A 58,611-nucleotide genomic window follows, 5' to 3' on the forward strand; every position below is an offset into this window, starting at 1 on the left:
GGATAAATGCTATAGGCAGGATTACAGTATAAAGCCGGATTGGGTCCTAAGGAGCGATGAGGAAATAAGTTTGTGTTTCTCAGCCAGTGAGGCATCCCCTCCTGAGGGGCTATGATGGGGGGGGGGGGTGAGTGTTTTCAAAAATATATATGCTACAATGTGAGTAAAAAACTAAAAGTTGTGAAATTTCAAATGAAAGAATTACAGGAGCCAGGTTTGAAGGGTTCTGTGGGGGTTTTATGTTAGCTGAAAGCGGGGGAAATGGGTTTAAAAGGGTTGAGAAATAAGGAGGAAACAGAGCAGTATCTGTGCATGATCTTCCTTGCTGCTAAGGCAAGGAGTGCAACCTTACACATAGAATCATATAATGGGGGATCACTGTAATGCTAAACAAAAAAAGTTTGCAGCTACCTCTTATAGGCTGTGATGTTGAACCCAGTTTTAGAGGCTTGGTTCCACTGAAATCAGCAGCCTGAAACTTGTATAACCAGACACAGGATTGTAGCAATCTTTTAAGTGCTGGATGCAGTTCAAGCTCAACTGGTTTGCTTCTGTTCACATGCATCGTTGGAAAAAGTGGAATGGGTCACTGGGTTGCTGTTGCCTCTGATGTGTTCTGGGGGATCCCCAGGACTCTTCAGCAATTTGTCTGGGGTTCCTGAGTGAGAAGGAAAATGGCAGATCAGTTCCCCTCAAAGACCGTTTGTCCACCATTACCAATGTTTGCCTGCTTGTACTGAAGCGCCATTTGTGTGCGTCCACTGCTTCAGACTTTTGGACTTTGCTTGAGGCAAACTTCTCTCAAAGGCTGACTTGTCGCTGGCCTAGTTCAGTGGTTCCTAATTAGCTAAATACTGTGGCCCGCCTGTTTTTCAAAAGCCAAGCCATGGACCCCCTGCTTTTGATCATTTTGATATCACTCTGGGACTTTTCCTTATGTGAATGGTGCCACAGATCCCACGGGTGGGACCCCTGGGGTCTGTAGTCCACCAATTGGGAACCACTGATTCAGTGAATTGAACAGAATAGAAGGCAAAGGGCCGAGGGAGCCAAATTTTGAGCCCGCCTAGGATACTGTTGAAATCTGAAAGATCAAAATCCACCCCTGAAGGAGCTCAAGGTGGTAAACATGGTTCTCCATCCATCCCCCATTAAATTTTCCAAAACAATCCTGCGGTGTAGGCTAGGCCGAGAGGCAGCAACTGGCCCAGGCACCTGGTGAACTTTGTGTCCGATTGGAGATTCGAGCCCTGATATCTGAAATGGCTACATCACTGGTGTACACCGTTGTCAAAGTCACATGGTGCAAGGTGGTTTTCGGGAGGGAGTCCTCAAATCATGACTTTCAGAAACCTGACCTAGAAGAGCCTTGTTTCTGGAACCCTGACTATAGAAGAGAGAAGCAGGAGACACTGTTGTGGACCTGGGATGTGAGACCTTGGTCTGGCCTTGGTCTTGGCTGTGGAGGAGAGTGTGCTCTAAAGGGTTGAGGCCTCTCAAAGCCAAATGCAGCTCATGGGTTGGTGGGAGTAGATGGGCCTCTTTTCTGCTGCTCATTTGGGACTGACAAATTCATCGTAGGTCATGGGTAGGGAATGTTCCTGGTCCAAGGGCCCCATTCCATCCTGAGGGTAAAATGCCAGTGGAGGGCAGGAGCCAGAGACAAAACTGGGTAGAGTAAGGGATGCAAGTAGGCTCATTAGTAATAATAATAAATGTTATTTATACCCCACCCTCCCCAGCCAAGACAAGGCTCAGGGCAGCTAACACCAGGTATAAAAACAATTGATTAAAATACAACTTAAAAACAAGATTAAAATACAATATTAAAATGCAGCCTCGTTTCAGTAGAAACTCAAATCAAAAACTTTTTGGGGATGAAAACGTCAAATCTTCACCAAGGCTAACTATCCAGACTGGTCCTACGTGGGCCAGAAAAAAGCCAGGGGAATCCCCAAGTAGGAGTTCCATCACAGAAGGAAAAAGGAAAGAGCGGGAGGGGATCAAGTTGATTCCAAGCCAAAGGCCAGGCAGAACAATTCTGTCTTACAGGCCCTGCGGAAAGAAATCAGATCCTGCAGGGCCCTGGTCTCATGAGACAGAGCGTTCCACCAGGCCGGAGCCAGTGTTGAGAAGGCCCTGACTCTGGTTGAGGCTAATCTGACTTCCTTAGGGCCCGGGACCTCTAGGGTGTTGCTATTTATGGACCTTAAGGTCCTCTGCAGGGCATACTGGAAGAGGCGGTCCTGTAGGTACGAGACACACAGACACACCTTTCTGTTCTCCATCCAGGCATCCTCAGAGTTCAAAATGTTACACCTGTGTTCAGTTGGCTGGACTAGGAGGGGTCTTGAGACCTGCCTTGTGGGTGTTACTGATTTTGGGTAGCATTAAGGACTGTCTTTTGCTGAGTTTGAGCCTTCAAGCGCAGCCAGCCTCAGAGGAGTAGCTGAAAGAAACTGTTAGGTGGGGATGAGTACAAGCTCAGAACCAAACAGAGAGCAGCCCGTATAGTTTAGTGGGGGAGAGGAGAGTGATATACAAAACTGCCATCATGGCAGGAGAGCTGGCTTTGAGACAGCAGCTTGCTCAGAGGCTTAGTAAAGCTGGCCGGTCTGAAAGAGCGACAGTGCCGTCATTTCTCAGCAGTCCTGTAAGGTAACCCTGACCATTAGGTCCAGTCATGACAGACTCTGGGGTTGCAGCGCTCATCTCGCTTTATTGGCTGAGGGAGCCGGCGTACAGCTTCCGGGTCATGTGGCCAGCATGACCAAGCCGCTTCTGGCAAACCAGAGCAGCACACGGAAACTCCGTTTACCTTCCCGCCGGAGCAGTCTCTATTTATCTACTTGCACTTTGATGTGCTTTCAAACAGCTAGGTTGGCAGGAGCAGGGACCGAACAACTAGAGCTCACCCCGTCGTGGGGATTCGAACCACTGACCTTCTGATTGGCAAGTCCTAGGCTCTGTAGTTTAACCCACAGCGCCACTTGTGTCCCCTACTGCAAAAAATGTTCAGCCCTAAAGGTGAGGTGGGAAATAAAAACCAGAGACACTGGACAACCGTAACTATCAGGATTGTTCCACAAACAGAGGGGAAATGAACTTGTTTTCTTTACCTTGGAGCAGGAGTACTCTGGCTCCATGTGACAAGAACCCAACTTTGGTATTCCTGCTGCTGAGCTTCACGTTCATTCTCGACTCATCCCTCATCCAAAAGGAGGAGGTGGGGAGGCTGTTTGTGAAGTATCATTCAGAGAGATGCCCTCTGCAATCTGAAGTGCTGCCACTCTGGAGCAGGTTTATCACCTAGCGAAGGGATGGGGAACCTTTGGCCCGCCATCCAAATGTTGCTGAACTACAACCTCCATCAGCCCCAGCATGTGTGGCCAATGGCCAGGGATTATGGCAGCTGTAGTTAAGCATCTGAACAGCCAAAACTGCCCCCCCCCCCGACTTAGCACACTTGGCCGTGAGGTCAGGCATTTTGCTAGCTACTTAAACATGTAAAGCGGCTGCGGTAAACAACTGTATATGCGTCCACCAGAAGGAAGGAGTGTGTGTTCTGGCCCTCTGCAACTTGGCTGTTTATTAGCAGGGGTTCTCCTCCCAGTGAGCTAGTGTGGTGTAGTGGTTCAGAGCGGTGGACTCGTAATCTGGTGAACTGGGTTCGATTCCCCGCTCCTCCAAATGCAGCTGCTGGGTGACCTTGGGCTAGTCACACTTCTCTGAAGTCTCTCAGCCCCACTCACCTCACAGAGGGTTTGTTGTGGGGGAGGAAGGGAAAGGAGATTGTTGGCCGCTTTGAGACTCCTTCGGGTAGTGATAAAGCGGGATATTAAATACAAACTCTTCTTCTTCTTCTTCTTCTCCCCCCTTCTGTACCTCAGGCACTTTCCTGGCCAGCTATGGCTCCAGATTGCCGGATCAGCGCACAGCAGCCCCAGAGGAGGCTGCATTTCCAAGCAAGGCACAGCCACCTGTGCTTTCATCAGGAGACAATCTGATATCAACTTTCAGCAACATGAGAGAGGTTTCCCAGCCCTCCTCTCCCACTCGATTGGCTGCACCATCCCCCAGCCTGTTCTTCATAACAGCCTCTCCCAGGAGAGCTGCTGAATCCATTCAAGGCCATTCTCAATGGCTCCTTTATGCAGTGTCCGGGGTGTGCTGGAGGCATGTGACTTCCAGGGCCAAGACTGGGGGTGGGAATAGTCCCAAGCTGGCACCACCGAGTCCTTCCTGGCATCCTGCACAGCCTCTGTTCGAGGCAGGGACAAACAACACTTAACATTTTCTTGCTGGTCATTTGCACAGGTCTCTTCATGTGCAACAGGGACACGGGTGGCGCTGTGGGTTAAACCACAGAGCCTAGGACTTGCTGATCAGAAGGTCAGCGGTTCGAATCCCCGTGGCGGGGTGAGCTCCCGTTGCTCGGTCCCTGCTCCTGCCAACCTAGCAGTTCAAAAGCACACCAAAAGTACAAGTAGATAAATAGGTACCGCTCCGGCAGGAAGGTAAACGGTGTTTCTGTGCGCTGCTCTGGTTCGCCAGAAGCAATTTAGTCATGCTGGCCACATGACCCAGAAGCTGTACGCTGGCTCCCTCGACCAATAAAGCAAGATGAGCACTGCAACCCCAGAGTCGGTCACGACTGGACCTAATGATCAGGGGTCCCTTTACCCTTTTACTTCATGTGTGAATTGCAAGGGGGGTGGCATGCTGAAGGGCAGCAGAATCTGGAGGCAGAGCTATGGAGGCTCTTTGAAAAGGGGCTTGCTGCTTGCAACGTGATGGCACGTCTCACTTTCACCTCTAGTCAACAGCTTCTGCAGGGTGGGGTTTTTGTATGGTTTCAGCAACCTGCAAAACTTGCTTGACCAGTGGCAGGCGGGGGGGGGGGGGAGAGAGACGTGTGTGCATCTATGTGCATAATATGGGGTGTAATGCTTATCTCAGACATTTTGAAACTCTGATTTAAATCAGTTGCCTTTCTTTAGCCAGAATAGGAAGCAGGCAACACCCAGTACTCCTGCACCAGCCCATCATCTTAAGGCGCAGGCCTCACCCCTTTTGATAAGGCTTGTGCCCTGTGTAAAAGGGGGGAGGGAATGGAATGTGGATTTTCCACCTCGGGCACCAAAATATCTTGGGTTGGCCTTGGCAATGTGACTTTTAATGGTTATCTGAGTCTCACAGCATTCCTGCCAGGTCAATGTAATTCCCTTTTTTACAGCGGGAGAATTGGAGCTGAAATAGACGCTACAGAGCTGGAGCTCTGGGAGGCTGTCCAGTGAAGTGGGTTGACGGTAAATTCTGGACACGCAGCAGGAAGTACACAATTGCGTAAAGGACTTAACGGCCCCAAAGCAAAGTCCAACACCCGCTCGCATAGTTGGCCAGTGTCCAGCAGCACACAGAGCAGAAGCAGCTTGCCAGGGGATTCTTCAAAGACACAAACAGGACTTGCGTATAGAATTACAAGTCTGGAATTCACCTGAAAATCCTGCAGTCCCTAAGACTCGCTGTCGTAAATCACTGGATCCCTCTCTCTGCTTAAATCAAAAGACATGCAACCCAGGTTAATGGTTTATTGGATCTTTACAGATAAATTGCAAACAGATGAAAAACATTGGTAGGATTATTGTAGTAACCTGCAGTTTAATAAGAGTTTATATTTAATGCAGATAATCACATGAGCAAATTAAATGAATTTGGATATGCAGAAGATGTTAAGAAATAAAGTTAAGGAACCACAGAAAGGGGGAAGGATGTCAAACTTTGAAATGTTAAAATGATTGTAAAATTAATGAAATGTATAAATTTGAAAAGTATAAATAAAAACTTTTTTTAAAAAATACATGCGACCCAGGCGTCCTGGCTGCAAGCTCCCCTTGAGGAACTTTCAGACAGGAGCTTATTGTGAGATTAGTGCTCCTTGTACATGCAATTTTTTTCACAGCATCTACACAACGTCATTGACATCAAAATGCCACTCCATATTCCCTTGCCTCATTTAATCCAGATTTAATCCCCTCTCTGGAGAAAATGCAATACAGTGGTACCTTGGTTGATATACGTCTTGGTTTGCATATGTTTTGGATTACAAACACATCAAACTCAGAAGTGCATCCTTTTTTTGGATTACAACCCTTTGGGGGGGGGGTTATGAACAAAAGGTTTTTGGAGGCTGTGATCATTAAAAAGACGCTGGTAGTGCTGTGGGTTAAACCACAGAGCCTAGGACTTGCCGATCAAAAGGTCGGTGGTTTGAATCCCCGCGATGGGGTGAGCTCCCGTTGCTCGGTCCCTGCTCCTGCCAACCTAGCAGTTCGAAAGCACATCAAAGTGCAAGTAGATAAATAGGTACCACTCCGGCGGGAAGGTAAACAGCGTTTCCATGCACTGCTCTGATTTGCCAGAAGCGGCTTAGTCATGCTGGCCACATGACCTAGAAGCGGTATGCCGGCTTCCTCGGCCAATAAAGCGAGATGAGCGCCGCAGCCCCAGAGTCGGCCACGACTGGACCTAACAGTCAGGGGTCTCTTTACCTTTACTTAGAAGCATATTTGGTCTAGCGCAGAGACTCCCTCAACACAAGTGGAAAAGAAATGTTTGCATGCTATTGCTGGGGAGGAGACACAACAGGAAGTACACAAGCATTCAATGCTCCCAAAGCAAACATGCAGATGCCTACAAATGTGGTGTGATGGAGAGGTGAACTAGCTTTTATTTCATTATTCAGTTAGTCTCTTTTCTCACATTATCGTAAAGCAGTGATTCCCAAACTATGTGCTATGAGAGTTGCTGAATATGCCATATTCAGAATATGGTCTCAAGTTACAGGGTTTGATTTCCTAAGAATCTCAGCTTCTCAAAGAAGCAAGGTTCAGAGCCTGATTGTGGTAAAGACATACTTCAAAGCATATGGGAGAAGCCTGTTGAAATCCCAGAAGCTGGAGCAGGTGCTGAATAAGATCTCCAGTGCCACTGGTTGGAAGCAGGGCTTCCGGGTACTGTATTTACCCATCCCCTTAACTGGCAGAAGCAGAAAACAGTACAGTGCACAAGCCGTAAAGCAGCACAAGGAATTATGCAAAATAAATCATGTAAATATGTTGAATTTGCATAAATTATACTGAATGCAGTATTTTATTCAGCTCTTTTTGTCACAGAATTTGGGTTACCTCGGTGCAGAATTTTAGGATTGCTTATTTGTTTTGAAAATGATTACAGACACCCCTCCGTGCTAAGTGCATTAAAGAGGTAAAAGGTAAAGGACCCTTGGACAGTTAAGTCCAGTCAAAGGCGACTAAGGGTTGTGGTGCTCATCTCGCTTTCAGGTTGAGGGAGCCGGCGTTTGTCCGCAGACAGCTTTCCAGGTTATGTGGCCAGCATGACTAAACCACTTCTGGCGCAACAGGACACCGTGACGGAAGCCAGAGCACACAGAAACGCCATTTACCTTCCCACTGCTGGGGTACCTATTTATCTACTTGCACTGCCATGCTTTTGAACTGCTAGGTTGGCAAGAGCTGGGACAGAGGAGCGGGAGCTCACCCTGTTGTGCGGATTCGAACCGCCAACCTCCTGATCGGCAAGCCCAAGAGGCTCAGTGCTTTAGACCACAGCGCCACGCGCATCCAATGCACTAGCACCAACTTTCATATGCTCTCTTTTTATCAGGGGTAAATGCACTTTCTTGACAAGACATGACATGAACAAGTAGGGTGCATGGGTTTACTTTAGTGGTATCCACCACTGAGGAATATTGTTGTAAACAAAATCTGCCCTTACTCCCCTATGGGGGATACAAGAGCCCTTATAGAGTCCTTTGTAGGCTCTCCATTGGTAGGAGAAAATAACAGAGGTCAACCAGAGAATATTGAGAAGCAAAGCAGCTAGTAAGCCTGATCTTTATTGAACTGTTGCAACAGGGTGCTCCCCTCACACGTAGGAGAAAGGAGGAGGACCCAGAACAAAGGTGTACCTGCCCTTATATAAAGGTAAAGGGACCATTGCCCACCCTGGAGTCCAAGACCACCCCCAGAAACCTCATACATACATCACAGAAGGGGTGTAGCCCAAGACCACCCCCCCCCCGGATACATCATACCTACATCACAGAAAAGGTGGTCTACAACAGAAATTTGAATGTTGTTGTTTTTCCTGTCTGCCAGGTTATCTGATAATGCCTTATCTGATTGCCTTTCCTGGTAGTCTGGCCATTCCTTTGAGATGGTAATCACTTAATTCCTGAGACAATAGGAAGGTTCCCCTACCCCCTCCCTTCTTGCAGAGAAACATTTGCTCAGTTTGGGGAGTCAAAATGGTTTCGGGACTGTCTTCCTGTGCTGCTCCAGACATGTGGTTTATATATTTATGTACGTGTTTGCTTGGTACATTTATGAACATTTATTATATATATGAGACCTTAAATTTTTTAATTACAAATATGAACTTAAAAGCTGGTGAAAATGTGTGGTTTCCTTTCACCTTGAAACAAGTCCATGCAACATCCAAGGCAACTTCTTTTCTGCATAAACACCCATCTTGACATTGCATTTGAACGCAACACTTCCAGGGAAAGCTATTGGTCAGATCCATTAGCGCCTGCCTTACAGAATTGTACTGTGGGAACATTACACACATATTCATATCTTAGCCCTACTCATCTAAGCTTTCAAGAGATGTCACCAGAGGGGTGGGTGGGATTTTGGCAGCCTGGTGCATTCCTCTTTTCCGCCTTGATTTGTGCTGAATCTCCCCACCACCTTCTCAGAATGGGTTTCAGGTGATACTGCAGGAACAATTGATCCTTTGAGTTCTTCCTGACACCACCCTCACATTTGCCTCCACCTCCAGGGGAGAGAGGGGAGCGTCTCCCCAGTCAGTCAGCAGAGCTTGGCTGAGGTTGCCAATGTATGAGGGAAAAGGATCTGGGGGAGAGGGGGTAGATCTTTCTAACTGGGCTTGGACAGAGTCTGCACCCCTTATTTCTGCTCGTTTCTTTTTCCACACAGGGCAAGCAAGTGGAACTCATGGCCAACAGATGTCGTGCGAGCGCCAACAGTCGCAGCAAGTTGGGGTGGGAGGGGTTTGACTAAACTGTGGCTCTCTGATGCCAAAATTCACAGGAAGTTCAAATATGAATCCCAGGTAACAACGTTCGGAGGCTGAAGTTGTTTAGAACCTCATCACAGAATTGTGAAACCACAAGAGGTAGAAAGTAGCTTAGTTTAGGTAAAGGGATCCCTGACCATTAGGTCCAGTCATGGCCGACTCTGGTGTTGTGGCGCTCATCTCGCTTTACTGGCCGAGGGAGCCGGTGTTTGCTTTGGGAGCATTGAATGCTTGTGTACTTCCTGTTGTGTCTCCTCCCCAGCAATAGAATGCAAACATTTCTTTTCCACTTGTGTTGAGGGAGTCTCTGCGCTAGACCAAATATGCTTCTAAGTAAAGGTAAAGAGACCCCTGACTGTTAGGTCCAGTCGTGGCCGACTCTGGGGCTGCGGCGCTCATCTCGCTTTATTGGCCAAGGGAGCCAGCGTACAGCTTCCAGGTCATGTGGCCAGCATGACTAAGCCGCTTCTGGCAAATCAGAGCAGTGCACGGAAATGCCGTTTACCTTCCCACCGGAGCGGTACCTATTTATCTACTTGCACTTTGACGTGCTTTTGAACTGCTAGGTTGGCAGGAGCAGGGACCGAGCAATGGGAGCTCACCCCGTCGCGGGGATTCGAACCGCCGACCTTGCGATCGGCAAGCCCTAGGCTCTGTGGTTAAACCCACAGTGCCATCTGCATCCCGTAGCTTAGATGAGTTTATAGTAAATGAAGCTTCCTTAAAGGTGAATTCTAACAAGACGAACATATTCTGAGGTTTTCCTGTGTTTTCCTCAATATCACACACCCCTGATAGTTAACAGTTTATATTCACCTGAATTATTCCAATAAAGAATGTGGAAATCTATATATATATATATAAATCCCAGGTGATTGAAGCAAGCTTTGAGGTACACACAGCTAGTACAGCTTTCATAGAGAGCTGGTGGTAATGCTTCAAAAACTTGCCATACTGTTTGGCCAGAGATGAGCAATGGGTTGAGGATACATGCTACAATGTGCATGGACTGTGTCAGATCATCTTCAATTTATTTTTTAAAAAACAAAGTGGGGGGGGGTGTATATCGGACCACCTGCATGCTCCGCTCACCAATTCCACCCCACCCCCGTATCGATCCCCTGCCACAGGTGTCAACTTCCTGGGGCCCTGGGTGCCTGAGCACCCACAAAATTCCCCATGAAGGGGCCGGTCAACCACAAATTTCAGTGCCAGGGCACCCACGACCCCTGACACCCACAGCCAAAGAGCCAAGCTGGAACTCCTGCCCCCTGCAGTTTCCCCTTCCCACCCCAGGCAACTGCTACTGCTCACTTCCTAACAATATTTTTGAAGCCACCTCTCTCTTTTATTATGCAGCCCTGTTTTGCACCTCACTTTAAAATGCCCTCCTGAGATTTACTTTTAAAGGTAAAGGTAAAGGGACCCCTGACCATTAGGTCCAGTCGTGACCGACTCTGGGGTTGCGGTGCTCATCTCGCTTTACTGGCTGAGGGAGCCGGCGTACAGCTTCCGGGTCATGTGGCCAGCATGACTAAGCCGCTTCTGGCGAACCAGAGCAGTGCAAGGAAATGCCGTTTACCTTCCCGCCGGAGCGGTACCTATTTATCTACTTGCACTTTGACGTGCTTTCGAACTGCTAGGTTGGCAGGAGCAGGGACAGAGCAACAGGAGCTCACCCCGTTGCGGGGATTCAAACTGCCGACCTTCTGATCGGCAAGTCCTAGGCCCTACTAGATTTACTTTTACTTTACACCCTATAGCAAGCTTCCTAAACTCAGCCCTCCAGATGTTTTTGGCCTACAACTCCCATGATCCCTAGCTAGCAGGACCAGTGGTCAGGGATGATGGGAATTGTAGTCTCAGAAACATCTGGAGGGCCATGTTTGAGGAAGCCTTCCCAATAGAACATAGCAGATTTAATTTCCACCAGTTGTGGGAGAGAGTTTCTGCTCTGGGAATGCCTATTGATTAGTAGAGATATGCTGCCCGGAGCAGTAAGCCATGCAGAGGCACAACATGTGACCACTGAGGGCAGGTGACCTTGGCACTTCTTGGCATTGAACATGTTTGGATCATCTAGTCACTTCCAATGTTCAAAATTATGTAGAAATTCAGTAGAATCATCTGCCCTTGGACACGGCTGTGTGGAAAGAGCCACACCAGAACTATGCAAAAGCTTTTGACTGTTTGATTGGTTTCTTGCAGCACATTAGTGGTGCCTTATGGGGGAATGTCTGGTATAAGTCTTTGGGCTCAGGCTGGCATTTGAGGCCTTGGGCACCATCTTCTGGTTATAATACACATTACATGTTCTCTCACTTTCCTTTTTTCCTAAAAGATAATAGGACTACCTAATCGGTATACAGTACTTCTTCTCCTCCTCCTCCTCCTCCTCCTCCTCCTCCTCCTCCTCCTCCTCCTCCTCCTCCTCCTTCTTCTTCTTCTTCTTCTTCTTCTTCTTCTTCTTCTTCTTCTGTCCTTAACAAGTAATTCAAACCACATAGTTCTCATCTCTCACCATTATTGCATACAATTATTTTTTAACAATTAGATTCTGGGGCTTAATTCAGATGCTATATGTTTTGTCCTAGAACGGGAGATTGGATTGTTCTCATCCTAAGTATATGAAGCAGTCTTCTCAAAGCTGGTGCTTTCCAGATGTTTTGGAATTGTTGTTGTTGTTTAATCGTTCAGTCATGTCCGACTCTTCGTGACCCCATGGACCAGAGCACGCCAGGCACTCCTGTCTTCCACTGCCTCCCGCAGTTTGGTCAAGCTCATGCTGGTAGCTTTGAGAACACTACAACACCCTACATGCTGATGACACAAAGCCCTACTTCTCCTTTACATCCACAGGTGTGGCAGTGGATGAGCTGGGCCATTGTCTTGGCTCAACAATGGACTGGATGAGAGCCAACAAACTGAAGCTCAATCCAGATAAGACCAAGGCACTGTTGATTGGTTGTTCCCTAGACCAGATGGCTGGGGAGTGGCCTGCTCTTGATGGGGTTACACTGCCTCTGAAGGAGCAGGTACACAATTTGTGGGTACTTCTCAATCCATTGCTGTGACTTGAGGCTCAGGTGGCCTCAGTGGCTCAGAGTGCCTTCCATCAGCTTTGGCTGGTGCCTCAGCTACGCCCCTGTTTAGACAGGGATAGCCGAACTTCTGTCATCTGTGCTCTGGTAACCTCTAGGTTAGATTACTGCAACATGTTATACATTGGACTGGTTCAGAAACTTCAGCTGGTGCAAACTTCAATGGCCATGTTGCTCACCGGGGCAAGACAGACTGAGAATATTACTCCGATCCTGGCCCAACTGCACTGGCTGCCCATTGGTTTTCAGGCCGAATCCAAAGTGCTGGTTTTGATCCATAAAACCTTAAATGCCTCAGGACCACAATACCTCCAGGACTGCCTCTTCCCATATAAATTGGCCCCGACTCTGTGTTCATCATCTGAGGCCCTTCTTCATGCCCAAGAGGTCTGGAGAGTGGTAACACAAGAGTGGGCCTTTTCTGCAGTGGCTCCTCATTTGTGGAATATTCTCCCTGGGGAGGTTCGGCTGGTGCATTCATTGTATACCTTTAGGCGCCAGGCGAAAATGTTCCTCTTCAACCTTTGGCTGATTGGCATCTGATGCCCTTTTAAATGTGTTGTTGAAGGGGTGGGGTTATTGGTTTGCTGCTGTTGTTATTTTTAGTATTTATCTTGTGGTTTTTATCTTGTGATTTTCTGTTGTGAACACCCTGAGATGGAGGGTGGTATACAGGGCTGAAGTAGCTTCGGGTTGAGCGTTTTCGGGTTGTGCTCCGTGGCGACCCGGAAGTAATGCAATGCGTTACTTCCGGGTTCCGCCGCTCGCGCATGTGCAGACGCTCAAAATGATGTCACGTGCATGCGCGAAAGACGTTGATATGGAACACAACCCTACAGAGCATTCCAAAGGCCTTGTTGGTGTTAGGATTCTTGCTCTGTGTTTGCAGTCATGGGATTGTTGTCTGTCACATGACGCTGTATGTTTACATTCCACAGTGTAAGAAGTGACGGAGACAGGATTTTTATGTTACAGTGTTCTGTGAAGTGGGACTATTGTCCTGTTAAAGGAGAAATCTGAGGGTTCCCTTGACAAAAAACAAGGACACCAGCCAGGAATACCAGAGCAAACCAGCAGCCAGTAGGCTTGGTCTTTATTGAAGACTGTCGCAACAGGACTCCCACCTGCCACAAGGTAGAACAAGATGGAAGCCCCAAACAAAAGAGCCCCCAAACTTTTATTAGCTGCTAATCCCCATGTTACACCCCACCCCCCGCCGCCGCAAACTACATCACGGTTACATCATGAAAGGGGAGGTCTGGTGGCAGTAATCTGATCATCCTGAACACTGCCCTCCACCAAAACACCCATCAAGTGTAACAAAAGAGATCTTTCTATTTCTCTGTTTCCCAGCCAAGTTAATCACACCCTTTTGTCTTCATCTGGGTTTCTTATTTCTGGAATGGCTACCTGCCTGGCACTCAGGTATCAGGATGCCAGGTATTATCACTCAGGCAGAGGGGCTGCTGAGTAGCTGAGCTCACATGTCTATATGAATTTCTGAAGTTATCCCTGTGAGCCAGTACATAGGAACATTTATCAGTGAATTCTTACATTTGGTATTGTGCAGCAGAGGCCCTTTGAATAGATAGGAAGAAACTGTGATGAAGTGTTTTGTGGGGACAAATCACAAAAGTCACAAAAGTGATTGTGCTGGTTTTGGTAGTGGGTTGCATGTGCATGATATCTGCTGGAGGGGCAACCCCCCCCCCCAACCTGTACAAAAATTCCTGCAACAGTCCTTTGTTCTTTTTCTTTGCTGTCTGATGAGAAAGGGGAAGGAGCTAAGTCAGAATACTCCGAGTGTATTATGTGTAAATGAAGTAGCTTAGTGCTTACAACCCCAGTCTAGCTCTGACTGCTGGCCCCGATCCCTGGACCCATAACCATGCTAGGATGGTCGCATGTAGGACCCTGGCAGAGACACATGCCCGACTGGCATGTTCTCTCCCTCCTGGTCGGTCGTTCGGGAGCTTCAAAAGCTTTCTCCAGCCCGAACATCACAGTGACTGATACCAAGAGGCACTTAGGATCCTGCAGAATATTTGCAGTTTGCATAACAGACTCAATCCTACACAATATCTGCACAGTGAGAGGAATAGAAACCCAACAGCTGGTGCCCACAAGAGTTAATCATGCTGCTTGGAGCCAGGGAAATGAGATACCCACATACTCTCTTTCTGACAGCAAGAGCCGTTCAACAGATTATCACAAGAGGTTGTGGACTCTCCCTCCTTGGAGGTTTTTGAGCAGAGGTTGGGTGGCCATCTGTCATGTATTATCTTGCTGAAATTCCTGCATTGCAGGGGGTTGAACGAGATGACTCTCCAAGTCCTGTCCAACTCTACTGTTCTCGGATTCTATTATCATGCCTGCAAGCAGAATATTGCTTCTCAAGGGCAATGGTTTCCTACCCTTGCTGCATATATTTCCCTACCAGAGGATAATGCATGCGTTTTGTGGAACCTCTTCATATTGCAGAAGACTGCGGAATTGGCTCTAGGGCATGGATAGGCAAACTAAGGCCTGGGGGCTGGATGCGGCCCAATCACCTTCTCAATCCGGCCCGCGGACGGTCCGGGAATCAGCGTGTTTTTACATGAGTAGAATGTGTGCTTTTATTTAAAATGCATCTCTGGGTCTACCAGTGATCTACCACAGATGTCCCGTGATCTACTGGTAGATCACGATCTACCTGTTGGATGTGCCTGATATATGCTAAAGAGACCACAGTCTTTTTTGACCTTCATTTTTAAAAAAACAACCCTCAAATTCTGGGTAAGCAATTGGAACCCCTGGAGTCTCAAAGATGAGGGTGTGTGCAGCTATAGAAAGACACTGCAAAGCAGAAACTTTCTGTATATCTAGAGAGATGGGGTGGAAACAACCATGATGGTGGTTAATACAAGCCAGATATATGTAAAGGTAAAGGTACCCCTGCCCGTACGGGCCAGTCTTGCCAGACTCTGGGGTTGTGCGCCCATCTCACTCAAGAGGCCAGGGGCCAGCGCTGTCCGGAGACACTTCCGGGTCACGTGGCCAGCGTGACATCGCTGCTCTGGCGAGCCAGAGCCGCACACGGAAACGCCGTTTACCTTCCCGCTAATAAGCGGTCCCTATTTCTCTACTTGCACCCGGACTGCTAGGTTGGCAGGCACTGGGACCGAACAACGGGAGCGCACCCCGCCGCGGGGATTCGAACCGCCGACCTTTCGATCGGCAAGCCCTAGGCGCTGAGGCTTTTACCCACAGCGCTACCCGCGACCCGCATATGTAAAGGGGTCTTTAAAAAATAAAAATAAAAATTGGATTTTCAGATTAAAATTTTACAGTCACATATGCAACAAACAACATAAACACAAGATTCCAAAGACTCTCCTGGACTTTCCTCCTCCCCTTTGTGGGTCCTATTAATCATTTCCTCCTGCATCTTTTATGATAATCCAGATCTTTTACCTCTCCATTATGTCCAAAATTCACCCTTAAACTACAAGTGTTATTCCAATCCTACTAACAATTTTAACTGTTTACAATGGTTTTAAGTTATAAATTTTCCCCATTCCTTATTAAAATTTTGGTCTTCCTGATTTCTGATTCTTCCAGTCATTTTTGCCATTTTGGCATAATCCATCAACTTGATATGCCATTCTTCTCCGGTAGGGACTTTATCTTCTTTCCATCTTGAGGCCAATAACATCTGCGCAGCCGTGGTCACATACATAAATAGTCTTTTCTGCTGCCTTGGGATTTTGGCACCTAGAATTCCTAAAAGGAAGGCTTCAGGTTTTTTAAGAAAATGCTATTTTAAACATTTTTTTCCCAACTCATTATACATCATTTCCCAAAATTCTTTTACTACCTTACATTTCCACCACATATGATAGATGGTGCCTTCTTTTTCTTTACATTTCCAACATACATTTGACCCTGTTTTACACATTTTTGCTAATTTGCTAGAAGTTAAATACTAACGGTACATCATTTTCATATAGTGTTTTTTTCAACATGTAAAATGCTGTGAATTTTAAATCCCAATTCCATAACTTCGCAGGGGGTCTTAGCAGAATCATTGTTAGGGTCTCATGTATGTCCAAAGAATATGTCAGCTGTAATCACAACAGGGCACCAGAAAAATCTGAATTGAATGTGTCAGTTCTCACAGCCAGCGTATCCTGGTGTATATATGAGAACTGACATGAGCCTAGGCTGAATTCATGTGACTGTGCCACCACAAACACAACTCATGTTTATCTGATTGTCACAAAGCTAACAGCAACCAACTGCCAGTAACTTTGGCTGCAATGTTTGTAAACGTTGGCCCTAATCTAGCTGTTTGCATGTCTCCCTGGTGAGATCATTAGTAATACCGTATTTTACCGCATAATAGTCACCACTGCATAACAGTCACACCCTGGGGCGGGGGCTAAAATCAGTCCCAAAGCATTCACCACATAATAGTCTCTGGGGGGTTCTCAATGGGCATTCTCAGTACCAGACGAAGGCGAGAGGGGAGCAGGTGGGTGGGCAAAACTGTCATGAGTGAGGCACAAGAAACTTGGATTGCACCAAAACAGTAACAAATAATAAGCATAAGTATGTTTGTTGGGGACGCGGGTGGCGCTGTGGGTAAAAGCCTCAGCGCCTATGGCTTGCCGATCGAAAGGTCGGCGGTTCGAATCCCTGCGGCGGGGTGCGCTCCCGTCATCCGGTCCCAGCACCTGCCAACCTAGCAGTTCGAAAGCACCCCCGGGTGCAAGTAGATAAATAGGGACCGCTTACTAGCGGGAAGGTAAACGGCGTTTCCGTGTGCTGCGCTGGCTCACCAGATGCAGCTTGTCACACTGGCCACGTGACCCGGAAGTGTCCTCGGACAGCACTGGCCCCCGGCCTCTTAAGTGAGATGGGCGCACAACCCCAGAGTCGGACACGACTGGCCCGTATGGGCAGGGGTACCTTTACCTTATGTTTGTTAATAAAAATTGTTTCCTCACATAACGGTCATCCCTTGGGCTTTTCACCACATAATAGTCGCACACACCCCTTTTTTTAAAAAAGAAAAAGAAAAATCAGGATTAAAAATGTGGTTATTCTGCAATGAAATGTGGTAATCAGTTCAGGGGTCGCATGGATTGTCAAGACTATCGCTGGCGATCTAACCAGAGCTATTGAATGGCCATAGGTCATAGACGCTCTCTTCCAACTCTACAGTTCTATGATTTTATTATTCTCTATATGCGCCACCTTCAATTCTAGATTGGATCTCTTGTCACACTCGGCCTGAAAGAGGCATACATATAAACATGCTTCCATCTGTGTGGAACAACATGAGTATTCATACTGGAGAAAGTTATACACATTAGTCACAATGTGTAATGTGAGGAGCGGCTCTTTGGTTGTCAAATTTTCTAGTTCTAGAGATCCATTTCCTTCTAGGCTGTAGAGGATTCTGGGAAATGTTCTTGTCTCTACACTCTTAAGACAACTTCCCACAGGAGGGAAAGATCAATAGCGCTGAGCCTGCTGTCTTTCAGGGAAGCTTCTGAGGAGCCCTGGGATTCCCCATCACTGGGCGAGATTAAAGGGAGCTTTTAAATCAATAGTTATTTAAAGAAAACGGCCCTACTTTGGTATGCCTGTCATGTTTGTCTTCATGATGAAGTAGAATTACCAAAGAAGGTTTTGGCATTGCTTACAATGATGCAAATTCTCATCTACTTTAATGATTTCCAGAACTTTCCCGAGGTAGTTGTGGTAACCATTTTCTTCTAACTGAATCTCCCCCTTGACTTAAAATAATTGTACCCTTATTAAGTATGACCGATCTCAAAATGGTGGCTGCCGTGGGCACCACTTCTCTGCTGGTGTTGCTCAGAATTGCCCCCCTGCGCCCATTCACGGAGAGCATCAGTTCCTGCTGCCATTACAAAGCTTGTTTGAAGAGCAGTTGGCCTCATATGGCCCAATGTCCAAGAGGTGGCAAGGGGCAGCTTGCTTGTGCCAGTTTCGAGAGAAGTTGAGCTTGTTTGAACTTGGAGCCGTGAGTGACCCGTTGTGTGGCACAACTAGGCAAAATGCAGCCCACTAGCCATGCAATGCAGACCGGCCAGGACTCCAGATGCCTCCAGATTTTGCTGCCTGCCTGGGACTGCAAAAGCAGGGAGCTTATCAAGCACCTGGCTGGCCAAAATTTAAGCCTTTCCCATCTTATCTTATCCCTAGCTAGAGCATCCAAAACCTGGACTGAGAGTTGGGAGGAAAGAAAAAAAGCAAAAGGTAGTATTGGGAGCGCTCATAATTGAGGGCTGGAGCAGCAAAAGGAAACTTCAGATGAAAGGAGGGAGGGAGCTTGTTGTATAATGCATAACTTGGACTCGGGCCCAGTAATTTTGCTCCTGTTTGCTCTTTCCCTGGGCTGCTTTCCCAGGCACGTGGTCTTCTTCATCCTGGCCCATTGTGTCAGGCACAAAGTCCCTCTTCCACAAGGAATCAGGTCTTTTGAGGCAGTCTGCCCTCAAGTGACCAGCTACGCAAAAGGTTGCGAGTAGAAACAGGGAGAATCCCAGAGATGTCTGAGAAGGGAGGACTCCACCGCAAAAGGCTCTGTGTGATGAAGAAAAAGCAGTCTGGCACACAGAAAAAGGTGGGATGTAAATAAATACAATACAGTGGTAACTCAGGTTACAGACGCTTCAGGTTACAGACTCCACTAACCCAGAAATAGTACCTCAGGTTAAGAACTTTGCTTCAGGATGAGAACAGAAATCTCGCGGCGGCAGCGCAGCGACAGCAGGAGGCCCCATTAGCTAAAGTGGTCTTCAGGTTAAGAACAGTTTCAGGTTAAGAACGGACCTCCGGAACGAATTAAGTACTTAACCCGAGGTAACTCTGTATACAAACAATCAAACCATATTTTATTTTAACTATGGTTTAACATAGCATATGACCCAAGCCAGAGTCACACACAGAGCACAGTCTTTATTACCACTTCCAGTTTAAAATGGTGCAAGTTTTCCACTTGTAATATTTATCCATTGCAATACGTAGAGGGTTTTCAACACAGAAAGTCTGCAGGATAGAATGGCAAATAGCTGCTTTCAACTTTTACAGGAAGTAAGAGTACTTTTCTAGCCTTTTTCTTTTTTTCTTTTAGCAAAGGAGGGACACTGGGGTCAGAGAAGGTGGAGCATAAGCAAGCAGTTTCTAGCAATGAGTACAGTGGTGCCCCGCAAGATGAACGCCTCGCAAGACGGAAAACCCGCTAGACGAAAGGGTTTTCCGTTTTGGAGGCGCTTCGCAAAACGAATTTCCCTATGGGCTTCCTTCGCAAGACGAAAGCCCATAGGGAAATCCCCGGGACAGCGGGGAAGCGCAGCGCGTCTTCCCCACTGTCCTCGGACCTCCTCCGAAGGCTGGCGGCGGGCGGAGAGACCTCCTACCGCCGCCAGCCTTCGTTTCTCCGCTATCCCAGACGGCTTTTGAAGGCAGGCGGGGGGGGGGGAGCAAAGACTTTCGCCCCCCGCCGGCCTTCAGAAGAGGTCCTGGACCTCTTCTGAAGGCCGGCGGGGGGCAAAAGTCTTTGTCCCCCCTGCCCGCTGTCCCGGACGGCTTTTGAAGGCAGGCGGGGGGGAGCATAGACTTTCGCCCCCCGCCCGCCTTCAGAAGAGGTCCTGGACCTCTTCTGAAGGCCGGCGGGGGGCGAAAGTCTTTGCTCCCCCCTGCCTGCCTTCCCAGGAGAGCGGAGAAACGCAGCGTGTTTCTCCGCTGTCCCGGACGGCTTTTGAAGGCAGGCGGGGGGGGGCAAAGACTTTCGCACCCGCCTGCCAGCATTTTAAGATTGCCCCGGACAGCGGAGAAGTCCCCCGCTGTCCCGGGGTTTTTTAAAATGCTGGGGGTGGGAAGAAAAGCCCTTGGTCCCCCCCCCAGCCTTCAGAAGAGGTCGGGGGACAGACTGTCCCCGGACCTGGTCTGAAGTCTGTTTCCATAGGAACGCATTAATTGATTTTCAATGCATTCCTATGGGAAACCGTGCTTCGCAAGACGGAAAAATCGCAAGACGACAAAACTTGCGGAACGAATTAATTTCGTCTTGCGAGGCACCACTGTAATTCCAAGCCATCAGGGGAATATATCCTGCCATTAGCTTCCACTGATAAAACTTCAGTCAGGCATCCTGGACTATTAGCAAGCCATCAGCCTAGCAAAGGATTATCTCCCAGAACTCATGACAAACTTTCTGTTCTTCTTATTCATGTGGGAAGTGCGGTGTTCTGTATAAGAATAACTTACAGAATGCACGATGTCCATAAACATAATATAAACTTTTATTAACTATTTGCAGAATGAGGAGTCTCTGTTGAAGGAAGCCATAGCTTCTCTATTTCTAAATCACTCTCCTGCCCACAAAGGCCTTCTGGCCTCTAAAGCAAAAGGTAGGCACTTGCTCCTGCTGTGTGAAAACAAAAGTAATACAGTACTGCAGAATAACACAACTCACCCTAGTTTCTTTTTTCAAGAGGTTGTGGGGAGGGAGTCCTGCTTTTACACAGTTAAAATTGTTGTAAACAAAATCTGCCATTTTTCCCTTATGGGGTATCCAAGAGCCCGTACAGTCCTTAAGTGGGTTCCCTATCGGTAGGAGAAAATAACAGAGGCCAACCGGAGAATATTGAGAAGCAAAGCAGCTAGTAAGCCTGATCTTTATTCACCGTTGCAACAGGGTGCTCCCCTCACAAGCAGGAGAAAGAAGGAGGACCCAGAACAAAGGTGTGCCCACCCTTATGTAGACTTTTAGAATTGCCCACCCTCAAACTCCAAACCACCCCCAGAAACATCATGCATACATCACAGAAGGGGTGTAGCCCAGGACCACCTCCCCCAATACATCATACCTACATCACAGGGGACAGTCTAAAACAGAATCCTGTGTGGTTTATCTCCTGTCTGGCAGGTTACCTGCTTGCATTATCTGGCATTATCTTTTGTTATTATAACTACTTGATTCCTGAATCCAGGTCACCCTATTCAGACCTTAAATGTGCCCTTAAGGCAGGATTGGTGAGCACAGAGACAATGGGGAGGTTTCTTCATTTCCTCCTTCCTTGGACAGAAACATTTGGTCAGTTTGGGAGAGTCAAAATGGTTTCAGGACTTTCTTCCTATACTGTTTCAGACATGTGGTGTATATATTTATGTACACTGGTACCTCGGGTTACATACGCTTCAGGTTACAGACTTCGCTAACCCAGAAATAGTACCTCCGGTTAAGAACTTTGCTTCAGGATGAGAACAGAAACCGTGCTCTGGCAGCATGGGAGCAGCGGGAGGCACCATTAGCTAAAGTGGTGCTTCAGGTTAAGAACAGTTTCAGGTTAAAAATGGACCTCCGGAACGAATTAAGTACTTAACCCGAGGTACCACTGTACATGTTTGCCTTGAACATTTAATTTATATATTTGAGACCTTAAATTCTTATAACAAAACGATAAAAGGACCTGACCTGGAACATCAAAGAGGACTTTGATAATTTGGTTGCCTTATTCCTGGAATTGATGATAATACGGTCCCAACTCCTGGAGAGCTGTGGTTGTCATGGTTGCCCCACCAGGCGGCAATTAACAGGGCCAGGAAAATTGTGGATCGTGCCGTGGCACAGAAGGTGCAACTATTGTGGGGCTGGGTGATACAGCACCCCACCATTACATTCCACCAGGAGGCCTTGTTGCACTGTGATGGTGTTCACCTTACCAATGATATTTGGCTGGCCGATATCGTCAAGGGCATTAGGGGTTGGCTGTAGGTATGAGGGTGTTGGTGGCAAGCCTTTTGGCTTGGGTGGTGGCTAGGCATTGGGTAAGCCTTGTCATGGGGGGGGCAGTTGTTGCCTCTGGCCTGCCTCTCCCGTTAAAGGGATCCAGGGGTGTGGTTCCTGTCTGAAGCCTGAGCATAGGCTAGGGCCATGCCATGACCCCATCGGTGACCCTGGGGGTGCTCAATTGATGTACATCATAGGGCTCCCCCTATCAGTGGTTGACCCTTTCGGGTCTCCTGCAGATCAACAGGAATCAGGATGTAGTATTGCTTCACCCAGTTGCCTAAGCCAAACCACTCACATCTGTAACCAATAAAGTTGTGGCCTGATTTATCCCATTAACCCAACTTATTTGTGTCTTTGTGTTTATTTCTGAGGGAACTGCGGGGCCCGGGGCCTCACCACGCAAAGGTGCCTGTATGCAAACAAATGATCACATCTGTATTCAACTTAGCTTTGGGTTGGCAAGGTCTGTTGAGATGCTGACTGGAGTGAAAATGCAATTAGATTTATCTTTGCTGCAACATGGAGTGTGTTTGGTATGGTATCTTTTTTTGCTGTACTGCCAGATTTCATCATGACTGCGTTATGATTTCAGTTGATTTAGATACATGTACTCTGTTAGCAAAAATTGTTAACTTCAAATATCCACATATCCTATTACGTAATTAACTGTTATTATTATTTGTCTGCATCTGGATTACAGTATGAGATATTGCTTTATCTGAATGTCTGGCACAAAACCAGTCAGTTTTGGCGTGGATTGGTCTCTATTTTTTTAATTATATAACTAGGGAAAGTCATGTGATTACTCCTCCCATGACTCACTCCTCATTGTGGTTGAGCTATACTGTATAGACACATCTTTAATATTTAACTGTACTTTGTGATAACAGGTGATAACTGTGGACTATGTCCTACTTGCAACGTGGGCATATGCAGAAGATCATGTTTGGCTCTTCATCATAATAAGGCACTTAAAGATTTTTCAGTGGTAAGTAATCAATCGGTCAAATTAATTAATTAATAATAGCAATAACATGGCTTCTCAGCTTCCATTTCCTTTTCCGGGTTGCAATAGGGTAAAAATAATACTAGGCAGTTTTTCCTTTTTCTTTCTTTTTTTTTAAAAAAAGAAAATCCTTTTGGGGCAGATAGAGGGGCACACTGCTACCAGACCACTACCATATAAACATTTCTGGGTTACTTAATCTTCATTATCTCCTACAAACAACTTCCACCACCCTAACAAAAGAAACAAGTAGTATAATTAGTAAGTCCAGTTTGAAGACGTTCACCTGATTCACACATCATTTTAAACCATGGTTAAAAGCTTAACTATAGTTTAAAAGTGAATGTGCAGTGTGTTTAATACCTCCCTTGTGTTAGAGTTACGTGACTGGAGTTCTCTGATCTGGGCCTTGGGCAGAGAGTGAATCGATAAGTTCTCCACACCAAGAAAAGAGTTCCAAAGTTTTACTGCAAACTGTCTTTAAAATGGTTACAAAATATATATATTGTAAATGCAAATCGACACATTGCTCTTAAACAATGAGCAATGCAGTCCAGTTTTCTTTAGGTTCTTACTTGTTGATTGTCCCAGAGAGAGATTCAGTTTAGCAAGTGGTTTGTTCGATATGCCAGTGGCTTCTGAGAGAGAACCAGATATTGTGCCCATCTCTAATCTAGAGCATATTTGAAATATGCTCAGAGTCCTGTAATGATTTCATGCTCTTTAATGCCGCTTGTAAAACAGTGATTGAATTGCCCCCCAAACCTCAGGCTTTTATATACATTATTTACACAATGAGTCCCGTCTGATTGGCTGATTCTGCTTCCCTCCTGGAGCCTGATTGGTCTTTTCCTGCAAGCAAATCAGTTGTTGCATTCTAGGATCCTACCAGCCTAATAGGCTGATTAACTTCCTCCTGGAGCCTGATTGGTCTTTTCCTGCAAGCCAATCAGTTGTTGCATTCTAGGATCCTACTTGCCTATTGTTCTAGGATCCAAGCTTAGAACAGTATTAGTTCAGGCAGAGCAGTGGAATGCTCTGACCAGTGCTCCATGTGAACGGACTCTGCATAATCTGACGTGCTCCCAAAGTATTGGCCATGTGCAGGTCTCCTTTGAGAGATATTCATTGGCAGGAAGGAAGAAACAAAGACTCCACCCCCTTGCTGTGGCTTTAGCTACACAAGCGCCTTCTGTACTCGCTACCGTTCTCTGCAGAACAGACATTCTGAAAATGCAAACCTCCACATGGCATTTTAGGCACATTAAACTTTTACGAGAGGAGATATGATAGCCATCTTCAAATATCTAAAGGGTTGTCACATGGAAGATGGAGCAAGCTTGTTTTCCCCTGCCCCAGATGATAGGACCTGAATCAATGGCTTTAAGTTACAAGAAAGGAGATTCTGGCTAAACATTGTAAAGAAATTTCTGTTTGCCAGTGGAACAGACTCCCTCAGGTGGCTGTGAACTCTTCTTCATTTGAGGTTTTTAAGCAGAGGTTCGATGGCCACCTGTCAGGGATGCTTTAGTCAAGTTTCACTACATTCAGTGTGGCTTACTCCTAGAGAAATGTGCGCAGGGTAGTAGCCTTAAAATTGCTCTCTCTTTAAAGGCTGATAGTAACATGGGCCAGGCAAAAGGGCCTGATTCACAGGCTCTTGCGAGCATTTGCAAGCATAGTTGATAGAAAACCCACCTGCTCCGTGCTTTGAATGGAATCTGCCTCTCTGGGTCTCCCCTCCTTTTGTGCAGCTTCCAAGCTTTCAATGGATGCCAGCATATAATAGGATAATAAGGGATAATAGATACTCTGGCTTCCTGGTAATTAATACCCTCAGAATGGCATCCCATGTAGTCACACAATACCAATCTGTTCATCCAGCTTGGGCAGACATGGCAACAAGTTAATAGGAAGTTCTGCAAATACCGTATTTTTCACTCCATAAGACACACTTTTTCCCTCCTAAAAAGTAAGGGAAAATGTGTGTGTGTCTTATGGAGCGAATGCAAGCGGGAGGCTCTGCTCAGTGCTCCCTTTAAAGAGCCGCGTGGAGTGTGTGTGCGGCTCTTGGGGGCTTTTCCCCGAGGAGGGAGAAGGGCAGCCCGTCAGTGACAGTGACACACACTCCATGCGGCTCGTGAAAGGGAGCGCTGAGCACAGCCTGAGATGCATACAGGCTCTGCTCAGCACTCCCTTTAAAGAATTTTTTCTCTCTTGCATTCCCCCTCTAAAAACTAGGTGCATCTTATGGTCAGGTGCATCTTATGGAGCGAAAAGTACGGTGTCCAGAGGGTGCGGGGGACCACAACCCCGAAGCCACTAATCTGGAGTGACAACGCATCTCAGTTCCTTATGTCTCTGTGTAGAAATCTCTGACCACTGCACATTGCGCAAACGTAAGACTTAGCGCACATTGCCCCTCCCACTTTTGCTTCGGGCCACACCCTCAGACACGCCCACTGCAAGAGAATGTGTCAGGGTCAGTCCAAGACATTTTAGCACCTGAGGCAAACGACAACTGCTTCTTCCCAACAGGCAAGAAGGGATGAGTGAAGCTCTTCATCAGGAGCAAGGGTGGGAGACCTCCTACTTGCCAAGGTGACCCTGTAAAGGTCCACGGTAGAAGTGGGTGATGCTTTCCTTGAAGGCCAGATCTGCTGCCCCTGTGGATCCTGCCACCTGAGGCAGCTGCTTCACCTTGCCTCCTGGGTGGACCGGCCCTGGAATGTGCCCTTGAGCTGGAAAAGGCTCCCCCCTGCTGCTGTACACACACCCCCTGACTTCTGAGGCTTTCCAGGGAAGCAGAATTTGCCTGAACAATAGGACCTCTTGCCTGTAAGCACCCTTAGACTATATAGAGCAGCCTGCCTCTGGAAGTGGTGGTGATGGGCTCCCTTTTTGGGGGCAGGGTTTAAGCAAAGGCTGGTAGGCTTATCTGCAAGGGGTGCTGTGGTTCCATCCTGCATTTGCAAGACGCTGCCTTGAGAATGGGGATGGACTAGATGACCGCTAAGGTCCCTTCCAGCACCATAGAATCACAGAATTCTAATGACCAAATATGCAGAATTAGACCAGTTATCAGAAAGAATAAAAAAATAAATTGAAGGAAGTATTAACCACAAAATGGGAAGCCTTTTAAATTTATTTGAAAAATAGCAATGGCAGTTTGAAGTCTGTAGCAGCATTTGAATAACTTCAGTAGGAGTTTTAAATCTGATGGAAAACCTAGGATAGAATAAATAACATTAAAGCCAAAATATGCTATAATATGGCACTGAATAACGGATTAGAAATAGAAGTAAGGAGTAGATGGGAAGTCAGCTACATAGGAAAAAGTCATTTTTATGTTAAATATATTGTGAGCAATATTCAGTGTATTGGTGGTGTTGTTGTTTTGTATTTTTCTTCTTTCTTTCTTAGTTGTTAGGTGATGGATATCTGTGTATCTTCATATTTTCTTTGTGTATGTAGTGTATTAAAATGAAATAAAAACTATTTTAAAAAATCACAGAATTCTAATGAAGAATTCTTATTACTCTTTTTAAAGTGCCACTACACTAATGCACACCCTGTGTCTAAATCCAGTGCTGGATTATTTCCTACTGCAAAAAGTATAAAAACAGAACGTTGGGGAACTCCTTGCTCTGGAGAAAAAATATATTTTCCTCAATGCAACCTTGGTTGTCAAGAATCGAATAAATCGGCTCCTGAGTAAGTGTTCCGGTTTGCAAACTTTTTTTGGAAGCCAAATGTCCAACACAGCTTCTGATTGAGTGCAGGAAGCTTCTGCATCCAATCAGAAGCTGTGCCTTGGTTTTCGAACAGTTCTGGGACAGATTAAGTTTGACAACCAAGGTACCACTGTATTGGCTATATACCCAAAAGCAGATGAAGATGACTCTATTTGAATAAGTATCATACTCCGTTTGGGGATTTGTTATCTTTCCCTGAATAACTTGGTGCATTTTTAAGCACCCATTGCAGACCCCCAAGCCACAGGCGTGCATTTGCAACACTGGAGAACACGGCTCAGGAACACGGCCTAGACTGTCACTGCCATTACAAGTCTTTTCCTCTTTAACGGCCAACGCAGGTGGGCAAAGTCCAGCATCTTGGCAGCATCCTGCTCATGCTGTGCGTCCTCAAAGATCCATAGGAAACAGCATCACAGTGCCTCTGAGCTCAATTAGGGGTGCTTTTCCTGCTCCCCTAGCCCCCCCCCCCGTGCCCCAGCACCATGTCAGTTTGCATTTCTTAGTGCAGAAAGTATCGATCTGATCTTTCCTATTCTAATTAATTCAAGAGGGTTCTGGAAGCTTCTGTGTGTGGAAGTAACAAGCCGAAGGTTCATGATGTTTGGGTTATTCCTTCGGAGAAGCTGAGTAAGTACAGCTGGCTTAAACTGGTCACCTCTTCTGTCAAGGTCATGCTGACTGTAATAATAGCAGACCAGTATAAAGTAAGCAAGGGGACGCAGGTGGCGCTGTGGGTAAAACCACAGTGCCTAGGACTTGCCGATCGTATGGTCGGCGGTTCAAATCCCCGCGACGGGGTGAGCTCCTGTCTTTCGGTCCCAGCTCCTGCCCACCTAGCAGTTCGAAAGCACCCTTAAAAAGTGCAAGTAGATAAATAGGTACCGCTTTATAGCGGGAAGGTAAATGGCGTTCCGTGTGCTGCGCTGGTGCAGGCTCGCCAGAGCAGCGATGTCACGCTGGCCACGTGACCCGGAAGTGTCTCCGGACAGCGCTGGCCCCTGGCCTCTTGAGTGAGATGAGCGCACAACCCTAGAGTCTGACAAGACTGGCCCGTACGGGCAGGGGTACCTTTACCTTTTTTTATAAAGTAAGCAGCACATAAGTGGCACACAAAACGCTACCAAACCATTCTACGTTCTAAATCTTATATTAATAATCCAAAAATTGAGAGAGCTATGTACAAGATCTACTACAGAAGCCACAAACAGAAAACTCATTCAAATTGTGTCAAAAAGGAAGATTCAGTCTTTAAAGTTCCTTTAGCCAGGCTCCTGTAGAGATCAACAAAAGTAAGTTTGATCAAACGAAGTGTCGGCAATGTGGCGCTCAAGGGTTAGATATCAACGAGGATAAGTTTGATCAAACGAAGAGTCGGTGATGTTACGCACAAGAGTTAGACAGGGTGCTGGCATTTGTCACCTGTTTCACCTATTTAGAGTCTCGGGCTTCTTCAGTAAGTTCTCTCACGATTTTGATACATTTATAAACATTCAACTTCATATGCTAAGTTCTTTCTCGACTTGAGCATTTATTCATTTACTAAGACTGTAATAATAGGCCAGAAGGAGCCTGGGATTCACTTTCTTTCTGTCTCTCTTTCCTTCTGTGTGATGTTCTGTAGATAGCATGCCAAGTGTTAAAGCTTGGTCTTATTATATATATATATTTAATTAATGTTTATTACTTTTACAACAATTTAAACAAAAAAGAAAAAGCACAGAAAAAACAATACATTACAATACAAAGAAACACTAAAACATTAAACTAACAAGACAAAACAAAAACAGTTTAAAAACACATCAAAGCAAAAAAGAAAAAAGAAAAAAAGATTTCCCCCCAATATCTTATCTTTCTTTCTTTCACATATTTCCACGACCTCCTCACACCTCCCTTTTTGTATTCCACATCTATTAATTATTTCAGCAATTCCTTTCCATCTTCCCCTGTTTTCTATCCTATAATTATCTTAACACATTTTAACCTTATTTTTCCTTTAATACTCTATAAATCTATTTATACAGTACTTAATTCCTTATAACATTTCTACTAAAGCCCTTATTATAAGTAGTTGTAGGTTTAAGTTAAGTCTGCAGCAACTGGATTTCTTATGGACAGTGCCAGTCCTGAATGTATTGGATTTGTGACCATTGCTCTGCTGGATGAAATACAATTGCCTCTGGTCTATTTTGGGGGGATCCCGCAACGTGTTTAAGTATTTGCTCTGCTAACTATACGTTGGGAATTCTGCTCTGCATCAGTATTGAGTAGAATTACAGGACGCACCGCGCCAGGACACAGAAGAGGCCAAGCGCTCGGGCGTCTTGGTAACGCGGCCGCAGCCGGGCGGGCTGACAGGCGAGGGAGGCGGGGAGGATCGGCGGCGTCGACGGGCAGCTCCGGCCCATGCGCAGTGACGGGCGCCTGCCCTTCCCTCCCCCGCCGGGCCCCATTTAAGGCGCGCGAGCGCAGCGGCCAGAGGGAGAGAAGCGCGAAGGAGCGGCGAGACGAGGATCGGAGTCCCTGCGCAGCGTCCAGCCACCGCCACAAGACCATGAGGGAGATCGTGCACCTGCAGGCCGGCCAGTGCGGCAACCAGATCGGGGCCAAGGTTAGGGCACGGGGCAGGGGCACGGGGACCAGGGGGTGGGGGAACTGGGGCCAGGTTCCGATTGCCCCCCAACCCGGCCATGGGGCCTCCTGGATCTCGGGGCGGGCGGACGGACCCCCCGAAAAGGGCGCTCGGACCCTTCGCCCCCTTCCCAGCTGGGCGGAGGCGCATCGGCTGGTCTCCTCTTCCGCGATCTCGGCGCCTTTTTCCTGGGCGGCCTGGCGCGCGCCATGCGGTGGGGTGGGGGTAAGGAAAACTTAAATCTGGAGGGGGGTCCTCCAGTTTTCCCTACCCACCCCCGTGGGGAATTGTAGCTCGGCGGCTTCCCGGTGGCGGCTCCTTGCCGGATCGTGCCAGGAGCGCAGGGTGGGGACCCGGGAACGATGACGAAGCGCTTGGCTCCGTGCGCCACGGAGAGAGCGGCTGCCTCGGTTGCGCCCAACCGATCGCGCGTCTGGCGCTGCCTTTGCGCGCCTTGTTTTCCCGCGCGCGTGTGTGTGTGTGTGGCGGGGCTGCGGATCTCTGCATTGCGGCCGCCAACATGGCTTCCGCCCGTAGCCGCTTACGAAGGCATCTGGAGGGGGGCGATCTCCTCCGGGATCTTCGCCCCCTTCCTCTCCTGCGCCGCAGACGGATTCCCAGGCGGGGTTCTCCGTCGCTGGTGGAAGGCTAGACACCCCCTTCCCTCCTCCGTGAGATTTTGGCGCAGTCTGGTTAGGTCTGGAGGGAGGGCGAGGCTTGGCCGAGCTGCCCTGCTGCCACCCAGCCGTTGAAGAGATGTGTCTTTTTGATTTGATCGCTTCATCGATCTCCCGCCTTTCCTCCAAAAGATGGTCAAGGCGACCTTTTGGCGTCGTCCAGTTTAGTGGGACAGCGCTGGGAAGCCTGGAGACGTTTCCCAAAGGAACGCGTGGCACAAGATTCTCTCTCCCTAACATGGATGCAGACGGAACCCGAACATGCTGTATAATGCTGCGTGAGAATGCAGCAGGATCAACATGTGCCAAGCACACTGCGGTGTGGACGCTGTGCAGCAACAGGGGAATGAGAACCGTGTCAGGACTCTGCCCGGTGCAAAGCAGAATCAAACAGAAAGCATTCTGTGCTCCCAGGGATGGGGGAACTTATGTTCCCCTGGATGTTGCTAGACTCTTCACCTCCATCAGTCACGGCCAGCCAGGCCAATGGTCAGAGGCGATGGTGGTTGCAGTCAAACAACATCTGGATAGCACCAGGTTTCCATGCAGTGTAGGATGGGCACCCTTTGGATATGCTTATTGGGCTAAATTAGCACGCCTAAAATTGTCTGTTCTGTTTGGTTGTTTACTTAGGCCAGTTCCCATGGTGCTTGAGGGGAGGTGCTTTCTGATCTGTGTCATGACAGCCTCCATTATGGCCAGAAGTATATTGGAATTCATTTATTTTTTAATTATTATTTTGGGATTTTTACATACATTATATTATCTCCTTCCAATTTTTAAATTTCCTGTACAGTTTTCCCTCCTCCCCCCCCCGCCATCCATTGGAAGGGTTCAAACAATTATCCTCAGCCACGGGCATAGCCTCTTTAGTTTCCACTGAATGTCTTTTGTTCCAGTAGTTTCTATCCATTGAAGATAGGGGTTCCATCTGTTCCTTATCGTGGTGGACTTGACCTTCCACGTTGTTTCCTGTGACGTTACTGCGACAATGCCCGACTGAATAAGTTCAAAGAAATAACTATTCCATGCCTCTACTGTCCATTTCTCTCTATCTTTCCAACCTAAAACTATCGTTGCCTTTCCGGCTAATAGCATAGCTTTGAAAGTAAACTGGCCCCCTTTCTCTATAGCCGTTTTCCCAAGTATACCCATTGCCATTAAATTAAAGTCTATTGAAAGCTTCACTATAAACAGTTCATTAACAGTTCATTTAGGATTTTATTCCAGAAGAAGTATATTGGAATTAACCATCCCTCATGTCTTGGCCTGAACTTGGTTGAAAGGAACGCAGTTGGCCAACTAGTCCCATCATTTAGCATTGGAAGATGTCTGTCGCAACTGCAAATTGCCTTAAACCCCTCTGAATTGATACTGTTTCTCTTCTGTTAACCGGCACCCACAAACTGCAGGTTTACCAAACCCTCAGAAAGGAATTCCTCCCCACCTTTCTCAGACGGAGAGAGGAAGTAGGTTAGAAATGAAACACACCTTTCCACCCTGACCCTCAGAAGGGCTCCACCCTTGTTAGTGGTAACACAAAGGTTGCCATCAAAAGCAAGAGTTATTTGTGGAGAGGTGGGTGAGCCTTCAGGTTCTCATGTGGGAGAGCTGCTGATAGTTCCCTTTCTACAAGGCTTTTATTTGCTTTATGAGGAAAATGCATAGGAGGGAGAGTCCTTGCTGCTAAACCAGCTTTCCTTGTAGACTTAATTAAGATACGCTGAGGTCTAACTAAAACACACACATACACCACTCACACACCAAAACAAATCTCACTACAGCCAACCAAAGACAACCAACTACACCCTAGGTCGCCCCCAACCTCTCTCACTGCCAAAGAAATACCACAAGCGAATAGTAAGAGAACCCACACAAGTGACGCTGACACAAAACCTCACACATAACACTAAGTAGAAGAATTGCCCCTCCCCTCTTCCCCCCTTTTCTTCCTAACCTAACCCTGTATGCAACAGTGTCTCACAACAAATGAAACTGATCTGTAGAAAAAGCAACTTGAAAAAAGAGACAATGCATGTATTTTTGTAAATTAAGAGATCTTTATTAAAAAATATTTTTTTAAAGAAAACACAGGTGGTTAACCTATGAGGATGGCAGGCAGAAGCTTAAATAACTGAAAGCTGCTTCATGCAAAGTAGTTCTCCACACAGCAAGCTAAAAATTGGGGAGAAGGGCTCTGGCCTTGTCTTCTATAAGGAGAAGCTTTCCATCAGGCACACCCCCACCTGCAATCAGAAATGGTATGGCCCAGACACCAGTTTATAACTTAAATGAGAGTCAGACCTGAGTCACCATTGCAAAGCTCACTTTTCTTCCATTTGAGAGATCGACAAGGGAGGGATCAATCTTTGACTCATCCAGAGTTTCTTCACTTGTTAGCCCTCCAGGGGAAGATCGTGCCAGGGCAATTGCTTCTTGGGCTATGTGCCCGGGCCTCTCATCAACATGGCTATCCCAAGTCCTGGTGACTTTCTTCACTAAGAATGGCTGCTGAACTAGGCTGGCAGCTGTTCTACTGCAATGCCCTTTGAAGATTATGCTGTAGCTCTCCTGACACACACACAAAAATCAGCTTCTCTCCCTCCCTGCCTTAAACATCTGTCTGGTTTTCATGGCTGGACCTGGTGGGGATCTGAAGGCATTAATAAACCCAGAGCTCAAAGACTTATCTGCTCAGCATGCTGGGATGAACGCAAACATGTGCCCATGTAGAATTGATGCATTCTTGGGACAGCAGATTCATCTTGACCTCTAGGCTCAATGCAGCTGTAGCAGCAGAAGGTGGGGCTCTGATAGCGCCACGGGTTTCACGTTGCATTGATGTGTCTCCCTTTACCTCTATACACACACACACACACACACACACACACACACACACACACACACTGTGCTCATAGGGCACTCAGGAGCGATTCTGCACAGAGCCAAGCTGGCTTAAATAGTAGTCTCACCCTTTATGGTAATGAGATCTGGCTTGCTCTCTCCTCACATAACGTACCTCCTGCAGAACAAAGGCAGCAGCTGTGCTCCCAGGCTGGTTTTCAGTGTGCAGGGGCATGCTGCTCCTTGGGAGAAGTCTTGTGTGCTCACCTCTTCCCATTGGGTGGTAACTTTTTTTTTTTAATGGGCTTGGCCTGAAGCATGCAAAATGGGAAGTGGCTGCCTGCTCAAGATGGAAGGCCCCTCTTCATTTTAAGGCACGGCCACATGGAGAAGAAGCTGCCAGCTAGAACTGGCTGTTTGTTTGAGGGACCAAGTGCAGAATGGAAAGCTAGGTGTTCCAGTGCTGATCTGGGAAATGCATGGCCCTCATTTACAGCAGCAAAGTTTCAAGAGCCGTTGCGCGTGCAGGCAGGGTGCTGGAGAATGGGTGTGTTCTCTTTGAACACGTCACTGGAGCCTGTGAAGCTCCAGCCTTTTCCTGCAGCCGGGCGAAGCCTGTCAGCCATCTTTGCTGTCAGCCTCTCCAGCACACCAGCCTCTTGGGCTAGAAGCCTCCTCGCTCTCCTCGCTGGATTTATGACTGCAGCGCTTGTGTCTCCCTACTGGTCCGGCTGCTTTCTTGGGTGTGTGTGCGTGCTTGCACAGGGGGGTGGCGTTAAAGAGTGCACCAACGTCTCTGTCCACCCTTGTGGACTCTCCTTCAAGCTCTCCCCCACCCTCGGGCTTTTACAGGCATTGGGTATAAATAGAATCTGCCACTCATAGTGCTGCGGTTCCTGCAGCAGCGTGAGGGAAGCAAAGACTGACAGAGCGACTCCATTTTAGAGCTGTGCACAGTGCTCTGTCTGCAAGGGGGAGGAGGGAGGGGGTATGATACGATTTCAGGCAGTGGGCTCCCTATTTGTATGCTGCTCTGCCGGGGAGATCTACTCTTTTAAGCCTCTCAGACTTAAGTGATAACAGCTTATTCCCAGAGCAGGTTTTGCTGCCTAAGGGAAGGGCAAACATGCAGTGGGAGAGATTTTGGGGAGCAAGTGTGAGCCCAGGGGGTTCTGTCCCAATCTCTTGAGGAGGTGGCCTTCATAATATTAATATAGTATATCAGGGTGTAAAGAGCATGTCCGTTGTCATTGTTGCAGCAACTGTGTATGGTGGGTCTGCATTTCAGATGGGAACTAAGGGGGTTTGGTGCACAGATCTAGTTACAGGCAGGTAGCCGTGTTGGTCTGCAGTAGTCGAAACAAAATTTTTAAAAATCCTTCCAGCAGCACCTTAGAGACCAACTTAGTTATTGGTATGAGCTTTCGGTATCTGAAGAAGTGTGCATGCACACGAAAGCTCATACCAATAACTAACTTAGTTGATCTCTAAGGTGTTACTGAGGGACGCAGGTGGCGCTGTGAGTAAAAGCCTCAGCACATAGGGCTTGCCGATCGAAATGTCGGCGGTTCGAATCCCCGCGGCGGGGTGTGCTCCCGTTGTTCGGTCCCAGCACCTGCCAACCTAGCAGTTCGAAAGCACTCCCGGGTGCAAGTAGATAAATAGGGACCGCTTACTAGCAGGAAGGTAAACGGTGTTTCCGTGTGCGGCTCTGGCTTGCCAGAGCAGCGATGTCACGCTGGCCACGTGACCCAGAAGTGTCTTCGGACAGCGCTGGCCCCTGGCCTCTTGAGTGAGATGGGCGCACAACCCCAGAGTCTGTCAAGACTGGCCCGTACGGGCAGGGGTACCTTTACCTTTACCTTAAGGTGTTACTGGAATGATTTTTTTTTTTTTTGTTTGGTGCACAGAGTGAGTGTAGACTTGTTTAAGCCACTTAGTGAAGTCACGGCAAAGAGATTTCCTAGTAGTTCACAGTTCAGTCTTATACCACTGTAATGCTCCCTAGGTTGGGTGGGAGTCAGGAAGGCTGTTTTGAGAGCCACCTGCTCCCTGCAGCTACCATATATCTAAACACCTGTTGTGAACCTGGTGCCAGCACAATTTTGGGCCTTCCCTTTACAGTCTGCTTGTCCCTTAAGTCAGGATGGGGGGAACATGTGGCCCTCCAGATATTCCTGGCCTCCCATCATCCCCGACTACTGGTCATGCTAACTGGGGCTGATGGGGGGTTGAGGCTCCAACAGCATCTGGAGGGCCGCAGGTTCCCTTCTCTACCTTGGGCACCCCAGGGCCATGTTGGTCCTGTTATCTCCACCGCCCCATCACTGCAGCTAAAAGTGTAGCATGCCAGCATTGGCCAGTTCCCTTCTGCCTCTTTGGTAACCTGGTTTCTACAAATTGCTTGCTGACAGCTGCCACCCTTTGCCCTTTCATGGGAGGCCCAAGAGAATTTGCGGGAAAGAAAGGAGGGTAGCTTCTCTCTCTTTCCACTGGGCTTTTGCAGAAGGTGGATGCAGCAAGGCTCTGCTTGCAGCTTCTGAAAAATCCTGACGCTAAACACCTCTTCATTTCCCAAGGTCTCTGTGTGCCACAGGACTCAAGGAAGGGAGGTGCTGATGGCAACCACAAATAAGCCAAGCCAAAAATCTGGGGGGATAGAAGGGGGGAGGAAAATAGTGAATAGAGATCCCAAAGCTTAGAGTCTGTTTCCAAAGCACTGCCTCAGTGGGGAATGTCTGCTGCAGGAACTCTTTTGAAATGAACCAGCAGTGCTCTTGCACAGCTCCCATTCATTTCATTAGAGCTTGTGCCTCATCATTAATTTTCAGCCTTTGGTGCCGAAATATTTGGATGGGCATGAGTATAGCAGACTTGAAGAGTGGCAAAGAGCACTCACTCCATCCCTGTTGACTTCTGAACCACTTTTGCCTCTGATTAAATCTGGCTGCTCTGGCAGCTGGAGCCTATCAGAACCCGGTGCTTGGGAACATGTTGCAAAAAGGTGGCCTTAGGTGTACATTCTTGCCTGACCTTTTACCTGCTCTCCCCCCCCCCCCGCCGCCCCCCCCCCCGCATTTGCCTCCTTGTCGACTGTCTCTTATCAGGTGTATGCTGTGACCCTCATATGGTGGGTGCCACTGCTGAAGGACAGCTAGGAATCCTCCTAAATCCTGTATATCTTGGATTTACATGCCCTCCCCCATTAAAGCAGAATATCTGAGTTTGGGTTGTATTCCCAGTATCAAATGTCTGGGCACCTAGTATACATAATTCCACTATTTCAAAACATACAAGTGTTTCTTACCTAGCTCCTGCAACAGTGGACAGGTATCTTCCTTGCCTAGTTATTATTTCCCACTCACCATTCCATCCACCCTGCTTTGCCCATTCCAGTTAGGATTTGGAGACAGGATCCATATTTTCATGGAAGTGCTCCTGGGATTTCTCCCACACTTGTTGGCTGTAGTGCAGCCAGCATCAAGGAATCCTAACACAGCATCAGGCCTGGCTAGAGAAGGTCACTGCAGTATTTCTCTGCTGCAAGTTGTGGAAGTTTGAAATGTTTTTTGTGCCTAAACTGATGTCAAGGGAGGGTAGGGGCAATGTTTAATTTCTAAAAGGAAAGGTAGAGAGCCATGGAAGGATGCCCTGTTCCTTAACGCCGTGTGTGTTGTGGACAGGCCTGTAAAACAGTTCATTATTATGATCGCTGCATTGAAAACTCTTAGGGAGGTCTTCCATGGGCTTGGCAGTGAGGATATCCTTTGAAAAACAACCAGGTTTTGTAGTGAAGTGGTCTGCGACCAGTGCTGGATTTACGTATAAGCTAAACAAGCTATAGCTTAGGGCCCCACTCTTGGGGCCCCCCAAAATATTTAGGGGGGGGGGACCTGAATGTTCATTTCCAAAATATAAGATAAAAAAACAAATAAAATAAAACCTACATACAGCAACAGTGTTTTGTGTTGTGTAGGCTCCTATGATGTAAGTAATGGGCCCCGCCTGCTAGCCTGCTCCCTAAAATATCACTGGTTTGCTTATTTCTATATATAGGGTGCCTACATTCTGCATGGACTGGTTGCGTGGCAACATGGGCAAATGACTTTAGATACCTATTAGGTCCATAAATCGCCATATAGCATATACAGAGGGTACCTCTACTTACGCACACCTCTGGTTACGTATCCTTTGGGATACGCACGTGGCAAACCCGGAAGTATTTTTCCGGGTTTCGCCACGCACGCATGCACAGAAGCACTCTACCATGCCACGCACATGCACAGAACAAGTACCTTCGGTTGCAAAAACCTCAGGATCCAACCGGAGCTCCAGAACGGATCCCATCCACATACGGAGGTACCACTGTGTTCAACACAAAAAACAGCGACAATTTGTTGTTGACAAAGGACAGCTGAACGTATAAAGGGCCCCATTACCTTCAGTAGCTTAGGGCCTCATCAAACCTAAATCCGGCCCTGGCTGTGATGTTATTTCTTAAAAGGGTTCAGTGCAATAGTAATGGTTCCTCACTTTCTCCTAAGACTGGGGAATGGGGACCTGTGGCTCGCCAGAGGTTGTCCCTAGCAGTTGACTGATGGGAATTGTGATCCAAAACTTGAGGGCCGTTGGTTCTACATCCCTGCCATGCAACTGACTTAAAATGTGTTAAGGGCACTAACAGGTCGCACCTATTCGCAGCCTCAAAAATCTTGCAAGCTGAAGCTCACGCTGAGCAGGAAGTGCATAGAGCCAACATGTGCAACCCCTTTTCTAATTGGCTCCTTGGGGGCTCACAGCTGACTTACAAACCTGGGTGGCTTCTCATGACACAATGAATGGGCTTTGTGAAGCGGTTGCGTTGGTACCAGATGGTGGTGACCTGATCCCTCAGTTCAAATGACAACTTGTTGAGTTTCCACAATGGGGTTGCTTCCTTAGTTGCAGTGTTAAATCACGGGTGTGGTTTCTGCAGTCAAATCATGTATCTAAAACACAGCACGAGACTGTGTGTGTTATGTTACTCTGTTGCTATAGTTCATTGTACGTGTTACTTAGCAATACAATGTGTCTGCCTTATGTAAAAAAAAAAAAAAAAAACCACACACACAACATTATTGGTGGCCGCTCTCCCATGTTCAGGTCTCTCTCTTTTATAACATTTTATTAATTTTCCAAAAATAAAACAGTAACAGTGTCAAATCAAAACAAAACAAAATAACTCCCCCCTAGTCCCTTCCTTGGTTCCATTGTTTATGAATGCACTGCATGTCCATTGTAAAGTTACAAACCATTTTATTACTTATTATCCATTCAAAGTTAAATTACAAGTACTATTAAAACCCTGCCAATGTATTAACCTGAGTACATTGCTTTTGAATATATGCAATAAACTCCTTCCAATCTTCCTTAAATTTGTTATCGTCTCTTCCTCTTAGTTTTATTGTCAATTTTGCCATTTCAGCATATTCCATTAATTTAACTTGCCAGTGTTCTTTAGCTGGGACACATTTCCATTGCTGTACTAATAATAGTCGTACGGCCTCAGGTCTCTCAATCAGATGCAGTTGTAGGCAGCTCTTATGCTACCAACATTTGGTCCCAACACTCAGGGAAGAATGTGCTATACAGGGGAACAGGAAGCTGCCTCATACTTTCTCAGACCATCAGCAACACTGACTGACTGTAGTTCTCCAGTGTTTAGGATTGGGCTCTTAGCCAGCTATATGCTGGGAGGTACCAGGAATTGAACCCGGCACCTTCTGCATGCTGCGCTTTGGTCCCTCTCTAAAGTCAGACTGTATCACTTTCAATATACATATGGGTGGTTGTTTGGAAGTGTTTCCATATCTAGAGTCTCTCGCAGGTGGAAGCCTAACTTGTGAAGGAGACAAGCAATTCTAGAAGCATCCTTCTTGGCGTACTAGACTTCTACATGCAAAGATACTTTGTTGTGGGCCCTTCAAAGGAATGCCTTCCCATTCTAGTAGTGCTGCAATCTCACAAGGGCTATACCATACACCTCCCTGCACGACCAGGTGACACGGGAGTGGCTAGGAAAGCTGGTTTGGAAGTGGTGGCAGGCAGCAAAGTTAATTATTGGATGGAAGCCTGTGAAATCTGCCCTGTTCCTTGCTGTTGTCCTCTTCAAGATGTCCTTTAAGAAAAGCTGCACCTTTTCCTCTCTAACTGGAGTGTGCAGTTTTCAGGCTTTGGGGAAGTGTTCGGGTGTTCTTGGGGTCCCATGTGACAGCACAAGTCTGCCCCGCTAGGCCCAACCACCACCCTGAATTAAACATACCTAGTTCCTCACTGCCATCTCCAGCCACCATGTTTCCCTTGCAAAATCCCTCTAAAGGAGTGGGATAGGCTGAGAAATGGTGACTGGCTCAGGGTCACCCAGTGAGTGAGACATTTGAACCACGGGGCAAACAGAATCCAAGGGTGCGCCTTCTAGAACCTCTCCCCAAACCTTCTTGTTCTTTGCAAAGCGGTCTCTGACAGACAAGCTTATGTAGAAAGCATTCCTTGAGAGTAGAACGTAGAATGGCAGACAAAATTAATGGACTATGCAGAACTAGATAAAATGACAGGAAGGATTTGAAACCTGCGGGACCAGAGATTTGCAGAAGATTGGAAAAAATATATGAACTATTTGAAGAGCATCTGTAATCAACAAATTATGTTAGTAGGACTACAAGAAGTTTTGTAAGGAAAAATATATGAAATATGGCAAAATAGAGAAAGAAGAGAGATTAGTTATGAGATTTAAAGGTAATAGTGAAAGTAAGAAATGTATATTAAGTGATTAGATTGGAAAATTTTCAGATGTGATTGATGGAAGTCCAAAAATATTGTATATAAGATGTAAAAGTATGTTTAATTATTTGAAAATGATATGTTAAAAAAATAATATATGAGAGTAGAACGTTTGGAAACCACCATGTGCTGAATCGCTTTGCCAGTTTGCTTCTCCCTGAAGCTGAATGTCTTCTGTCGCCCAAGTTCCTTTGGAGGTCAGAGCTTGTTGAATGAAGAGCAATCAATACCCTCGATTGGCTGCTGCTTGAGATAATGGGTAGCAAATCCAATACACACCGACTGGTGAAATGATCTGAAGTAGGGGGTGATGCTGATACCTGGTCTACCCTCCTCGGAGGTATCTCAGTTCATTTCTCTCTTGCAATGGATACTACTGGCAGCTAACTGCAGCTGGGACGAAACACATCCCCTTGCAATGATAGCCTGCCCGTGAGACTGATGAGGGGAGGCATTTGTGTGACTGGAGCTGCTTGACTGCTGCAGGGATGGGAAATCTGTGCCTTCAAAATGCTGTTGTATCTCAGCTTCCCTCGGCCCCCACTCTTTGGCCTTGCTGGCTGGGGCTGATGGGAGATGAAGTCCAGCAACCTCTGGTGGGCCACAGTCCCCCTTCTCTGTTCCAGTGCACAAGGTGGTAAAACCCAAATGTTCCTCCCCATGTTAGCACAGGGGCCCAATGCACTGGGAAGAAACCACTCACTTCCCACTGAAATGAATGAGAACTGAAGTGTTTTAAAGGCCACCTGAAATCTGCCACTTGCTACTCTGTCTCACAAGAGACCAGGCTAGACCTGGTTTTCAGAAGGGTCCTCTTAATGTTGTATCCCCCTTTTCTTTCCTTTTTTCACCTTCTACAGTTCTGGGAAGTCATCAGTGATGAGCACGGCATAGATCCCACCGGCACCTACCACGGAGACAGCGACTTGCAGTTGGAGAGGATCAATGTCTACTACAATGAGGCCTCAGGTTTGTTCCTGCAGCACTGCTGTCCATTTCAGAGTTCACAATTCTTTCCTTGTCTCTTTCCACGCTCCTCAGTGCTGCCCAAGCTCCTCTGTATGATCAGCTACTTTCTCTGCATTCCCTCTTGCCTTTCACAGATCAGGGATGGGGAAATTGTGACCTTCCAGATGTTGCTGCATTCCAGGTCTTCTTGGCCCCAGACAGCACAGCCCAGGGTGGGAGTTGTAATCACACAACTGCAGGAGAGTCACAGGTTCCCCATCCTGTCATACATAGAAAGTGACAGTCCTGACTTTTCCAATTCTTGGCTAACATTTGCCATTTTAAGAGCAGAAGTGCAGTGTTCAGAGTGTCATCTCTGTGGTGCTGTACCCTGCTTTGACAGGCCCTATATATGGTTGTGTTCAGTTTGTGACTAGGCTATAGTCGACAGTTTGAATCCATGCAATGGAGTGAGCTCCTGTTGCTCTGTCCCAGCTTCTGCCAACCTAGCAGTTCAAAAGCACACCAGTGCAAGTAGATAAATAGGTACCAATGCGGCGGGAACGTAAATGGCGTTTCCATGTGCCCTGGCTTCCATCACAGTGTCCTGTTGCGCCAGAAGTGGTTTAGTCATGCTGGCCACATGACCCAGAAAGCTGTCTGTGGACAAACGTTGGCTCCCTCGACCTGAGAAGCGACATGAGCACCACAACCCCATAGTCAAGCTTGACTGGACTTAACCGTCCAGGGGTCTTTTACCTTTTTGCCTTTGCTAAAATTCAGTTGATGTGGCTCTCACTCAGATCTGTTGTCTCTTCTAATTAAGCCTTGGTCTGCTGTTTTCTCTCCCCCAGCCCCCATACGAAAGCGCTTTGCTATATTCTATAAGTTGACCTCCATCTAATCCTTTTCTGTTGACCTAGTGGTGCCTGATCTCTCTATCCCTATGTATCCCAAGTGTGGATCATAATAGACTTGAGAGTGGGGACTGAGATGGAAGGTGCCTAGACTGAACTAAATCAGTGAGTCTGGTGTCACCAGCAAATGGGATCTGCTGGCTCTCAGAAGAGACTCCTGGCTTTCTCCATGGGATCAGTCCCTGGCATGGGACTGTGATGAGGAATGAGTGCCTGTGGCAGCTGTCGCCAACTGTTTCTGGAATTGCTGCAAAATCTCTGTGGAAGGGACCTAGCGGTTTTTGTGGGATGGTGGTGGTGGCAACCCTCCCTGCAGAAGTGTCTCAAAAGTATTTCTTCTCTTTGTTGGAGAACCCAGAGGATGGTTAAGACCTAGAGGCAGGTCTGCTACTGAAGTGAAGCTACCTAGGCCCTGTAAGCTGCCCAAGGAGCTACCGCTGTGAGCTCTTGGAGTAGACATGGGGAGCCTTGCTAGGTACCACATACCATGGGGAGATATTGCTGGACTTCGACCCCTACCAGTCCCAGCAAGCCCACTAGTGTGCTCCCATCTTTTGAACTGGGTGATTTGCTCAACATGAGCTGGTCAGATTAAATGCTGGTATATCTGTTGAGAGAGTGGATTCTTAAACCCTTCTAAAAGCTTTTTTCCTTCTCTCCATTCAGGTGGCAAGTACGTGCCCAGAGCTGTCTTGGTCGACCTGGAACCTGGCACCATGGACTCGGTCAGGTCCGGCCCTTTTGGGCAGATATTCAGGCCTGATAACTTTGTCTTTGGTAAGGAACTGTTGTGGAGGAGCATCGCTGAGCTGCAGTTGCAAATGTTGCCCAGTCAAGCTAAAGGATGTTGGGGGTGGGAAGAGCTGTAATTGATCACAGGAGCTCAAACCTGAGGCACTTGGACTGTGATCTGCTGCCCACATAGGCAAACGGGGCTGTAGGTCCATGGCAGAGTGTCTGCTTGGCATTTAGAAAGTCCCTGGCATTTCCAGGTGGACTTAGAGACTTCTGCCTGAAATCCTGAAGACAATTCAGACCTAGAAGGTCCAGTGTTGTGTCTTCCAATGGACATGGTGGGAGTGGAGAAAGAATTGTCGGTAGCTGGGTGATGAAGCAGGAAATAGTGTTGGGCTTGGGCGATCCAGGTTCAAATCTCTGTTCAGCCTTGACATTCAAGAGTCGCCCAAGGGACTATCTTTTTTCCCCAAGTCCTCAACATGGTATTTTATTTTGTTCACATACACTATTCCATAAACTCATATGGAACTGGTTCCAGCAGCTCTGGCTCCTTGCCATTGTTTCTCACAAAGCGGGCTTCTCTTGGAGGAGCAGGCTGGCGTTTTAGTTCAAACCAAATTCCCTTTTCCTTTCTTTCTTTTTTTCTGTCTTTCATTTTCTTTCACACGCTGCAAGAAGCTGTCTCTGCTCTTTGAGTGCTTAATATGCTCAATTCGCACATTAATTCTCTTGGCCAGAATCTTGCCCTTAACTTTCTTTTTCACAATAATGCCCACAGAATGCTGGGTAATGTTGTATACCCTTCCTGTCTTGCCATGGTAACGTGTGGGGCATGTCTTTCTGAATTGTGCCCATGCCCTTTATGTCAACAATATCACCCTTCTTATAGATGCGCATGTAGGTAGCGAGAGGGACCACACCATGTTTGCAAAAGGGTCTTCAGAACATGTAACGTGTCCCCCTCTTCCCCTTGGTGTTGGGCATCTTGACGGTTTCCTGTAAGATGGCGTCCGAGGCCAAAAGGCCCAAGGGGACCATCTTGAGATCCATCGTGTGACCTCCCTTCTAGGAGGGTGGGGTGGGGGTACACATGAATTAGTTTCATGTCGCAATACCTGGAACCAAATGAAAAAGCCCAAAGTGGCACCAATTCAAGCTCTGGGGGAACTGCTCATGCCCAGGGTGCCTTCTAAGCAGGTATAACCTTATTTGCTATGTCCCAAGTTAAAAACGGCATTTGCATGATGTAGCATGCATTATGTAAAAGCAATTCTTAATTAAATTGCCCCCACTGTGTGTGTGAGAGAGAGGGAGGGAGGGAGGCCTGGAGGAAAGAGCCAGAATGAGCTAGCAACCGCTTTTGGCTATCTCTGTACTACTTTTTGTTCCACAAGCACAGGCATGTATGTTCTGAGTGTGCTGACGGAAGCTGCTCCCTCCTTACTTGACACATGCAAAACTTGGAAGTTTGACCTGGTTTACATTGTGGGGAGGAGGAGGAGGAATGCTCCAGAATGGAGCTTGGGGAAGGGTTGGGGAACTGGGGAATAGCAACAGCGTTCTATAATGCAGAAACTCAGCTTTTATTACACCTACCGGCTCCTGCGATGTACAGATGGTCAGATATAATGTAAATCAGTGGGGTAAGGGGGGATTGAAATAGCAACATTTGGGCATGAGGATTATTCGAGGGAAAGGTTCTTTGCAGTTAAAAAAAAATGCTTGTGGAGAATAAGGAGATCAATGTTTTGTGCACAAACTCTTGCTTGGCTTAGTTCCTAGTTCTGTAAATGTAATTCTAAAGCAGCAGGGCTTTCGTTTTTTTAAGGTTCTTACTTTTTGCAAGAGATAATTATTCTTAGCAAAAGCAAATGATAGGAAGCCACGAAGGAGCAGTTAGTCATGCAGGGCACGAAAACACCGCACCCCAAGTACAGGAATGTTTTACGTAAGCTGCCTGCAGTTCTCCAAAACATAAGGGCTAGGAACCCGCTACTTAAATTATGGTGGAGATTTCTCATCAAAACTGGATCTGTATGCACAAACTGTTACGTAATGTACTTACACAACAGTTATTAGTGGTCCCTGGGAGCCTGGAAAAGATGGCTTTGATACTTTAGACTGCAATCCTAGCTCCACTTACCTGGGAGTAAGCTGCATTGAATTCAGTAGGACTATAGACATGATAAGGATTGCAACTGTTAAGTTACCTGATACTACCTTACATTGAGGCTTCAGGTATGTCACCCAAAGGTGACAGGAGTGGTCTGTAAGCTTTGGGCCGAGCTGAAATAGTGGGAGTGAGAGGTCAGTTCTGAAGTGTTTTTGTTCCCCATGAATGGGGGCACCTCTTTGGGTCACTATTCAGGGGGCAATGTAAAACAAGAGTCGAATGGATACAGGTAGGTAGCCGTGTTGGTCTGACGCAGTCAAAATAAATAAATGAATGAATGTCCTGTAGCACCTCAGAGACCAACTAAGTTTGTTCTGGGTATAAGCTTTCGTGTGCATGCACACTTCTTCAGATACACTGAAACAGAAGTCACCAGACCCTTATATATAGTGGGAGGGTGGGGTATTTCTAAGAAGGGTAGTAGGAGATGGGTGATTGGTTCAATGGGTATGGTAAGCCTGTTGACTGCAATTAGCCCTACAGGAAAAAGCAAGGGATAGTATGCAGAGGGCCAAAAATAGCTTTAGCATGTGTAATGAGACATGAATCCAATATCTCTAATCAGACCAGGTCTCCATAGTTTTCAGTTTAGTAATAAGAGTCAAATGGTTTGCCTTCTTAAAAGAGACCATGTTGTTCAGAAGAGGCCAGTAACGAGGTGATGACCTTTAACCCCCCACTCCCGACTTTCTCCCTGCTGCTCAGGTCAAAGTGGTGCTGGGAATAACTGGGCCAAAGGCCACTACACGGAAGGAGCTGAGCTGGTGGACTCTGTCCTAGATGTGGTCAGGAAGGAAGCCGAGAGCTGTGACTGTCTCCAGGGGTTCCAGCTCACCCACTCGCTAGGCGGGGGCACTGGATCAGGGATGGGGACCCTGCTGATCAGCAAGATCCGCGAGGAATACCCCGACCGCATCATGAACACCTTCAGCGTGGTGCCATCACCCAAGGTTTCGGACACAGTGGTGGAGCCTTACAACGCCACTCTCTCAGTCCACCAGTTGGTGGAGAACACAGACGAGACCTACTGCATTGACAATGAGGCTCTGTATGACATCTGCTTCCGTACCCTAAAGCTCACCACTCCCACTTACGGAGACCTCAACCACTTGGTGTCCGCCACCATGAGCGGCGTCACCACCTGCCTCCGTTTCCCCGGCCAGCTCAACGCTGACCTCCGCAAGTTGGCCGTCAACATGGTGCCCTTCCCTCGCCTTCACTTCTTCATGCCCGGCTTCGCCCCCCTGACCAGCCGCGGCAGCCAGCAGTACCGGGCCTTGACCGTGCCCGAGCTCACGCAGCAGATGTTTGACGCAAAGAACATGATGGCAGCCTGCGACCCACGTCACGGCCGCTACCTAACGGTCGCGGCTGTCTTCCGCGGCAGGATGTCCATGAAGGAGGTGGACGAGCAGATGCTGAACGTCCAGAATAAGAACAGCAGCTACTTTGTGGAATGGATCCCCAACAACGTCAAGACGGCGGTTTGCGACATCCCGCCCCGCGGCCTCAAGATGGCCGCCACCTTCATCGGCAACAGCACGGCCATCCAAGAGCTCTTCAAGCGCATCTCCGAGCAGTTCACAGCCATGTTCCGCCGCAAGGCTTTCCTCCACTGGTACACAGGCGAGGGCATGGATGAGATGGAGTTCACAGAGGCCGAGAGCAACATGAACGACCTGGTCTCAGAGTACCAGCAGTACCAAGATGCTACTGCTGAAGAAGGGGAGTTTGAAGAGGAGGCAGAAGAAGAAGTAGCATGAAGATCTCCTCCTTCTCCTTCCCCCTTGACTCCTCCTTCTTCCCACCAGTCTTCTGAACCAATGGACCATACTGCTTGCGCTGGCATAGACTTGAGCATTCTAGGCCAGGGCTGGGGAGACAACGGCCTTCCAGCCACTGTTGGACTTCACCTCCCATCTTTCCTGACCATTGGCCAAGCCGGCTAGGGTCGATGGGAGTTGCGAGTCCAGCAATACCTGGCGGGCCGCCGTTTCCCCATCCCTGCTCCAGCCCAACCTAAAGCAATTAAAAGAGTTGTGAATTTAAGTCCTTCCCACCTACCCATTGCAAATGTTTAAAAGGAATGATGGCTGCAGAATTGGTGACGGGGTAGAGGCTTCAGAGTCGTGTGCAGGAATGGCAGTAAGTGGGTGATATGTCTAGCTATAAAGCACTATATTTTCTCAGCTGACCCCCACATCCCTTCTTACCTCTCTGCCCATCCTCCAAGGCACCTTTCCTGCTGCAATGTCTGTCCTTAGTGTTCTGTGGTCATGTGAGTTTTTTTGTTTCCGGAGATGAGTATGCACTAACTCGTAACTCGCATTGTTTATTTTCCATCCATGCTGGGCTTAAAGAAAAGATGAATGGAACTCAGGGGGGGTTGGTTTGAGGGGGGTGGGGCTCTGTCCTTTAGGGTGAAATGTAGTCCCCCTTTTGAGTGTTTGCTGTCAAAGCAGTTATGTCTCCATAATAAACTACTGAATAAGGATAACGGGCTAATGTGAATTATTGAACAGGTACTGTTGGGGGGCTTCCCCACTCCTAGGACCATCCATTCAGTCACCAGCAATACAGAGTCATGTGCAAGAAAAGAGATGGGAGAGGTTGGTGCAGTTCCAACTTATGTCCGATTGGTTTCAGCCTTGTGGTTTGGAAGCGGCCTTCATTTGTGTGCTTGCAAAAACCTGGACACTTGATGCAGAAATCTCAGAAGGTCATAGAACTGTGAAGTTGGAAGAGACCCTAAGGATCACCTAGTCAAGCATTAAGTGTCTCCCCCTGCCACACACAAGCAGCTCTTTCCCAGCTCAGGACTATCTCTTCCCCATATGAACTGACTTGGACTCTCCATTCGTCATCTGAGACCCTTCTTCATGTGCCGCCTCCACAAGAGGTTTGGAGAGTAGCAACATGATGTAGGGCCTTTTCTGCAGTGGCTCCCTGTTTGTGGAATGCTCTCCCCAGGGAGGTTTGTCTGCTGCTTTCATTGTACACCTTCAGGCGCCACAAAAATGTTCCTCTTCAACCAGGCTAATTTATATTCTATGGCAGGCATAGGCAAACACAGCCCTCCAGATGTTTTTGGAACTACAACTCCCATCATCCCTAGCTAACAGGACCAGTGGTGAGGGATGATGGGAATTGTAGTCCCAAAACATCTGGAGGGCCGAGTTTGCCTATGCCTGTGCTTACGGCCTTTTCAATGTGTTTCTGGGAGTGGAGGACATTGTTTTGTTTTGGGCTTTGTTTTAACTATTTGTTTTGTCCTTTTACCCTGTATTTTTTGTCTTATGAACCTCCCCGAGACCTTCAAATGAAAGGCGGTGTATAAATTTAATAAAGAATGAAAAAATAATTTCCCCTCAAGCCCTTTTGATGGAAATCCACAGAACTGATGAGCTCCATTTCGTGCCACCGCTGCTAGGAACCAATAGGAGTATGACCTGGTTTTGGGGTGGTTCCATTTCACACGCATGTGGATATGGGGGTTGGAATAGCCTACAGCAAAAGAAGGGTGAGGAAACTCTCAGGGTGTGGGACAAACAGGTTCAGGGGCTACAGGTTCAGTTAGTAGAACAGGCTTCCCTTCCTTGTTTTCACTACCTGTCCAATATGAGTAATTCGTTGGGAGCTCCTAGTTGATGATTACACAGACAATAAGATCTTTACTCTGCATCAATTGCTACTTAGTTGGGTTGCTCACTGGAAGACTACCGCCAAAAACGGATCAAGATATCCAGAGTAGTTTGTATCCTGTTGCATTTCTGTGGCAGTGCAAGGGGGAAATTAGCAGGGGTGTGTGTGCAGAGTTTGGCCTTCATTTATAAAGCACAGAGAAGTTGTTCTTCCAAAGGTGTATTTGAACATGTGAGGTAAGCACTACCTGTGGGACTCTTTGGGAGGCAGAAGAATTGCTCAATGAGACAGCTGGGGAGCAGTAGGTAGGAGCCCAAACTCTGTTGCTTCCCTTTAATAGAAGTTAAGAGAAATTCTAAGCCCTTGGCACACACTGTCATTTGTAGGAACACAGAATGTGGATCGCCACCCTGTCGGATTGTGTTCCTGGGTGGGGACGACTGTCCCTGTAAGGCAGGGGTCAGCAAACCTTTTCAGCAGGGGGCCGGTCCACTGTCCCTCAGACCTTTTGGGGGGGCAGACTATATTTTGAAAAAAAGAATGAACAAATTTCTATGCCCCACAAATAACCCAGAGATGCATTTTAAATAAAAGCACACATTCTTCTCATGTAAAAACACGCTGATTCCCGGACCGTCCGTGGGCTGGATTTAGAAGCCAATTGGACCGGCCCCTGGGCCTTACTTTGCCTACCCATTATGGAATATGCAGAAATGGCAAAACTTACTCGAAAAATAGTCAATCAAGACAACAGACTTTTTAATAAAAGAATGGAAATGGTTTATTGAATATTTACAAATAAACTGCAAACAGATAAGAACACTGGCAGGATTCTTGTAATAACTTGCAGTTTTATAAGAGTATATATTTAAAGTAGATGAATAAATGAGAAAATAAAGTTAATTCGGATATGCAGAAAGGGGGAAGGAAGTAAAGTTTTGAGATTTTAAAATGATTATAAAATTATTGAAATGTATAAAATTGAAAATCTCATTTTTTTTAAAAAAAAAGGCATTTTAATCTATATTGAACTTGTCCTTATGCTTCTGTCCTACTCTAGTGTGACTAAGAAATAGAGTGGGCTGCTACACAAAACACACTCCATTCTCCGTCTTTTTCATTAGAGCCCATTCACTTTATCCCATACAAGACTGTGGGAAGATCTAACGCACAGTCTAGACAAGAGAAATATGGTGTATATACTATTACTTTCTACCATATATTGCAGCTCAATGGCTGTCATTTCGTTCTTCCGAAATGGAAAAATAGTGCTGCGGTGAGTCGACATGGTAGGTATGGAGGGGGGGCTTTGCCTTGATTGTACCTATGCCTGTTGCAGGGCCGCCTTTACCCAGGGGTGCAAGGGGTGGGGGCACCCAGGCGCCAAATTCTGGGGGGCGCCAAATGTATACCTACTGTATACCGGTCCATCTTGATTGGCGGCAGTGCAAAGCAATGGAGGGAAAGTCCCCGCCCCCTCCTCCCTCGCTCTGTTACTCCGTAGTGTCAAATATTCCCGAGTCAGGAAACAAGCAGTCTTTTCTGCTGTGTCATTGTTACAGGTGAGCAGTCCCCGCCCAAAAGCTCAACAACTTTGAGTTCACCCCCCAAAAAATAGATAAACAACTTTGGTTTCCCCCCTCCCCCAAAAAGTTCAATACAATGGTACCTCAAGTTAAGAACTTAATTCGTTCTGCAGGTCCGTTCTTAACCTGAAACTGTTCTTAACCTGAGGTACCACTTTAGCTAATGGAGCCTCCCACTGCCGCCACGCGATTTCTGTTCTCATCCTGAAGCAAAGTTCTTAATCTGAGGTACTATTTCTGGGTTAGCGGAGTCTGTAACCTGAAGCGTCTGTAACCCGAGGTACCACTGTAGAAGTTAATTTGGGGGAGGCTAAACTAAATTTGGGGGCGCTGGGTGGATCTTTGCACCCCGGCGGCGCATGTGCAAAAGACGGCCTTGGTCTGTTGCTGCTCAAAAGTGTCTCCCTATGTTTTAGAGCTGCTCAAAGCTGAGTGTCTTTAAAAGGTGCCTCAGTTGGGATAAGTTTGGCAGTTATAACCTGGGGAAGTTACACTAGCCAAACAGGTGCTGTTCCCAGGCAACTGCCGAAGAAACAAACACTTAGAGAAAGCCATCTTACATGTTTGCTGCTGGCTTCCACCAGAACAGACTTGTTCAACTACCTTTCCTAGGCCAATGTGGATTCACTTGATCTCTAGCCTCTACTCCGTGCAGCTTCAAGAATGCTGCCCTCTCATCCAAATGTTCCATTTGCATTATATTGGCACTCTAACCCATGTAAGGATGCCAGCTTTTTCTGAATGAAGAGAGTGTTGCGATTCACCCGCTCCATGGAAGTGTTCCAGCATCACAATGGGCCCCTTTGTGTGGCTTAGAAAGGGTAGAATGGGCATGACCTGTAGGCTATGGTTCTCTGCTTTTATTAGACGGACCTAGTATGTCAGCTCAGTTTTCAGCAGCAGAAGGCAGAGGCAAAACACCAAAAGGCAATCAATCCTGAGAAAGAAAATCCAAAAGCATCAGGGGACAAGTCAGTGGGAGTATTTTCTGTGCAAGTCCTGCTTAGATGATCGGATATGCTGCAGAAGCTGATGTAATTGCTAAAGACTGAAGGGTTTCTTGTGACATAGCTAGGTGCCCAGCCCTGAGGAGCAGCGCTCAGAGGGGAAAGTGATTCACCCATATTTTGCATGACTAATTCAGCCATTGCAACACCCCCACCCTCCATGACTTCCTATTTGCAGACTAGCCTTAGCTGATCTTTCTCGCAGTTTCCATTATACTGGCATGTGGTGCTCCCCCAAGTGGCCTGTTTAACAGAACACAGTGATACTCACCATTACTGATCACATTTTAATAACATGCACAGAATTGAAGGGATTGTTCATATCTCTCTGCTCCTTTTAATTGCATCAGCTCTAAGGCATTGATCTGCTCAAAAAAGCAACTTTAATTCAGTGAGTTTACTATGCCCAGTGACTTCAAAAAAGCCGTGAACAATCTGTCGGTGCAAGGAAAATATAGGTATAAAAGGAGAAGTCCCTGCATGCCAAGATTCAGGTAGGTGAGAGGACCCCAGCAGAGATTTAAAATCGGATAACATGCAGCAAAGCAAAGTGTGGGGATATAGGCTGTTAGACCTTTAAAATATGCCCTTGTGAGTTCCGAATTTCCCTCTTTCCCCAGCATAGGAAAAGAGCACACGTTTGGTAAGTTGAAAATTGGTTTACTTACAGATTCTTCAAAGGTCCGATTCATGTGCTTTTCCATACAGCATTCAAAAAAGTTGCACAGTCTGTAAAACTTGACTTAGTCACATTGGTGATGGTGCCTAAATTATTGGCATAGAATTCAAGAGTGGCTTGCGAGAGTCATGTGCTTCTCAAGTAGATTGAGAAGGAAAGAATAAGCATGGTTATTTTCCTCCCAAGGTGAGAGGGAGCAACCTAGCTAAGCTTGGCAGGACAGTTCGCCCTATGATATTAACCCCTTCATGCATTTATTAGACTTAAGCATGTTGATTAAATGAGGCTGGTTATCCCACACAATCTAGACAAACAATGGTTAGGAGAAGAGCAACAGGAAAAAAATGTTCTACCTGGGAGAACTCTTCACACAAAGACCTGGTCCACCTCACACCCCTTTCTCATTGCATTCATACCAGCATGGCTATGAACAGGTGATGGTTAGTTTCATTGGCAAAAGAGAAATGTAGCGCTAGGCAGCAGTAAGTTTTTTTGAAAAATGTATTTTTATTAAAGATTTTATTGGTTTATAAAAGTAGGTGCAATGTCTCTCTCTCTCTCCCCCCCCCCCAAGTAACATTTTTTACAGATCAGTTTCATTTGTTGAGACTTTTTTTAAAAAAATTAATTTATTATTTATACCCCGCCCATCTGGCTGGGCTTCCCCAGCCACTCTGAGCGGCTTCCAACAAAATATCAAAATACTGTAATACATCAAACATTGAAAGCTTCCCTAAACAGGGCTGCCTTCAGATGTCTTCTAAAAGTCTGAAAGTTGTTTTTCTCTTTGACATCTGGTGGGAGGGCGTTCCACAGGGCAGGTGCCACTACTGAGAAGGCCCTCTGCCTGGTTCCCTGTAACTTGGCTTCTCGCAGTGAGAGAACCACCAGAAGGCCCTCGGCGCTGGACCTCAGTGTCCGGGTAGAACGATGGGGGTGGAGATGCTCCTTCAGATATACTGGACCAAGGCCATTTAAGACTTTAAAGGTCAGCACCAACAGTTTGAATTGTGCTCGGAAACGTAGTAGGAGCCAGTATTGGTCTTTCAAGACCAGTGTTATGTGGTCTCGGCGGCCACTCCCAGTCACCAGTCTAGCTGCTGCATTCTGGATTAGTTGCAGTTTCCGGGTCTCCTTCAAAGGTAGCCTCAAATAGAGCACATTGCAGTAGTCCAAACGGGAGATAACCAGAGCATGCACCACTCTGGCGAGGCAGTCTGCAGGCAGATAGGGTCTCAGCCTGTGTACCAGATGGAGGAAGAGTTTTGGATTCGATATCCCGCCTTTCACTCCCTTTAAGGAGTCTCAAAGCGGCTAATATTCTCCTTTCCCTTCCTCCACCACAACAAACACTCTGTGAGGTGAGTGGGGCTGAGAGACTTCAAAGAAGTGTGACTACCCCAAGGTCACCCAGCAGCTGCATGTGGAGGAGTGGAGACATGAACCAGGTTCCCAAGATTATGAGTTTACTGCTCTTAACCACTACACCACACTGGCTCTCACTGGAGCTGGTAAACAACTGCCCTGGATACAGAATTGACCTCCATGGACAGCTGTGAGTCCAAAATGACTCCCAGGCTGCACACCTGGTCCTTCAGGGCCACAGGTACCCCATTCAGGACCAGGGAGTCCTCTATACCCGCCCGCCTCCTGCCCCCCAAAAACATTACTTCTGTTTTGCCAGGATTCAACCTCAATCCATTAGCTGCCATCCATCCTCCAACCACCTCCTGCACTCACACAGGACCTTCACCGCCTTCACTGGTTCTGATTTGAAAGACATTAGGAAGAAAAGGGAGAAAGAGGTGGAGGGGGGGGAAGGTGAGTGGGGGGGTGTCGGGTGGCGATGTTGCCAGCAGTAAGGTTGACTGACTGACTGATGGGTAACATGGAGTGTGGCAGACTAGCTGGAACTGCAGAACATGTATGAGCCAAGAAACTAGCTCCCTCGGTTTATTCAGATGCCTTTTATTCTTGCCCTTTTCTAATTGTTTGGGAATGACACATCCAACTCTATAATTCTATGATTCTATGCCTGGATCATCACTTTGGGAAGATTTTGACATTGTGACAATTAAGCCTGTAGCCAGAAATATTGTAGCGAAGGAGGGTAACGGAGGTGGGAGGATGTAAAATCCATACAGAACAGCCAAAACCCAAATGCAGTACAGTTAAAAGTTATGTAGTTGTTTTAAATTGCTATATGAATTCAAAGGTCTCAAATATAGAATAAATATTAATAAATGCACACATATCTAAATATATATACCATGCGGCTGAAATAGTACAGGAGAACAATCCTGAAGCCATTTTGACTCTCCCAATGACCTCAAATATTCCTCTGCAGTAAGGGAGGCAAATGAGGAAAGCCTTCCCATTGTCTTTTGGCTTACAAATCCTGTCTTGAGGGCGTATTTGTGTATGAATAGGGTGAGCCCGTGACCTGGATTCAGGAACTAAAGTATTAACCATCTCAAAAGAATGGCTGGGCTGCCCAGGTAATGCAATCAGCAACTGGTATCCTGGCAGACAGCATTTCTGCTGTAGACCACTACTTATGATGTATGTATGATGATTTTGGGGTGGTCTTTGGCTAAGGTGGTTGGGCAATGTTAAAAGTCTTTAAAGGTTCCTGCACACTTTTGCTCAGAGTCTCTCCTTCCTTGGAAGGAGCAGAGGGAACTCTGTTGTGACAGAAAAATAAAAGCCTGCCTTGCTTTCCACTGGATATGATACGATACAATATGATACAATAATCTTTACTGTCATTGCCCCATACAGAACAACGAAATTGAAAAAAATCTACATCAGACATTCAAAAACCAACAAGCCTGCTATCCCAACTATCCCAGCCTGGGGATACCCCATAATTAAATACAATATACTCCCACAGAGACTACCTTACACTGCGTTTAAAACCAAAATCGCATTTGGATAGAAACTGTTTCTCATGCGGTTAGTCCTAGTCTTTATAACCCTGCACCTTCTTCCAAAAGGCAGAAGCTAGAAGAGATTTCCGGGGTGTGCACTATCTCTGCAGCTTTCTTATGGCACCTGGAAGCATAGATTTGATCCAAGGTGGGAAGAGTGCACCCAATTATTCTTTCCGCAGTCTTTACAACCTTGGACAGCATTGTTTTTTCCCTGACCGTGCAGCTCCCAAACCACACACAGAGACCATAAGTTAATACACAGTACAATGGTAAAATGCCATCAACAGGTCCTTTGACAGATTTTTTCTGAAGGATTCTCAGAAAATATAACCTCTGTTGTGCTCTCTTTATCAGGTCTTTGCTGTTTTCTCCCCAGGTTAGGTCATCTCTCAACTCCATTCCCAGAAATCGAAACACTGAGACCTGTTCCACACACTTCCCCTCAATAATATTCTGTCTCCATCCATTCTTCTCTGACTGATCATGGACTTAGGACACTCCGAGTCCCATGGGGAGTTGGGCAGCAAAAGCCAAACCCCAATTTTGACATCAAAATATGAGCACTGTTCAAGTAAATATTAAAGTGTTTAAATAACTGCATGTTGCTTTCAGGTGTCCAACCTATGTACTCTTTAGCCATAATAATAATAACACAGAAAAGGTGGGAGCAAGTTTATCCCCCAGTGAGCAAATGGATTATGTGGAATACCGCCTATAAGTTTCGTCCTTATACCTTCACAAGTTAAAGGGACAGTTTCTCAATTTAAAAAGATATTTAAAAATATTTTTACCCCTTAGGTTCTGGCCCAGTTCTCCCTCGTATTACTAACCTGGCTGTAAACTGCAAGTGGAAAATCACCTCCATTTTAAAAAGAACTAAAACAGTGCATAGCAAATTAGCATGTCCAGGAGACAGCTAGGCACTGATCCTTTCCCACTTACATGTTTGTTTTCTGCATATTTAGGGGGCAGGCATTCCATTATATGAGCCCGCATCTACATGCTGGCACAGGTTTGCTACTTCCCTAAGAACTAGGCCACTGTGATGCTTCTTGTACCCTGATTGCATTTCTTTCACTACAAATATTTTCAAAAGCCTGGCTTCTGGGAAGTGAGCTGCTCAACAGCCGGCCTGGGATTTTGTCCCAACATGTAGTAAGCATTCCCATGACCTCACATTCCCTTTGGAGCACGTGTGCCAATTCTTGCTCACAGATGGCAGCAGCTTAATACCGTTCCAGAGAGCTGTTGCTTCCAACATGTTCCTCCCCTTTTCCAACATAACAGGCAGAAGCAAAATACATACAGCCAGAGGCTGCAAAGAGATGCAGAACCAACTCATGTTTACACATTTTCCTATATGTTTTATTGTATTTTGCGTCTGCCTGTCAAGAAGTCAGTGGAGAAGAGAAGCTGCAGAATTAAGGATAATATTGGGAAAGTTCTTTAAAAAGAAGAAGAAAAACCCATTCCAATTCACCTCAAAAATGGAGTCTGTTCAAGTTCCATCTCCAAAAATGAACTAATTCCACTCCAGTTCAATCCATAATTCATTCACACGGTCCTTAACATTTTATTTTAAGCTTCCAACGTTTTACAAGCTGCACTGCTACAGTAAAATATACTTAAGATCAGTGCCGCATTTACGTATCAGCTAAACAATCTATAGCTTCGGGCCCCACTCTCTTGGGGCCTCCATAAAAATTTAAAGGAAAAAAACCCTGGATGTACATTTCCAAAATATAAAATAAAAAACAAATAAAATAAAACCTACATACAGCAACAGTGTTTTGTGTTGTGTAGGCTCCTATTTGCTCATTTCTATATATAGGGTGCCTACATTCTGCATGGACTGGTTGCATGGCAACATGTGCAAATGGCTTTAGATACCTATTAGGTCCATAAATCTTGTGTGCCCTGCTCGGCGTAGTTCATAGCTTCTCTGAGTTCTTCAAGCCCCTTCGCTACGGCAAGGCAGTGATCCATGGTTTTCCCAGTAGTGATGTATGGAAGTGAGAGCTGGACCATAAAGAAGGCTGATCGCCGAAAAATTGATGCTTTTGAATTATGGTGCTGGAGAAGACTCTTGAGAGTCCCATGGACTGCAAGAAGATCAAACCTATCCATTCTTAAGGAAATCAGCCCTGAGTGCTCACTGGAAGGACAGATCGTGAAGCTGAGGCTCCAGTACTTTGGCCACCTCATGAGAAGAGAAGACTCCCTGGAGAAGACACTGATGCTGGGAAAGATGGAGGGCACAAGGAGAAGGGGGCGAGAGAGGACGAGATGGTTGGATAGTGTTTTCGAGTTTACCAGCATGAGTTTGACCAAACTGCGGGAGGTAGTGGAGGACAGAGGTGCCTGGCGTGCTCTGGTCCATGGGGTCACGAAGAGTCGGACACGACTAAACGACTAAACAACAACAAAGGTCCATAAATTACCATGTAGCATATATTCAACACAAAAAACAGCAACAATTTGTTGTTGACAAAGGAGAGCTGGACATATAAAGGGCCCCATTACCTTCAGTAGCTTAGTGCCTCATCAAACCTAAATCCAACCCTGCTTAAGATTACTTCAGCAACATCCAGACTGATGTTTTATTGGGGCATATTCTGCAACATGTAGTTGACACAATAATAACGTATTAGTGGCATATTCTACTTTAGTTCTGTTATGTTTCCCCAATGCAATGATTGGCTGATTCTGCTTCCCTCCTGGAGCCTGATTGGTCTTTTCCTGCAGGCCAATCAGTTGTTGCATTCTATGATCCTACCAGCCTAATAGGCTGATTAACTTCCTCCTGGAGCCTGATTGGTCTTTTCCTGCAAGCCAATCAGTTGCTGCATTCTAGGATCCTACTTGCCTAATGTTCTAGGATCCAAGCTTAGTGCATAACAAATTTAGTGAGTAAGACTCCTTGAGGAAGCATGAATTCCTATTAGCAAGCAAAGCAGTTGAGCAAAGGCTGGTTACCAAGTGGTCCTAAGTATGCCATTTCATACTCTCTACATCTTCCTGTGACAGGAAGTTTCAGGAGCTGTTACTAGGTCATTTTACTTAAAAGGAGAATTGTCACATCTTTTTGTTTGACAAACTGGGCAGGACAGAGCGAATAGATAAGGGCCACATTAAAGTTTCATCAGTTCCTTAAATCTTCTTCCTCTTCTTTTTTGGCAATCAATCGTAGCCAAGTAAGATTGTCTTCCGTGAAGGAAGAGATCCCAACAAAAGAAGAGTGGCAGATGAAGTTAATGGACTACGCCGAATTGGTGAAATTAACTGGGAAAATTCGGAACCAGAAGGACGAGACGTAAGACTGGAATAAATTTGCATTGTATTTGAGAGACAATTGTAAACAATTGACATTGTTAGTAGGGCTACAAGAAGTTTTGTAAGGTTAGTGATATCAATATGATGTTTAAATGGTGTATTTAAGATTTGGATTTAAGGGTAATAATAATAACAAAATGCAATATTAGAGTATAATTAGGAAAACCATTACTTGAGAAGGAGGGAAGTCTCAGGCCAGCTTGGCCAAGTGGCTTTAATATATTATATGTAAGATGGATGTTTTGTCAATTTTTTTTTAAAGATTATCTTCCATGAACACAGTCTTAACAGTGTGTCCGTAGGTGACTGTAGAGGCCAATTCTGGATCCACACGTCCTTCCACAGTGGGGACATAGTTGAGGGTTGATCATGGTGAGGGTTTGCCAAACATGTCTTCCTCTTACCATGTTTCTCCCTTTCTCTCCACACATGACCAGTCCAACAAAGTTGATGTTGAAGAATCACTGCTTCGACACTGGTGATCTTTGCTTCTTCCAGTACACTGGCATTTATAAGTGGTCCATGTTTCGCAAGCATACAGTAAGGTTGGTGGTACAATAGCTTTGTAAACAAGCATTTTGGTTTTCCTGCGAATGTCCCAGTCCTCAAACACTCTGTACTTCAGTTGAGAGAAAGCTGCGCTCACACAGCTCAGGCGATGCTGGATTTTGGCATCAATGTCGGCCCTTGTGGAAAAATAACTGCCCAGGTAGGAGAAGTGATTGACTGCAGCGTTACACCATTGAGTTGGATTTGTGGGACTGCAGAGGGGTTGTTTTGTGCTTGTTGATGCAGCACTTTGGTTTTTTGGATGTTGTGTGATAGGCCAAGCTTTTCGTAAGCTTCTGAAAAGATATTTAGGATGGTTTGGAGGTCATCCTCTA

At 46.7% G+C, this 58,611-nt stretch overlaps 1 protein-coding gene and 1 pseudogene across 1 annotated transcript; one reads left to right on the forward strand and one right to left on the reverse strand.

Moving 5' to 3' along the window:
- Positions 1 to 29,251: 29,251 nt before the first annotated feature.
- Positions 29,252 to 47,044, forward strand: TUBB4A (tubulin beta 4A class IVa). Its single transcript, XM_028711745.2, has 4 exons — positions 29,252 to 29,410; positions 40,632 to 40,740; positions 42,303 to 42,413; positions 45,253 to 47,044. Exons 1-4 carry the CDS (start codon positions 29,354 to 29,356, stop codon positions 46,308 to 46,310), a joined length of 1,335 nt encoding a protein of 444 aa, XP_028567578.1. The 5' UTR covers positions 29,252 to 29,353; the 3' UTR covers positions 46,311 to 47,044.
- Positions 42,845 to 43,376, reverse strand: LOC114587478 (large ribosomal subunit protein eL21 pseudogene; annotated as a pseudogene).
- Positions 47,045 to 58,611: the final 11,567 nt, after the last annotated feature.

This window comes from Podarcis muralis, chromosome 17 (genome assembly GCF_964188315.1).
Source record: "Podarcis muralis chromosome 17, rPodMur119.hap1.1, whole genome shotgun sequence".
NCBI classification, from domain to species: Eukaryota; Metazoa; Chordata; class Lepidosauria; order Squamata; family Lacertidae; genus Podarcis; species Podarcis muralis.

Coding starts and splice junctions, on each gene's coding strand:
- TUBB4A (XM_028711745.2), top strand. CDS start 29,354: ATGAGGGAGATCGTGCACCTGCAGGCCGGCCAGTGCGGCAACCAGATC. Junction 29,411..40,631: donor GCAACCAGATCGGGGCCAAG/GTTAGGGCACGG, acceptor CACCTTCTACAG/TTCTGGGAAGTCATCAGTGA. Junction 40,741..42,302: donor CTACTACAATGAGGCCTCAG/GTTTGTTCCTGC, acceptor CTCTCCATTCAG/GTGGCAAGTACGTGCCCAGA.